Consider the following 72,089-nt stretch of genomic DNA (forward strand, 5'->3'; position numbering starts at 1 on the left):
AAACAAAACCCATGGATGATGACACCAAACAGACTTTCCCTGGACTAATGTACCCATTAAAATTAAGGTTTCATTGGGCATGGGTCCTCCCACTCCATGAGCTATAACTACTCTTTTTCATCATCACACTTTTTCTCCCATTATCTTTGTGTTCCACTTGTCCAGTTAGGACAACATACTATCAGCAGTTGAGGCAAGGACATTTTCTTGCCCAGTGGCTTACTTTTGCCGCAAAGAAAGTAAACTCCATGTGGCATTCCTTCGATATTCCATTATCTTTTCTGAAATAAATTGGTGCTGCAAGGAGCAGACATGTCTCATTGTCATAAAAAGAAGAACCTAGGTTATTAAAGCATCTTAAATTCCATATTCTGCAGATCTCTGAAGTATTTGAAGATGATCTACCTATCTAAAATATATCTTTGTTTGACCTTGAAAACATACATAATGTGACTACAAGTTCAATTATGGCAGGTGATTAACTACTAACCTGAATTTCCTTATTATCATAAGAAGTTGACAATAACAGTTTTCAAGAACTAGAAATTTGAATTACATCGTTAAATGAGTTATATAGGTTTAACTCCTTGAGCAAGAGCAGAAATGTATATAAAGTATGTTCTAACAAAATTAATCTCCATATAAAATTTGTACACAATATACAAAAGTCCAATTGAATTTAAGCATTTAAAACTAGTAGCTGCTTTTTAAAAAAATAGATTCAGCTATCTACCTTTTTGTCTTATCATATCTATATCCTCCATTTTTTCTTTTCAGAATAAATTCAATAATCTACCTTTTATCCTATCATATCCACATCCCCCTTTTTGTTTCAAAACATGAGTCTTGAATCTAATTTCATTTGTTTAGATTTTTTCCTGACTATTATCAGTAATAACTTACAACTAACACCCTAAACAATGACAAGTATCTGTAATCCATTGAATGACCAAATACCACCTATCCCACCTCTTGGCAATGTGAATGTTGTATTCTTAAATTTACTTACTGCCGTCTGGGAAAGGGGATCCTGAAAAGAAAAAATTGGGTTAATTGTCATGTCCTGGTAGAGGTAACTGTATCATTTTTTTTATTGTCCAGTCTATTCATAGTGGGAAGGTACAAGGCTTGCATCAAATCCTGGCAAGAGTAGTCTGTTAGGCTGGATCATCTCAGCAAGTGGTGCGGGAGAATTGTCTGTATCCTGTCAATCATGTTATAAATAAATGCTGATTGGCCAGGCAGGAAATAAAGGTGGGAAAACCAGACAGGAAGTAGAAATGATGTAATAAGAACAGGAGAATTCTGGGAAGGAGGAAGTTGATTCTTCCCACTCCTGACCAGGCCACTGAAGCAGCAGGATGTGATCTGCCTCACTGAAAAAAGGTACTAAGCCGCATGGCTAACATAGATCAAAAAAATGGATTAATCAAGATGTGAGAGTTAGCCAGTGAGATGTTAGAGCTAATGGGCCAATCAGCTTATAATTTATGGAGACCTATGTGTGATTTTCTTTGGAGCTAAACAGTTGTGGGGTACCTGGTAGGAGGACAAAAACCCCAACAACAAACAAGCCAGGCCCCCATCCACGTTACAAGCAAGTCACCTCAAAATTATTCTGAGCAGTTTGTAGTTCAAAGCTTGTCCTCAGGTAATATTTTTCAGCTTAGTGCTATTATCATAGTCTTGGAGGAGTCGTCATGTGGGGCCCCGTCCTCCTTATGGTGACTTAAAGGTTACTATTAGGCATGCTCATGGTTCATTGAAAAAAAACTGATAGAGACTCAAACCCAGAATAATGTACAGGAAGGTAGATGAAATCTTCTTCTAGAATTAATTAGTACTCTACATGATCATTAATATGACAAAAGTTTTATCTATCTATCTATCTATCTATCTATCTATCTATCTATGTATCTATCTATCTATTGTGGATTAATCTTAAAAATCTTATGGGAGCACTGAGCTGAGCCCCCCAAAGTCCAGTTGAAGAGTGGGAGGAGTGAGAATATGAGAAAAGAGGTCAAAACCATGATTTCAACACCCACTGAAACGAAACAGTTTACCTGAGCTAATGGGAACTCAGCAATTATATCAGGACATGGACGAAAACAACATAGGACAAAACTAGACCCTCTGAATGTGGGTAACAGTTGTATGGCTGGGACAGACTGCAAGGCCACGGGCAGTTGCACCAGGATATATCCTACTGATTGTACTGGCTTTTTGGGAATCCATTTTCTTTGGATAGATACCTTGCTCAGCCCAGATATAGTAGGGTGGGCCTTGGACCTTCCCCAAAGGAATGGGACTCACCCTCTCTGATGTGTAGATGGGAGTGTGGTGGGGGGTTAGATGGAGGGAATGGATGAGGGAGGGTGTGGGAACTGGGATTCATATGTAGAATGAGAAAAGATAGTTTGTTTTATTTTTAAAAAAATTAATTAAATTATAAAGAAAAAGAAAAGCTGCCAAAGAGTCAATATAAAACCAAAGTATTCCGAATTCTTTGCTCACGTTCTCCCTCCTTCTGCTCCTCCTTGGGACCTTGGGAGCTCAGTCCAGTGCTCCTGTGTGGGTCTCTGTCTCTATCTCTATCCATCACCAGATGAAGATTCTTCTTACTTAGCTTCTTTAGGTTCACCTCTTGTAGACTCCGTAGTCCTTATTTATGGCTAGAAACCAATTATGAGTGAGTACATCTCATATTCATCTTTTTGGGTCTGGGACACCTCACTCGGGATAGTGTTTTCTATTTCCATCCATTTGCATGCAAAATTCGAGAAGTCATTGTTTTTTACCGCAGCGTAGTACTCTAGCGTGTATATATTCCATACTTTCTTCATCCATTCTTCCATTGAAGGGCATCTAGGTTGTTTCCAGGTTCTGGCTATTACAAATAATACTGCTATGAACATAGTTGAACAAATGCTTTTGTCATTTGATAAAGCATCTCTTGGGTATATTCCCAAGAGTGGTATTGCTGGGTCCACGAGGCGTGCATCCACCCACTGAGACAGTGGAGCTGATCTACGGGGAGCTCACCAAGGCCAGCTGGACTGTGACCGAAAAAGCATGGGATAAAACCGGACTCTCTGAACATGGCGAACAATGAGGGCTGATGAGACACCAAGGACAATGGCACGGGGTTTTGATCCTACTTAATGTGCTGGCTTTGTGGGAGCCTAGCCAGTTTGGATGTTCACCTTCCTAGATATGGACAGAGGGGGGAGGACCTAGGACTTACCACAGGGCAGGGAACCCGGACTGCTCTGTGGACTGGAGAGGGAGGGGGGGAGAGGAGTGGGGGGAGGGGGAGAAGGGTGGGAGAAGGGGGAGAAGGGTGGGAGGAGGGGGAGAAGGGGGGGAGGAGGGGAAGGGAAATGGGAGGCTGGGAGGAGGTGGAAACTTGTTTTTTTGTTTATGTTTTTTTTTCTTCTTTTCGCAATTAAAAAAAAAATAAAAAAAAAAACCAAAGTATTATGCGATTAATATCAATAAAATAGCCCTTAAATTTTTTAGTTTTCTTTTGTCTCATATTATGGCTCTTTTGACATGAGACAGGGATTTTTTTTTAAGTTTCATAAGAAATAATTTTTTTTTCATTTTTTTAATATTGAGAAAAGGACGAAAAAAAAACAAGTTTCCACCTCCTCCCAGCCTCCCATTTCCCTCCCTCTCCTCCCACCCTTCTCCCCCTCCTCCCACTCCTCTCCCCCTCCCTCTTCAGTCCAAAGAGCAGTCAGGGTTCCCTGCCCTGTGGTAAGTCCTAGGTCCTCCCCCCTCTGTCCATATCTAAGAAGGTGAACATCTAAACTGGCTAGGCTCCCACAAAGCCAGCACATTGCATAGGATCAAAACCCCATGCCATTGTCCTTGGCTTCTCATCAGTCCTCATTGTTCGCCATGTTCAGAGAGTCCAGTTTTAACCCATGCTTTTTCAGTCACAGTCCAGCTGGCCTTGGTGAGCTCCCAGTAGATCAGCTGCACTGTCTTAATGGGTGGGTGCACCCCTCGTGGCTCCCTCCTTCTGCTCCTCATTGGGACCTTGGGAGCTCAGTCCAGTGCTCCAGTGTGGGTCTCTGTCTCTATCTCCATCCATCACCAGATGAAGGCTCTTGGCTATGGGAAGCAGACAAAATTGCCGGGGAGAAAATTGGGATCTTGGGGGTGGGGTGGGATGGGGGTAAGGGGAGATGGGGAGAGAAAAGGGAGAAGGGGAGGATGGGGGAAACTTGGGGAAAAAGGAAGATTGGGATAAAGGAAGGTAGGATAGGGGAGCATGGAAGCACAATTCTTAGTTAAGGGAGCCACTTTAGGGTTGGCAAGAGACTTGAACCTAGAGTGGCTCCCAGGAGCCCAAGCCGAGATCCCCAGTTAGTTCCTTGGGCAGCTGAGGATAGGGAACCGGAAATGACCCTAGCCTAAAGCAATACCGACGAATATCTTGCATATCATCATAGAGACAGAGATTTTTGAATTTCACTTTAATAAGCATTTTTGGTTTTAGTGAAGGAGACAGCCACACTCCAACTCCAAAACCAGCTTTAATCTTTAATTGGATTGAACTACAAAAAGACTATTTGCATTATATGTCTATAGAGAACATCAGAAACAAACATTTGGCAAGATTTATGAAATTTTATCTTGTTGGAAATGTGACATACCAATAGACTAATTTACTCTTTTTCTTGAGACTTTTTTTTTCTGAATGATTTGTTCTTTTGCTTCAGATATCTCCTTTGTCCAGTAGTCTTCAAATTCCTTAGCTAGATAGCTTTATTCTCCTGAAAAGATAGGAACAAAACCCTTCCCCAACCCAATTTTTGGCAGATTTTCTTTTGGCAAGTTATGTCTGATCAAATGAAAAGCATTTGTTTAGTTTTATAGGTTAGTTTAGATTAAAATGCCATAATGTTTGATGAACTATCATCTCTTCTAATTAAGACGTTTCTCAAACAAAATGGCTTCTCCAACATAGCACATGCCTTGGTTTCCATTCTGAGGCCAGTACATTTTTAAAATATATAGGTTGATTTAGTTCTGTATTTTTTTCTACCAACTGATGGCTTCTCCACAGTTGTCCTTTGTTTCTCATTAGCATTTAGAAAATTCAAAATTAATAAAGCATCATGCTATTGATTTCTGTGGGTCTTTACCATCTTTTTCTGTTTATTTAACATATCCTTTAGAATTAGATTTGATCATTTTATAACTACCTGTCCTGTAGGATTGTGTGGTATACCTGTAATATGCTTTATATTATAATAAGCAAAAAAACTGTTTTATTTCTTAGAGACATATTTAGAGTATTGTCTGTCTTTTTTGTGCAGGTATACCCATGATGGCCATAACTTATAACAAATGTGTGATCCCCAAATCAGCCTTTTCCAAACTCAAAGCACTTGCCCATTGAAAAACGGTGTGGTGTACATAATTAAGTTTTCCAAATTCTACAAAATAGAACACATATATCTGACAGATTTCATTCCTTTGATTACTCTTTGGATTATTGCAGGTAGTGATGTTTAGTTAAAGAACAAGTAGAACATTTCATCATAATTTGCTTAGCTTGTTGTCATGAAATGGAAAATTCCATTTTTAAACCTTTGCTATTGACATGACTTTACTGAAATTTTCTGATTTATACCCTGCCTTTCCTGATTTATTTGCATCAGTATAGAATGTAGGGGGTCCAGTTATTGGTGTGTCCTGTACAATGTGAGGAAGGATCTAATTAGCTTTCTTTATAAGCTGAATTCTCTAATATTTGGGATAGTTGTTAATCTCTCCCCAAAAAATTACTACAAGCTTTTTGCCAGGGTATACTTTCTTCCCATAATTTGTTAATTTCATCATTAGTAAAAGGTACTATAATTTCTGCTGGGTCTATTTCTGCTAGTTGATAAAAATCTCAATTTTCTTTTATAATTAATTCGTAGAACTTTCCCACTCAATTTATGTAGTATAAACATCCATTCTAAGACAATATCTTCCCTATGTATTAAAATTCATGTAGGAGAATGTTTGAAGGGTAATATGCCCAGAATGCAGTCAATATATAGATCTGCACAATCAACATGTGTCTTCTGTAATTTCTCTTTATTCAAAGCCAATTCTCTCTCAGTTTCTGCTGATAATTCCTTGGGGCTATTTAAGTTTTTGTCACCATCTAAGGTTTTATTTAAATCAATCGGCTCATCAGGTTTAATCCCAGCACTGGACTGTAGCCGGGAAATGTCTGACTCTTTTATAAGAATTGTAGTGACTGCAATGGACCATCTAGGAGGAGGACATCTGGAGGTCATGGGATCAAGTGATTTTGAAATACAGGCAGTAGCCTTTTCCCAGAGATCCAGGGCTTGGGACCAGATCCCTTTCAAATGTTCTTTCTTTCATAGGTGTAATAATAGAAGGGCTTGATGACCTCAGGGAGAGTTAATGCAGGGGTCTGTACAAAACCCTCTTCATTCTCTTTTCTTGCCTTCCCTCTTCTCCAGTTGTTTTTAAATCAGAGTACTCACAACTATATCATGACATTGTTTATATTGTACTATCACTGAGTTTGTTATTGCTTAGACTCTCACACTGAAAATATTATAGATTAGAAAATGGAAGTTTGCACATCACAAAAGTCTCATTAATTGAAAGGCATATGAGAAATAGAATTCTATAATATGGATGAAGGCAAGAAAAAGTCAGGTATTCCATGGTCTGTCCATGCAGAGTCAAATTTCATGTATCTTCATTGGGACATGTCTTCATGAAGTTGTAGTGTTAGAATGCTCTAAAGTTTGTGTTCTGGACTTGTGGCTTCAAAATATCACCCACTTTACACTTCAAAAAGCGTGGACCTATGGCTTCAAAATATCACCCATTTTACACTTCAAAAAGCCCATATGAAGCAATGAATAATTTCTGCCTCTAACTTTCTAAAAGAACTTAGACTAACTGGATTTTGTTGGTTTGAATGAGAATGACTTCCAGAGGCTCAGGTTTTTACATGCTGGGTCTCTAGTTTTGGGAACTATTTGGAAAGAATTGTGTGGTCTGATCTTGTTGGACAAGGTGTCACTGTGGTGAGTTTTGACATTTCAAAGGACTGGTGCAATTCCCAGTGTGCCTCTCTGCCTCTTGCTTGTGAATCATGGTGTACAGTTTCAGCTCTTCCTGCCACTGTGTCTTTGCTCTGCCATCATGGTCTCTATGCTTCTGAGACTGTAAGTTCAATTAAACTCTTTCTTTTTCAGTTGCCTTGGTCATGGTGTTTTTTTTTTCACAGCAATAATAAGACAAGAGCTATCACACCCCTTGCATCATAGGTGTTATCCACACCAAAAGATGTGGGAATCAAATACTCCTGGTTACAACCTCTAACATTGACAAAAAAAGTGCAAGTGATGGAGGCAGAGGACATACCCAGTATTTTTTAGATTTCACTCATCAAAGTCATCCCAAAGCCTATAGTGTGGTAATATCATATGGATAGAAACACTTTTATATTCTCATTGTAGGTGCTGGGAATCTTTATTGTTCTTTTCCATAAGAGCATGTTCACACTTCACATGTAGAAAGAACTCTGCATGCCTACATCATTTATAAGTCAACACTTACACAATATTGGTGGTTTGTAATTTATTCTAAGTGGTGCTGTGGAAAGCATGCAAGGCTCAACAGCTTCAGATATTATTGAACCCAGCTACAAAGGAAGTAGAGAATAATAAGGAAGAACTGGAAATGATGACAGAATACAGGCATCAAAAGTATGAATTTCAGGGAGACATGGGATCTGATTACATAACCATGATATTAGGAACTCTTACTGCTGACGAAAAGTATAGATTTAAGCAACCCATATGCAGTTTAGTATAGAGGTTTCTGATATTACTAAAATTCCATATCACAACAAAGAGTCCATATCACTGTTTTGTGTAGACTCAAAGATTTGTGAGAGTCACTACAGAGACACTTTCATACCCACCTTTACTCTTGAACCATTCACAATAGCTGAACAATAGAATCCATTTCAATGACAACCAATGCATGAACTGAAGAAGACAATGTAGTGTATAAATACAAGGAAATTGTTTTCATCAACAAAGCCAAATGAAGCCATGACATTTACATATAAATAAAAGAACTGAAAATGATCCTATTAATTGATGTAACACAGATTCAGAAAGATAAATGCCATGAACTTTTCTCATATGTAGATCCTAGGCTTTAAAGTTTGCATATGTGGCGTGGGAAATGTCCTGAAACTAGAAAGAGGATTATGAGGCAGGATAAAAGAGGTTTGAAGGAAGGGAGAGACAGTGCTAAATAGATGGCCTAGTGGTCTTCCATTAGACAAGTGTTCAGTTCCCAATACCTACTTGGTGTCTCATAACTGTCCATAATTTCAGTACTGGTGAATCCAAAATCCTCTTCTGATGTTGATAGGCACCAGGCACATATATGGTGTATATAAACACATGTAGACAAACACTTAAATTTTTAAGAAATGGAAAAGAGAAAAGAATACAAGTAACTTAAAAGTAGAGTGAAAACTTTTGAGGAAAGGAAGGCAGGTAAAAGAAGCAGCATTAGTAAAGGGACATGAAGCAGAAAAATATTTTCTTAAGTACATATAAAAATATCATAATGATTGAGGGACATTTAGGTTCTTTCCAGGTTCTGGCTGTGACAAACAATGCTGCTGAAACATAATTGAGCACATGTTCCTGTGGTATAACTGAGCATCCTTTGAGTATATACACAAAGTGGTATTGCTGGGTTCTGAGGTAGGTTGTTTCCTAATTTTCTGAGAAATTGCCACACTGATATCAAAAACAGCTTTACCAGTTTGCACTCCACAAGCAATACAGGAGTGTTACCTTTACCCCACATCCTCTCCAGCATAAGTTGTCATAAGTGTTTTTGATCTTGGCCATTCTTACAAGTAAGATGAAATCTCAGGCTTGTTTTGATTTGCATTTCTCTCATGGCTAAGGATGCTGAGCATTTCCTTAAGCCATTTTAGATTCCTCTGTTGAGAGTTCTTTGTTTAAGTCTATACTCCATTATTACTTACTGGATTATTTGTTCTTTTGATGATCAATTTCTTGAGTTCTTAATATATTTTGGAGATCAACTCTTTGTCTGATGTGGGTTTGGTGAAGATCTTTTCCCATTCTATAGTCTGTCATTTAAGGAAAATGTGGTACTTTTAAATAATGGAGTACTACACAGCAGAAAAAGTGACATCTTGAGATTTACTGGCAAATGAATGGTTCTAGAAAACATCATAATGAGTGAGGTAACTCAGATCCAGAAAGACAAACATCATATGTACTCACTCATAAGTGGTTTTTAGGCATACAGCAAAGAAAACCAGCCTACAATCCAAAATTTCAGAGTACCTAGACAATAATGAGAACACTAAAAGAGACATACATGGATCTAATCTTCATGGGAAATAGACAAATTCTCCTTAGTAAACTGGGAGCAGGGGGACCATGGGAGAGGGTTGAAGAGGAGGAGGGAGGAGAGGAAGAGGGCAGAGAAAATGTATAGCTCAATAAAATCAATAAAAAAGTTAAAAAAAGAAATGTTAGCTATTAAGTAGAATAATGAATTTACAGTAATTAGTACTTGGTAAGTAGAAAATAACAGTTTTCCCTTCCCCGATTCTTGTGGCTTTTCATCCTTCCCAGTGATTTCTTAGGTAACCTCAGAGCAAACATAGTTAACTGTCTTTATATCTGTATCGCCCTTGGATACAGGGCAGCTAGTAAATAAAATGTATGCCTGAATTGTCTATATTTGGTACATAATAAATACTTGAAATGCTAAAAAAAAACCCTCATAATGAATTCAGTTGTTTGCATGGTAAATTAAAAGAAAGTCTCTTACTAGGCCCTACCTCTCAAAGGTAACATGATGTGCAAGTAGTGTTTCTATATGCAGAATGAGCTAAATTAAAATATTTGCCTTTCAGAGGCCCACATTTAAACCATTGCATTAGCTAATCAGAAAGGATCACATTATTATTTAAAGGCCATTGTGTCATATAGTGTACATAAAATAATTGTGTTTATAAAATTAACTATCAGACCAGATTCTTACCTCTTACTTACCATCAAGACTCTGAAGCTCACTACATTTTTTGGGAGTTCCCCAAGTGAAAAATCTTCAAATTTTTCTTGGGGCAATACCATCTACTGCAAATAAAGAGAGGACATGAACTGTGACCTCAACAAATGTGTATAAAATGTCTGGGTTAGAAAAGGACTGGTGAGGAAGGGTTACTATGAAGGTGTGATGTCTGTGTGTATACTCTTATTCTAATTTACATGTTATAAAAAATACAGATACAACTATGACAATACTCTATCAAAGCATATCACATTTTCTTTTCCAGGAGGTCCTGTCTTTATCTCTTATGCCTAATATGGTGCCGCAACTCTGCACATCTGGGAGCATCTTTTAGTCACATCCAACAAAAGTACAAAACTTCATACTAAGAATTCAAAAGCTATTGCGTGTTAGTTCAGATTATGATTATTGTGTAAATAACTCATCTTTTATCATTTGTTCTCTAACATCTGCTGGCTCACTTGTTGACATGCCTTTTTATATTTTAAAAGGTTAATATGGTGTTTTATTTACTGCTGTGAAGAGACATAATGATTAAAGGAACTTTTAAAAGACAGTCATTAGTTGAGCTATAGTTGCAGAGGGTTAGAGGCCATGACTTTTGTGGTAGGGATCATGGTAGCAAACAAACATGGTGTTGGGACAACAGTTGAAGGCTCAGATCTTATATATTTGCACCAAGCATACAAAGAGAACCAACTGGGAATGGCATGGGCTTTGAAACCTCAACTGTGGAAGTACTATCTGTGACCCTTTAGTGAACATATTTCTAAATGCCAAGATCTCTCACCTGGAGAAGTAGTTACTGGTACTAGTAACCATGCCTCCGGTTCCCCACCCATTCCCTGATTCCTGATGTGATACATGATTCCTTAGACACCTGTAAGAAGGGACTCCCATTCCTGCCTTATGGCCCTGAATTTTCCTTAAAGCTCCTGACATGCCTTTGTATGTTTGTCTTTCTGTCTGTCTATGACATTTATAGCTCTTTTTAACAAACTTCTGACCTCCAACAATCTCAGTTTCCCTTTAAAATCCATATTGGAGACCTTTCTTAAATACTTACTATTTTTAAAATCTCAAAAAGAACATTTATAATTAAAACTTTCAGTTGAATGAAAACTCAAGAAATTGCTTCTGTAATATGGGCTATATGTATAGAATATTGCAAGAATGAGTTGTTATCAAGTTTGGCTTTAAGAGACAAAGTTATGCAGCACATGGCAGTGCGTAACTTTAATACCAGTACTCAGGAAGTAGAGTCACACAGATTTCTGTGAGTTTGAGACCATCTGAGTCCACAAAGTGAGGTCCAGCACAGTCAAGGCTGTTACACAGAGAAATTCTGCCTCAAAAAACATTAAGAGAGAGAACAAGAAGAGAGATAAAAAGTTTTGCTATAATCCACATGAATAACATAAGCTAGAGTCACCTAAAGGGGAAGCCTCAATTAAGAAAATGCTTCCATTATCTGGGTGGTGGTAGCACAGACCTTTATCCCAAGCTCTCAGGATACAAAAGCTAGAAGATATCTTTGAGTTCAAGAGAATCTAGGTCCACAGAACTAGTTCTAGAACAACTAGGGCTACACAAGGAAACCATGTCTTGAAAACAAAACAAAAAAGAATAAAAATAAGAAAAAGCCCCCATAATATTGGGTCACAGGAAAGCCTGAAGGGCATTTTCTTAATTAGCAGTTGATGGGGAAGCAGCAATCCAATTGTGGTTGGGGCCATCCTTTGGGTGTTAGTCCTGTGTTCTATAAGAAAGCAGACTGAGCAGGTGATGATCAGCAAGTCACTAAGCAGAACACAGCCCCTGCATCAGGCTCTGCCTCAAAGTTCCTGCCTTGTTTGAGTTCCTGTCCTGATTTCCATTGGTGATAAACAGTGATATGAAACTATAAAGCAAATTAAACTTTTCCTGCCCTACTGAATTTTGGATAGTGTGTTTCATCACTGCAATAGAAACCCTATTTTTTTGAAACAGTGCTTATGCTTGTTTGTGTTACATCATGTCATACTAGGGAATATATATGTAGATATTTATTACCAAATATATCTTAGTTGGAAAGCTGAGGGTGTTGTGATGTGATTCATCCAACGATAAGCTCGTTTATGTCATTCTCTTCAATATCTTATCTTCATCTCATTTATAGCCTACAGAGATGACATCAGAAATCATCATGTTAGGCAAATAAAATACTTAGATCATTATCATTCATTTTGTCTCCAGTGAAGCTTCTGTTTTATTAAGCATGATCTTGACAGGAAGTGAAGAAGTAAAAATTATTGGATACTAATGCATAAAAATAAATGAAATAAATAAAATAAAGGTTTCTGTACTTTATTTTTAATGAAATGTAAAAAATTTCATACCTTTATCGTTGTCTGTAATTTTGGAGTACAAAACAGTTTTATGATTAATTAATACAAATGAGGCAGTTTTAAAAATTGTATAAATCACATCAAACATGTGCCATTTTGTAAGGAAGACATTTAAGACATTAAGACTCAGTGATTAGGAAGTATATGCTATAAGCTATAATATTTGTTTTGAATAATCTATATGCTGAGAGATAATCAAGTCATAGAAATTTAAATATGACTTCTTGAATTTCTTAATATTGAACATGATTATGAAAATCCTGGGTCACCAGCAATCAAACAGAAACTCATAAAAGAAGAGGCACTTGTTTGGAAGAGAAAGGTAAACAGAAATGAAACAAAAATAAAAGGGTAAAAAGTGCTCAATACGATCAGCCTTGTTTCATGAGGGCTAGCAAGAGGGCTCAGCAGGCAAGGACAACTGCTTCCAAACCTATCACACTGAGTCCTATCACAGGGAAGAGAAAACTGACACCAGCAAATTGTCCTCTGCTACATTTCTACATGCTGCGTGTCCATGTCTACACATGTAAAAATGTCTTAAACCAGATAATTCGCACCAGTCTTTGTTTTCTTGGTCCCTTTTCAATAACCACTTTGCTACCAATGCTATCTGGGCCTTCAGTTTTCAGTACAATTGGATGGATGGCTGTGGTTCTGCATCTTAAAGTGTGTAGCCAATTATGTGGAACAAAGTGTTTATTAAGTCAAAATAATGGTTCTTAAGCCCAACCACATCTTTTTAGAGCAGAATGAGTGCAGAGTGCACAATTTGACTCATTCACTAAGAGTAGTGCGGAATTTAACAGAACCCCAAACATTAACATAACTGACTCCATGATGGAAGTATCGTTTTAGCCCTAAAACTCAGTATATAGACAGGACCACCTGTCAAAATGAAAACAAAGGCCTTATCCATTAAAGTTTATAGTTCTGGGAAGGCCTCTAAGTGTACTAACCTTGATTTTGGCTTCTGTAGCTCTAATGCTGGATAACTGTTCTTGCTAACTGAAGTGTGTCAACCTAGGATATGAGTTTTAGGCCTAAAATTTCACCCTGAGAAAGAATCAGTGCTACACAGAAATCTTGAACAAGCACCCAGTGCAATTGCCATCCAGCTAATATTTATATTGGCTTAGACCAATATCCAAGTCGTCTCTCGTAGATACCCCACAAGAGTGTGAGAATTCTGTCCATATATACCATGTACTTTGATCGCAAAATACTCCCATTTTCTCTCCTCCAATATCCTCTAAACTCTCTCTGTGTCTCTGTCTCTGTCTCTGTCTCTGTCTCTCTCTGTCTCTGTCTCTCTCTCTCTCTCTCACTGTGTGTGTGTGTGTGTGTGTGTGTGTGTCCTTAGTGAATCAGAGGTCTGAATATCTACAAGACTCAGATGCAGGGCCACTTGGGAAGAGTAGTCTGAGGCTCCGAAGACCCTGCATATATGAAGTCCCTAAAGTGGCTGTGGGACATAAAAGATCCTTCCTCAACATCCTGATCACACACATTACTCTGTGTTGCTCTTTCCTATTACAACCCCTGATTACATCCTACTCATCTTCATGACTTGAACCTTATCTAACTGGTCTCTTTTCATTCTGTAGCTCTCAGGTTAAATGCTACTCCTTTTTGTGGAATACTTTAGGAAACTGAAGAGGTCAGTCAGATTCTATTCTTATTTCCTTCTTCTCCCACTCCTTAGACTTGGGCAGGATTGTTTCCTGACAGAGTCCTCAGAGATGGGTAACAAAGAGCAACTTAAATACTCACCCAGAACTTTCAACTTAGCAACAAATTTCAGGCACCCAATAAATACTGAGGATAGTAGAAGACTATCAGTCAGACAGTAATATTATGGGGTCTTGAAACTTTGACTGTAAATCTGACATCCCTTTTGGGTTCTTGCTCTGGATAATGCACTATCGGCATGCTATTACTATCTTCATATATATATATATATATATATATATATATATATATGAAAATATATAAAATTTATTTTCTGTCACAAGTCTTAGTCAATGGGGATAGCTTCATCTTTCTGAAAGTAAGGGGAACATCTGCCGTGACATAAGCTAGTTTGCATTTGAACTTGTGATCCAGTACAGGTTTGGACTTCTCTGACCTATATGGCCCATCTAAAACCCATTTCTAAGAGTCATACCTAGTTGTTCTCCTGCCTTAAGATCAACATATTCTAGAGATAGTTGAAGAAATGTTCTCTCTTGTTTTCTTGGGGAAAGGATATAAAAAGCAGACCCAAAAATAATGACCTATGATTCCTTATCTGAGAATCCCAACCCTGACTCAAAAGAATATCTCTAAATATATACACATATAGTTGTAATCTTAGTGTATCCAACCCATATACAGCTCAGTGAGAACCTAATCCCTCACAAATGCCGCAATAAAGATCAATTATAGTCTTCTCATGTTTCTGGTTAGATCTGACCTGGTAAGTGAACACACCTACTCAATCAGTACCTGTATCAACTATGTTGTCTTTCAAGGAAACCAAATGTCTCTGGAGAAGGGTAGGGTAGATACCATACAGGAAAAGTCTTCACAAGATCAACACTGGGGACATGCAACTTAGTTAATGTCCTAGTTGCCTGTGCTGAGGATACAGACTCTTTCTACATGAGGTAATTGAAGTCAGAAGTAAGGAAGTCCGGTTCATTACAGCCCAGGAACCAGAGAAATTTACTATTTAATTTTCCTTGAAGCTGACAGAATAATTTACTATTTAACTTTCCTTGAAGCTGACAGAATAATTTACTATTTAACTTTCCTTGAAGCTGACAGCAAAATGTGCCTAAGAAGAGCCAAGACTGGGCTCACTTCAGCAGAGAACTGTCACCTTTTTGAGGCCCTGTGTTCCCATGGAACTTGTCCTAGATGCATATTCTTTGCTCTGCCCTATGCCCAAGTTTCCAGGTATCAGACCTTGGACATGTGTGCCTTGGACTCTGCACACTCATCCTTATCCTGGATGTTCCTACTCTTGATTTCTGCCAGAATTCTCAGGATTTCAATCTTCCTTGACCAGATCTCATCACCTTTGTGTCCCTTGATACTGAATCCTCCAGGATCAGCCCTGGGGTTGTTCCCATCATAACACAAAAAGAGTGTATCAGTAATGTGTCTCATGAACAGGAAATTGTGTTACTGGACCCATCCAGACATAAGGCAGTGATGTCATAGGCAGAATATGAGTTCATGAAGGAGGAGGAAAGAAAGAACATGCCTGCCAGTTTTACAGTTTCTAATAGTTACTTCTGCCTACAGATATTGAAATCAGTATGTTTTGTACTGACATGTCTTATGAGTGGGAGAAACTATATACAACATTCTGATATGAAATGAGAGATATAGTGTGATGACAAGAGAAAGTAATTAGGGTAGAAAATTGAAGAAGGAGATATGTAATGGAAAATTGAGAGAACAGTTCTTTACGTGGACAGAAACAGATATAGATATTACAAGCAGACACATAGACAACTGAATCTCAGTGGAACTATACTGACCCCTATCCACCCTGATTATCAGAGGTAATTGGCTGCTGTATTGAATGCTGAAGAAAAGGAATGAGAAAAAACTCAGGTGGAAGAAGGGAAACTAAAATGCTTGAATTCTAGGCTAACTTCAGCAGACTTCTTGAAGGAAGAAAAACTAAAGATAATTCTTGTCTATCAGAAGTAATAGTGGGGAAATTCAGGCAGTAGGCAAAGGACTAAGAGGACAGAGTATAGAAGTCTCTTTCTTCCTCCTACTGAGCCTTCTGGAACCTGCTGGGTTCGATGACAAGCACCTTGGAATGATAGGAAGCTTAGTCCTGGGAAGGCCTATCCTAGACTTCTGAATATCTCAGGACTCACAAAATCAGCAGTCTCCTTGAGTAGAACTAACATCTACTTGTACCTGTGCCCAAGCAGCAAGTCTTGCCAGACCAGCAGAATTGTGTCTATAACAAGGGACAGGAACCACTATGAAGGGACCAGAATTGAATCACCTATCCAGTCAGTCAAGTGCAAGATTACACATTCAATAATATTTGGTGAGTAAAAATTGACCTTGATTGGGGAGAGGCTACAAAGACTGGTGGAAAGGAAAATGAATCTAGTAAGAACTGGGAGAAAAAGGACAAATATGATCAAACACGACAAAATTCTCAAGTAACAATAACAATAAAAGCAAGCTGAAACAAATCGAGTGTGCGTGACAATTGGCATCAAAGGGAAAAGAAATCGAATTTTTTTCAGGCAGAGGAAACTGTAATTCACAAGGCAACCAGGTGATTCAGAGAAAAGAAGGACAGGTAAAAGAGCAAACTCATGAGTTGAAGTGGGCGAATCCTGAGGAAAAATAATGGTGATTTTAATATTCTGTGTAAATTAATATTATGGCCAACAAAAAATCTTTGAAAATAGAAAAGTGAATATTTGAAATTTGCTGACAAATGGATGGATCTAGAAAACATCATATTTTGTGAGGTAGCCCACACCCAGAAAGACAAATATAATATGTACTCACTTAGAAGTGGCTTTTAGACATTCCATGTTCCTCTTTTTGGGTCTGGCTTACCTCACTCAGGATAGTGTTTTCTATTTCCATCCATTTGTATGCAAAATTCAAGAAGTCCTTGTTTTTTACTGCTGACTAAAACTCTAATATGTATATATTCCATACTTTCTTCACCCATTCTTCCGTTGAAGGGCATCTAGGTTGTTTCCAGGTTCTGGCTATTACAAACAATGCTGCCATGAACATTGTTGAGCATATACTTTTGTTGTATGATAAGGCCTCTCTTGGGTATATTCCCAAGAGTGGTATTGCTGGATCCAGGGGTAGGTTGATCCCGAATTTCCTGAGAAACCGAAACACTGCTTTCCAGAGTGGTTGCACAAGTTTGCATTCCCACCAGCAATGGGTGAGTGTACCCTTTTCTCCACAACCTCTCCATCAAAGGCTATCATTGGTGTTTTTTATTTTAGCCATTCTGACAGGTGTAAGATGGTATCTTAAAGTTGTCTTGATTTGCATTTCCCTGATCGCTAAAGAAGTTGAGCATGACCTTATGTGTCTTTTGGCCATTTGAAGTTCTTCTGTTGAGAATTCTCTGTTCAGCTCAATGCCCCATTTTATAATTGGGTTGATTAGCCTTTTATGGTCTAGTTTCTTGATTTTTTTATATAATTTGGAGATCAGACCTTTGTCAGTTGCGGGGAGTTTATTGGGAAGATCAGGAGTGGGAGAGCAGTAAGAGAGGATACTAAAGAGTAAACTTATTTAATCAATGTACATCATGCAAATGTATTAAATTGTCAAAGAATAAGTAAAATATTAAGAACAACAACAAACTGAGGAAAGCTCTGGTTCTTGGAGCACAGTTGCAAACGGATGGAGCACTTAGTATCCCTATGTCTGTTAAGAAACTTATGTTTCCCAGACGCTCTGCCAGCCTCTCATTCCTCTGCTAAGGCAGTGAAAAAATGGGCTGGTCCAAAACAAAAGCCACTAGCACAGATCTGAAAGCAAATCATGTTTACAGAGTTTTTATAAGACACAGCCCCCCAACCCCCGGGGAGTCAAGGACTTTGCCCTTGACTGTATTTGCTGCTTGTAGAATTGGGGATGTCAAGGAAAAGTCAGGCTTAGGTGACACTACTCTGGGTACTATTTTACTCTTTTTGCCTCTGAGACTTCCTCCCTCTCTTCTTTCCTCTCTCCCTCCCTCCTCCCTCCCTTCTTCCCTCTCTCCTTCCTTCTCTCCCTCCCTCCCTCTTTCCTTCCCTCACTCCCTTCCTCCCTCGCCCTCTGTCTCTATTACTCTATCTTTTCTTCCTTCTTCCTCTTCTTCTTCTATATTTATCTTATTTTTGATTATGCTTATCTGAGTGTGGATGTCTATAGGTGCCCAAAGCACTGGATCCCACCTAAAGCTGGAGTTACTTGTGGAAAGCTATACATGTAGGTGCTGGAAACTGAATTTGGACCTTTGGAAGATCAGTATATGCCCTTAATTGCTGAGCCATCTCTCCAGCCCTGAGACTTAGTTTTCTTACCTATACAATGGTGATAACAGGAATTGCTGATACTGAGCAGAGCAGTCTCAGGACTCTGGATGCTAAGACAAGAGGATTATGAGTTTGCAGGAAATCTGAGCTATGTAGTAAGACCTGGTCTCACAAAACCAAACCAAACAACAGAAAACTCACAGTAATAGTAGACACAGGTTGTGACAGTTGCTCTTGATGTACTGAAAGAAAGGGGAAGAAAAGGAAAATTCTGTCTTGAAAGTATAACAATGCAAGAAACACTTGTTGTTGCGGAATGAAAAGTAGACACAGAGCTTAATTGAGTGGGTTGAAGAATTACAGTGGAAGATAACGTTACATTTCATTATTCTTTTTACTTTTAAAATTCCATCTATTTACTATGTTTCCCCTTTTACTTTATTTTGGAGATTTATTTATTTATTTATTTATTTATTTATTTATTGAGACAGGGTCACTCTATGTCTACTCTGGAACTCACTATGTAGAGAGGTTGGCCTTGAACTCATGGGGATCCTCCTGCCCATGCCTCCAGAGTGCTGGCATTAGAGATGTGCATCACCACCCACAGTTCAGAGATTAATTAGTATATATTTTATGCATATGGGTGTTTTGCCTTCAGTGTATGTAAGTGCTTATAAAGACCAGAAGAGGGTATTGGATCCCATAGTACTGGAGTGACAGATAGTTGGTGCTGAGAATCGAACCTGCAAGAGCAGCCAGTGCTCTTTTTTTTATTTATTTATCTATTTATTTATTAAAGATTTCTGTCTCTTCCCCGCCACCGCCTCCCATTTCCCTCCCCCTCCCCCAATCAAGTCCCCCTCCCTTGTCAGCCCAAAGAGCAATCAGGGTTCCTTGCCCTGTGGGAAGTCCAAGGAACACCCACCTCCATCCAGGTCTAGTAAGGTGAGCATCCAAACTGCCTAGGCTCCCACAAAGCCAGTATGTACGGTAGGATCAAAAACCCATTGCCATTGTTCTTGAGTTCTCAGTAGTCCTCATTGTCCGCTGTGTTCAGCGAGTCCAGTTTTATCCCAGTACCAGCCAGCGCTCTTAACCAGTGAACCATCTCCCCAGCCTCTTTTTGTTTTTGTTGATCCTCTTCCCTATTCCCCTTATCCCCTCCTACTGGCTCCCTTTTGGCCCCCATTACTCCTCAGTGCCCCCTTTTTCATTTTTTTCCTTATTCCTCTCTAGCTATTCCTTAAGACCTCTTATACTTTTCATTGTTTCTTTTCTAGGTTCATGGCCTATACCAGTCCAACAGATAAATGAAAATTAAAGTCTAGGATACGAGCTCGTATTTGTCTTCGAGGGTCTAGAATGTTTTTGCTTTATGTGATAATTTTCAGTTATACTCATTGTCTGCAAATTTCATGATTTAAAAAAAATTATATTTAAACAAAATCCACTACTTTTATCTTAAATGTCTATTACATTGATTTATATATTTGTGCATGTGTATGTGTGCACGTGTGTGTTTGTATGTGTGTGGGCACATGTGTTATATAACACATGTGGTAGTCAGAGGGCAACCTATTGGGCTCTCTTTTTCTACCATGCAGGTCCCAGGGTTGGAACTCAGATCATCAGGCTTGGTGTCAAGTGCCCTTACCAGCTGAGCCAACTTGTTGGCCCAGCCAGTAATCTCAACATCTCAGGTTTTGCCAAGGTGGCATTTAAAACTGACCATCACATCTTGTACCTTAGACATAATTTTACCAGCATCCCATGACACCTCGAACATAGGTGGGAAAGACCCTCTCAATTTGAGGACCCTGAGAGGACTGCAGGACTTTCCCTAGACTCTGGAATTTCTGATTCACATGTGCTGAGCAGTCTGGGCATGAGGCTAGCCTTCTGAAACAATCTGAGCTTCGAAGTCTGGACACCTCTCTTTACTGATGCTGGCCTTCTCAAATCCTCAGCTGTTTTCTTAGGATTCTCTGTTGAGTTTATTGAGTTTTCAATATTTCCTATATTTCTCTAGCTGTTTCCTGTGTGGATAAAAAAATCTATTTTCTGTGCTCAGGGCTCTGCCCTAAATGGGACATACATATCACATCTCTCACCAAAGGGCTCAGGTGTGGCCACAGAAGAGGGGACAGAAAGATGGTACATAGAGAGGTGGTCGGTAGCACCAGAAAGCTGTGTTGGCCACACTCAACAAGGCAGTTATACTTATGAACTCACCATGATTGTAACAACACACACAATCCCTGACCAAGCTTAAGCTACACAAACAAACAGAGAGGCACAGAAGTCCAACCAGTCACTGAGAAACTATTGGCATATCATAGCTTCAGGGAAAGCTGATCAACGTAAAACTTCCAGTGTAAGTAGGTGGCAGAAGCCAGAGATTCACAGAGGCGGTCTCAGTAAGGACCAGATTAGCAGATACTGTAAGAAGGAAAACAAACATAAGGATGGAAAAACTATACGATTTTAGAGTGGAAGGACAGGGGAAAAACAGATCCATTTTAGAGAATCCCAGAGAGACTTGTCCTAAGAAATATTTCTAATGTATGGAGGTCCCAAGAGGGGAGTCTGGTTTTCACATGGGCCTAGGGCCACGTATTGAAAAATGTTCTTCACCATGCTAAGATGAGCTTCATCTCAGTGAATTCCCCTATTTGAATACATACAGCTAGGGCCCATTTGCACTTCCTTACTTTTGTCAGTTTTGGGGCTTTTTGTTGAAGTCACAAGCCGGATCCAATCAGCGAGTGAGGCCTCACTGAGATGGGACTAGAGTGGACCAGAGACATCTGCCACTCATTTCTCATGAACCCCTGTTTTTGACTCAGGAGCTCTGTCCTGATGGACATATTGTGACAAGCTTGAGTCCCAATTGGCATGGGCTTCTAGAGGGGTTCTTGGGATAAAAAGCCGAATCCTCAAAAGACCTTGGGCTGCCTATTACAAAAATCCTCTTAAATTGGGGCAATCTAACATCTAATGTAAAAACGAACAAGGCAGCAAAGACCCATGTTTTCTGGATGCCTGTTACTGCCCCCACTCTCCTCTCTTCCCCTGCTTCTCTAGCTGTTTGCTGTTTGTCTCACTCTGGGATTCTCTAAAATGTATCTGTTTTTCCCCTCTCCTTTCACTCAAAACCATATAGTTCTTCCATCCTTATGTTTCTGTTCCCTCTTACAGTATCTGTTAATATGGTCTATAACGGGACCACCTCTGTGCTTCCCTGGCTTCTGTCACCTACATATGCTGGGATTTTTAAGGTGGTCAGCTGACACAGGTATCTAAAAGTGTTTTATTTGTCTGTCTGTTAGAATAATGTGGTCACAGTATGTCTCTGTGAGAACCTATGCCTAGGGCCAACACTGGCTCTGCTAAGTGTGTTCCTGGTTTAGAGAAGGAATTGTGTTTATTTTCCATACATCAAGGGAAAGCACTGGGTTGACCTAGCCCTCAACAGAGGACAATACAAAAGCAGCAAAATGACAAGAATTAATATACAAATTTCAATAACAACTCTCATTGTAATAGTCTCAATCCCACAATCCAAAGTAACAGACAAGAAGAATGAATTATGAAAAGGGGCCTATAGTTGTGCTTTCTATAAGAAACACAATACTATCAAAAACAGAGAATACCTTAGAATAACAGGCTGGAAGAAAGGTACTCCAAACAATTGGAACTAGGAAATAAGCAGGCACAGCTATTCTAACAGCTGACATACAGACTTCAAATCCAACCTAATCAGAGCCACTCCACAGGGAACAAGAAAACAGACACTGAAATTATAAACATATATAAGTGAAAATTTGGTACTGTCAACTTCAGAAAACACATGGGCTATGGTTGTCAGAGCCCCAAGGTGCTCTGTCTCTAATGTCCTTGAGGTCATCTGTGTTCCCTGTGTAACAGTGCTTGATTAGCTTCCCAATGTCTCTGTCTCATTGTCTAACACTTTTTTTGTTAGCTCCATCACATTTTCTCTGTCAGGAAAGACTGTATATAAGATTCTGTACTTTTGCCGGGTGGTGGTGGTGCACGCCTTTAATCCCAGCACTCGGGAGGCAGAGGCAGGCGGATCTCCGTGAGTTCGAGACCAGCCTGGTCTACAAGAGCTAGTGCCAGGACAGGCTCCAAAAACCACAGAGAAACCCTGTCTGGAAAAACCAAAAAAAAAAAAAGAAAAAAAGATTCTGTACTTTTTAAAAAGCTTCTCTGGCATAAGACATAGTTTGAGCAAGATCTTCTGACTTGTTTTTTTTTTGGTTTTTTTTTTAATTTTCTTTATTTTCTCATCTACTGAACCTTCTTCTTAGAATCCTGTCATCGAAGAGTGACCTGCTAGTCCAGGTCATTTTCCTGGAACCTTTTATTAACAATCATGATATTGTTTACTTTCCCTCCTATGATCCCTTGGGTATGTTTAATCTTCTCTTTAGTTCAAAGTGTTTCTTCTATTATCTTCTGTAGAGTTAGCTTAGTGGCCATAGATCCTTTTAGTCTGTTTTTATTGTTCTTCAATATGATAGATAGTTTATTGAGTGCCATAGTGGGTGGCAGATGCAACCTTTCAGAACTTGGGATAAATCTTTTCCAGGTCTTTTGGCCTTACAGTTTTTTATTGAATAATGTTATCCTGAGTGACCTGCTTCCATGTAAGATGTGGCCATTCTCTCCTCCAGCATCCATGTTCTCTATAGTAGGTGCCCTTGTTTTTGAGTATATGATATGAAGACCCTGTCTATCTGGTGTTCCGTCTGCCTCTTATAGCACAATGGGCATGACCGTCTCCATATGTGAAGATTTTCTTCTATGATTTTGTTATTCATACCTTCTATGCCTGTAACATGAAATTCTTCTTATACAACAATTTCTATATTTATTCTTTCACTGATGTACCAAAACCTCCCATGTTCCATTCCCATCTTCTCTTTAGTTTCGCTGACCTTGATAGAATGATTCAATTTCTGCACATTGTCTCTAAGCTATGACATTTAGCCCTTCACTCTATCTGCTCTGTTGTTGAGGCTTTCCACTGGACCAACTGAGTTTCCATTTCAATCATTATGTCAGTTTCCTTTTTCAGTGACTTTGACTGAGTTCTGTTTCCCAAACTTGTGCTTCTTTTAGTGAGCATCTTGTTTTTCTCTTGGGGAACATTCATGTCTTCATCAAACATAGTTATAATTTTTTTAATTCTTTGGAGAAGTCTCCTAAGTCAATATCATTGGAGGTCATTTTGACGGGATTGATAAATTTTAGAGAAAATGAAACATTGTTTTGAGGGCTTGTGTTTCATGTTTTTTTTCTGTCTTGGGATTTAGCATCTAAAGTTAATTTATTAGTTGGGTCCCTTTCTTTCTTCCTTTCTTCCTTTCTTCCTTGTCACCTTTCCATGGAGGTGTTTACAATGTTTAAGAGAGGACAAAGTCACACAAAACATACACACGCACACACACACGCACACACATACACACACACACACAAACACAGAGAGAGAGAGAGAGAGAGAGAGAGAGAGAGAGAGAGAGAGAGACTCATGCAGAGAAATCACAATTTCTCAACTGCTGAATTCCAAGATTCTGGAATAGATCTTGAGAAGGACCATAAGATCAAGTTATTGACCTGTTTGACTTTTTCCCACTTTGTCTCTTTCCTCCTAAGAGGCTGGAGGAGAGTCCAGGATGGGCACTAGGGAACAGAGAACCTCTACAGCTCATATGGAGCCCCAGGAGGGGTGGGAGACTAGAGTGATGTTTCAGTAGGACTTTTACCTGAACTCAGGTAAAAGTTCAGTAGGATACTGTAACTCAGGATCACAAAGAGGGCAGCAAGACAACACACCTATCTGAGTACCAAAAACAGTTACTGTGCTACAATGAAACCAGGACCTCCCTCCTTCAACATTTACTCTGTTAATACTGATGTGATAAGCAACGGGTCTGTTAAGATATGTCAACAGCTAAAGGTCACTGCATAATAGAATGAAGAACCTAAAAAAATAGCCTTGCTCATGGGTGGGTTCTTCTTCCTCATTCTCAGGCCCATGCTGTGGTTATCCTTCTATTATATCTTCACTATGGTTCCCTCCTGAAGTTATGACCATCAGTATGTGCTCAGCTGGGTACCTTCATGTAGTGTGGAGCTGCGGGCAGGCCTGTTTTTCGTCGTGCCCAGCTCCCACATGGTTAGCTTTACACCCGAAATAACAACACACAAACTGTATTCATATAAACACTGCTTGGGCCATTAGCTCCAGCCTCCTACTGGCCAACTCTCACATCCTTATAAACCCACCTCCATTAATGTGTGTAGCACCACGAGGTGGTCACCCACCAGGAATATTCTAGTGTAAGTCCATCTTGGGCTGGAGCTTCATCCCGTCTGCCCTGGAGAGGAAAGGCATGACGTCTGTCTCACTTCCTCTTCCTCCCAGCATTCTGTTCTGTTTACTCCACCCACCTATGTTCTAACCTATCAAGCCAAGCAGTTTCTTTATTAGTTAACCAATGAAAGCAACAGATTGATATATGACACTCTCACATCACTTTCAGTCTCTAGGGTACTTTGAGTTACTGTCACTCTCCTGCTGAGTACCCAGCTTGGAAGGGAGATTTCTTTTTGTTTGCTGAGTCACCTCCTTGCTTCTCCTTTCCCCTACCTTGTTAAGTGTTTTATCTCCTCTTTATAATTTTGGACTATGGCTTCTTCTTTGGTATTGTGGCTGTGAGGGTTTGTAGGGAAGAAAGAGAAGGTGGAAATGATGTTAGAATATTATAATCTCAAAAATGAAGGAAATGATTTCTAAAATTAAAATAAAAGAAAAAATTTCATTGTGATGAATCTATTTGACCATGGGAAATTTTAAAAAGAACATTTATGAATCTGAGCTTTCTTTAAAAGCCATTCCATGAATTTACCTATGCCTTCTGCTACGGCTCATTTTGTAAGTTTGTCCATACTTATTTTTGTTTCGTTATTTAAGTGTTTTATGATTTTCCATATGATATTTCTTTGAACCACTGGTGTGTAAGTCTGCATTGTTTTCGCTGGTGTGATTTAACTATTGCATAATTGATAACATGTGTCAAAACATCACTTGTACTCCATTAATGCATATATTTTTAAAAGGCTTATTTTTAAATCATGTGTATTTGTGTGTGTGTCTGTGTGTGAATGTGTTTAAAGCTGCAGTGCTCACTGAATCTAGAACAAAATGTTGGATTCCCAAAGCTATAGATGCAGGTAGCTTTGAGCTGCTGGACATGGGTGCTGAGGGCCCAATTCAAGTCCTCTGAAAGAGGATCCTCTGTTTACAGACACTAAGCTGTATCCAGCCCCTAATATGTGTAATTTCTAACTTTCTGTGAAAGAAAAAATTAACAAGCCTATTCCTTAATTTCCCTATCCTTTTGGCCTTTGTGATTTAACACTTGTTGATTTCTGGCTACATTTCACCTTGTTCATCAGAGCTACTCTGGTTACCCTAATATTTACAAAGTGATTGAAGATTCTGTACCCTAGCAAATGGCTTATCACAAAGAATGTTCCAGGCTTGCTTTAGCAGGATGTGCACTCTCTGCTATTGAGCAAAACATAGTTGGACACAGTAAACCTTGTCTCTGTATACCAGGTCATGACTTCATGAGTTCTAACATTTTTTTCCAAGATTACAAGGTTTGTTATTTTATTTCCTCGCTCCCTTTCATCCAAAGGCTTGCTAGCCACTGTCTTTACCACAGAAGGCGTGTCTCATTGCTAAAACTGAATTAACCCCCTTTTCCTCTGTGTGTGTGTATGTACATGCAGGTACATGTTTGCACACATGTGGAGCCCAAAGGACAACACTGCATGTCTTCCCCAGTCTCTCTCTACTCTGTTTTTGAGACAGGGCCTCTAATTTAACTAAGAATTTATGAACTGATTGGACTGGGCTGTCTTCAACCCCCTCCCAGCATAAGGGTGACAAGCATGTGCTACCAGGACTGATTATTGATGGGTGTTGGGGAGCCAAACTCAGGTCCTTGTAATTGCTTGGCAAGCACTTTTTCAACTGAAACATCTTCCCCTACTCTGTTCCTCTCTCCATCAGTCCCCCAGGAACCATCCGGAGCATGTAGGATTGGAGTTTGCCACCAGGGAGGGCTTGCAATGCAGTTCCCAAAAATGCCATCTTGATGCCCTGATACCACCATTCCCACCTGGGTCTGCCTGACACTGACATCCTAAAAGTAAGAAAAGAGGCGCAGCTGATGTACCCACTGACATCGAGATTGTTCATTGCTCAGTTGTCCACTCATCAGATTTATACTAGTGCCACTGGAGCACATGCTTCTAAAACTCTTTACTGGCTCTGATCACAGATTGGTAAGCAAACACTCAGTCTTTGGAATCTAACTCGTGGGCAGAGATGTGGTCGTGTGCATCCCTGCAATGTGCACCTACACACACACTCATGAATCAGCACACATTCTTGTCAGTGTGCTGACCCTATGCTTTCCTGACCATTTCTGATAATGTCTTTCTTCACCAAAGATCTCATTAATAGGCCCGATTCCAGTTCTCCAGATGGATTCTGAATCAAACAGAATGAGTTTAACCAACAAGCCTTGGGTGATGATGCCCTGGTAATCAGTTCTACAAAAGTAGATTAAAGTGTGGGCAAGTTGATGGTGAAACTAGGTTGGCAGCCAACCCCAAGCTCTGAAATACCTATGGGCAGGATGATGTTGCAATAGACTGAGCTCTTGTTGTTTTATCTGACATGTGGTGGTATTTGAAAATCTGCTCAAATCCAGTGCACACAAATAGTCATGCAAGTGTTACTGAGCTCTTGGAATTGTTGGAACTTCAGTAAACATAGACTAAAGAAACATTATGAGGTCAAGAATGTGCCTCGATAGTAAAATGGACATGAATTTTCTTCCCTTCCCATACATTTTGAGTGGTGAGATCACAAGACTCTTTAGCATAAACTTGACAAAGAATACGTATGTATGTAATGTTTATTATTATTATTAATAATAATAATACTGCTTACAACATAGTATAAATTTCCCCTTTCTCCCTCACTATCTTTGAAATGACAGTCTGTCTTCATCAAGTTTGTCATGTCCTCTCTCTCTTATGTACCTCTGATCCCTTCTAAATCCCAACCCCCACTAGCCTGGTCTCCATCCTTCCCTTTACCCTCATCCAGAGCTGGCTCAACGGGACAAGAAACTCATGGTGTAGTTTGGTGGGATAGTAGCAAAGCCTACAAGTAGAGGTGACACATCAATATCCTGGGGTGCCTGTGGGGATCTGAAGCAGAAATTCTGCAGGATGTTTGTGAGGAAGAGAAAAAGCTCCATTCTAGCCAGTCCTTCTCCGAAGCAGTACCGTTTACCTAAAGAGAAGAGAGAGGGAGGGTGAAGCCAGTTCTTGATGTCATCCTTATAGCAAATCCCTGATTGTATTCTCTGTGGGAGGAAGGGCTGAGACCTTTAAAGAAGGCTTTAATCTCTGAGCCTCAGTTTCCTCTGTACTTGTGAGTTGATCCTCACCAGGCTGTAACAATGAGAAATGTGGAGTCCCTTCTCTACAGAGGCGTTCTCCAGTAGGGATGCCATGTAGCAACATCTGTCCTTCCTTTCCTTCCTTCCTTCCTTCCTTCCTCCCACATCCTTTCCTTCCTCCCACATCCTTTCCTTCCTTCCTTCCTTCCTTCCTTCCTCTCTTTCTTCTTTTTTTATAGATTTTTGGAAATATGATTTCTCTGTGTAACTGCCCTGGTTGTTCAACAACTCCCTCTGTAGACCAGGCTACCCTTGAACTCACTAAGATCCTCCAGTCTCTGCCTCCAAAGTGCTGAGATTAAAGATGAGTGCTAACACGGGCAGCTGCCACATCTTGGTACAAACTGGTTGTGTGACCCGAGAGAGATCACTGACTTAGTTTGAGACTTTATTTCTTTGAATCTATCTCTACGGTTGATAATCACTTCTCCAGGGTTCAGCTACATAGGGCTTGGGAAGTATGGGAGTTGCAGCTGACTGGCTGGGGGTTTGATCCAAGAGAATCTTCCAAGATGGAGAGATACAGATGAGTTATCTCTGTTGGTGTGAGCAGTGGCCTAGCACTAGACCTCTTACCTATGGAAAAGGGTACAAATGCATCACTTTTTTTAAACTGCCCCTTGTCATCCAGGAAGTGATTTGGGTTGAAGTCTTTGGGGTTGGAGAAGAACTTGGGGTCCTTCAGCACAGAGCCCAGCATAGGAAATACTTCAGTGCCCTGTTGAAGAGGAAGTTTTGGTTGATAAGATAGATTTGGCTGAGTGTCCTGTTGGCCCATAGGGGTGAGATAAAAATAATATATGTGAATTAAGGGGGCTTTGAGGGAGGGGCTTTGAGGGATATGAGGTTATCATCCTGAATACACGAGATATAGGGTTCATGTTATAGGACACAGGATGAATGGGTGACATGGGGTCTGTATTCTGTGGTGGGAGGTTGAGGGATATGTGCTTCATGTCTCTCAAGTCAAGAACTGAAGGGTATTGGATTTATGTACCCCTAAACAGGACACATGGCAGAAATGTATCTATCTATGACTGGAGTTCTAGGTAAATTGAGTTTATGTCTTGAGACTTGATGATTGAGAGGCATGGGGTTAAAACTTCTCGGTCAGAAATTCTGAGGGGGAACCCAAGATATAGGAGATTCTATGTAGGAGGCTGGAGGGATATAGTAGCAAACAAAGCCTGTTACTGAGAAAGTGAGAGAGGGCTGGGTGGTTTCTAATGAGGAAGAGGGCCTGCAGGGCCATGAAGAAGGCTGGAGATTACTATAGGCTAGGTGAGTCAGCACCTTGGGGATGATGAAGTCACGGAATTTGGTGTCCTTGGTGACCCTGCGAGCCAGGCCCATGGGGATCATGTCTCCAAATCTCTGTATCTCATGGATGACAGCCTCTGTGTAGGGCATCTTCAAGTGGTCCTCATATTTGGGCTGCCGGTTCTTGCCAATCACCCTGTCAATCTCCTCTTGGACTTTGGCTGAGAAGAAAAGGCATATGTTTAGGATCCAAGAACGTTATCCTAAGAATGATAATACAAAAGTGTAGAACTGGATGGAGGCCATTAAGCAGTGTATGACATTGTCAATTATTTTCAGTACATGCGAGTCATAGGCATTGTTGGAGAAGGTTCATGTTAACTGGGTCATACCAGAATTATGTGAGAATTGTGAGGAAGGAGATTTAGTCAGGGTCTTGGGAACAGGGAAGTGAGTCCTTTGAGGTTCAGTTGAGCAACACACCAATTGATTCAACAACTAGAGGCTGGTTCCCACCAGCTCTCTCTCTCTGTCTCTGCAGAGAAAGGAGTAGCTAAGAGTCCATTTTCTTCAGAGAGGTTGGGGATGATCAGAGAAGCCTGTTTATGATCTCCAACATCACTCCCCTTGCAGCCTTACCCTGTACATCTGGGTGCTTCATGAGCAACAGAAAGCCATACCGAAGGGTAGTGCTGACAGTCTCTGTACCAGCAAAGAAGAGGTTCAGTGTCGTCAACACTAAGTTCTTCATGTAGAACTCTGTATTTGGGTTCTTCTTCTCCTGCAGGGAGAGAAGTATTCAAGTCCAACCCACTCTATATGCTCTTCGTGCCCTTCTGTTTTATTCCCTTTCTCTGCCCTAATTCACTTCTTTTTGACCCAGACCTAAGGTGAGAAGAGGATTATGGCTATGACAGCTTTTCTTCAGGTTCTACACCTTTGGAAGTGATCCGGTTCCCTAATCCCATTTTCATCTGTCAGTGAGGATTTAGTCAATTGTCTGAACTTTAATGACAAATTTAATTGTCAGTTTTTATTTAATGTGTTTACCAAGGGTGTTGGGTTCCCTGAAACTGTAGTTACACATAACTGTGAACGATCATGTAGGTTCTGGGAATTGAATCCAGATCCTCTGGAAAAGCAGCCAGTGCTCACAACTACTGATCCACCTCTCCAGCCCTCAGACAATGAGTTTTAGGCAACATGATCCTATTTCTTAACTATAATCTTTAATATTATCTTTAAAAAATCCAACCCTCAGCCCTTTGTACTTCAGAGTATGTGAAATTTCATCTTGGCCAAGCACCACACAATGGTAATCCCAGCCTCCAGATAGCAGATCTAGGATGACTGCCACAGGTTTGAGGCTAGTCTGGCCTCCATAGCAAGTTTCAGGTCAGTCAGGTCTACATTAGCAAGATTCTGTCTCAAAACCAACAATGACAAAATCTTCATATCTGTTAGGCTTCACAGATGTAAATGACTATGAGGACAGGCAAGGCAAATGGTGTGTTAGCTGAAAGCACCAGCCCGAGTCAGTGAGGTAGGATGCATGGCCTTCTTGCTGTGGTATCAGGCAGGTCCCCTATTTTCACATGGCTGCAGCCTCCTCATTTGTAGAATGGGAGGTGAAACACAACCTTTTTCAAGAGTTGTGGGTAATAAATACGTGAATAAAACCAAGCTTTTAAAACAGTGCCTGGAACATGGCAGCCTTGTACACTGGCTGCTCTCTCAGCCTGTACACCCTCCTGAGAACAAGGGATAGTGGATAGAACAGTGATGTTGAATGAGGATTATAGCAAGGGGACTGATGAGTTGTCCTTTGTTAACTCCCTCCTACCTGTCCCTGATTTCATCCTACTTGGCTGTGTACCTCCCATCACACTCCCTGGCTTCTGGGTTTACCTCCTGCATACGGATGAGGAAGGAGTCAATGAAATCCCTTGGGGAATTGGGGTCCAGGGTGCTCTGGTTCTGTTCCACCTTCTTGGTTATGAAGTCCTCCAGCCCCTTCAGTTCCTTAAAGGCCTGTTGCTGTGGCCCTGGCAGGTATTTCATCACTGAAGAGAACATCTCGTAGAGCTGGTGGTGGGAAAGGGATGAGAAGCCAAGGGAGCTGTCACTAGACAAAATCCAATAGATGTTACATCTGTCTTAGGATGACAGATGTTCACATCACCTATCCAGGAGTTTAGAGATCCACGTGGGGCCATGTGGCAACAGACTTCTTATAGATTAAGTGTGAGGGCTATTGCTCAAGGTTTTAAGTGAGATGGATTTGGGAACACATGCAGGTTTGGGGTGTTCAAGCGAGATTGGAGTGGGAAGTATCCAGTTGTTGGGTAGGAGTTACCCATGTAGATGTTGAGGTGGTTGGATAGCAGTTACCTATGTAGATGTCTAGGAGGTTGGGTAGGAGTTACCTATGTAGATGCTTAGGAAGTTGGATAGCAGTTACCTATGCATATGTTTAGGAGGTTGGGTAGGAGTTACCCATGTAGATGTTGAGGTGGTTGGATAGCAGTTACCTATGTAGATGTTTAGGAGGTTGGGTAGGAGTTACCTATGCAGATGTTTAGGAGGTTGGGTAGGAGTTTCCTATGCAGATGTTTAGGAGGTTGGGTAGGAGTTACCTATGCAGATGTTTAGGAGGTTGGGTAGGAGTTACCTATGCAGATGTTCAGGAGGTTGGGTAGGAGTTACCTATGCAGATGTTTAGGAGGTTGGGTAGGAGTTACCTATGTAGATGTTTAGGAGATTGGGTAGGAGTTAACTATGTAGATGTTTAGGAGTTTGGTGACTTCAGCTGGGGAGAGCTCTTCATACACTAATGGGGTTTGGATTGGTGAGTTCTAACAGGCTTTCCAACATTCAATGAGTGCTGGATAGTCACAATAGATAAATCACGCAATCAACCTAAGTGTCCAAAAGCATGTAGGAAATGAAGAAGGAACGTGTGATCCATATACACAACTAAATTATTCTTCAGCCATTAAAAACAAAGTTATAACATTTTCAGCAAAGTATGTCCACCTGGAGATAACTGTATTAAGCAAATTTAAGCAGTCTTAGAGAAATAACTCATGTATTTTTTTTCATTTGTGGTAGACATATGTTAAATCATGTGTGCACATATCTATGTATATATGTGTACATGTGTATCACTTGGAAGTAAAAAAATCTGTCTGAGAGGACAACGAGAACTAAAGGAGAATGAGGTATGAGAAAAGGGAAAGTAGGGGTCATGGGGGTGATTGGCTCAATATACAATATATGTTTGTCCAAAAAATATTAAAAAATAGGTATTTAAAAATAGTGCTGATATTCACATGTTCACCTGCCTTGCTATTCAAACTGCTGCACAGAGGACCCCACTTAGATGTGTGAGTGAGCTGTGCTGGAGGACCTTAACTGGGATGTTTGAGGGACAGTCTGCAGAAATTTTGCTTAGAGATGCAGAAGTTTATGTATTTCCATGGCTGAGTAAAAAGCCCTCATCTACATAGTTCAATGAACTTGCTCCATATATTTTGCCTATGGCACATGATTTGAGTGACCTGAATTATTTTGCAGCACCAGGCACTTGGAAACTGAAGGGAGCTGGAGTATTCAGCATGAATTCCTGTAGCAACCTTGGTTAGAGAATAAAATATAATATCATGGTAATGTTCACCATGCTGAGGCAGATTTCACTCACTCTCTCTCTCTCTCCCTCCTTCCCTCCCCCCTCTATTCCTTCTTCCCTTCCCTCTCTCTATCTTTCTCTCTCTCTCTCTTCCTTTCTTCCTCTCCTTTTTCCTCTCTCTATCCTTCCCTCCCTTCTTCCCTCCTTCTCTCCCTCCCTCTCTCTCTTCCTGTCTGTGTGTGCATGTCTGCTTGTACTGCTGGTTCTGATTTCAGGAGCAGCTATAGAGACTGTATATTGACATTGGTTCAGGCACAATTGCCAGGCTACTTTGAAGGTACCTATTGGAAAGAGGTTGGCAGTTTTGGAGTGAGCTGGTAGCTGTGGTCTGGGGATGGTAGGACAAGGTGAAACAGATTACCTGCCCAGTGGAGGTAGCTGTGAATTGGAAGCTTGCCAGCATCATCCTCAGCAGTGACAGAAACTCTTTATCCTCATAGTCAAAGCGGTCCCCGAAAACAATAGAGCTAATGACATTGGACACTGTTCTGCTCAGGTAGAATGTAGGGTCAATGAGAGCACCTGTAGGTAAGGAGGAGGACAGAGAGCGAGACCTTGGAGCTTAAAAAAGGCTTTCATGATGGATAGCATCAGATACTTTGTATCAGATAATTCAAAATGAGCACTTGCTGCAGTGTGGAGTCCTTCAACTCCACCAAAACCCAGTAACCAGGTCCCACAGCAGGACCAGTACTCTCTTCCCTAGCCTAGTTCTCATCCTGAATGTTGGTGTTATTTTTCCTAGGTTGTCTTCCCCTTCGTTGGTCCTGAGAACTTGCAGAGCTCTGCTTACCATTTGTCTTCCTGAATGCCTCCAGGAGAAAGCCCGCCTCCTCTTGGATGCGCTCTTCAATGCCACGCTTGCCCATACCAAAGTCCCTCAATGTGGCAATGGAGAAGCGCCTTAGCTGCTTGGCACACTCCCCATTGCTGAAAACCACGCCTGAGAAGGAGAATGAGGGGCAAGGAGAGGTCAGAGAAGAGGGATGTGACTGAATACTGACCACCCTTGCTGTTACCCAAGAGCAAGTTAGAGAATAAAATAAAGAGGAAGACAGAAGGAGGATAGATGTCAGAGGCACAGAGGCGGAGGGACAGGGCACAGGTGAGAGAAGGGAGATTGGAGAGATCTGGATGTGAATACAGTTGTGAAAGAATTATAATTGAGAGGGAATAATTATAATAAGAGAGGGAAATAGGGAGAGAAGACAAAGAGAGTCTGGGAAGAAACAAGATTTCTGCCATGATATTAGGCTTGGAAATAGATTTCAGTGATGCTCTGACAGTGGAAGAAGAAATCAAAAGAAAGGAAGAGAGACAGCATCCCGGGCAATCACAGAAACTATGAATAATGGGATAGGGTCGGGGAAATCTCCGGAGCATGTTAGAAGCAGAAGATTCAGATAGAAAATTCCAAGATGCAAAACAAGGCATGGGTGGTGTGTGTGTGGTGAGGGAGGGGGTCAGGAGACAGAGGCAGAAAAAGACAGAAAGATTAGGAAGCAATGGGTCCAATACCCAACACAGAAGGAGGCAGTGATGTGGATGGAAGAGTCAGGGAGAAGGCAAGTTACTGAAACCTTCCTATTGTTCCCTGCCACATTCCCCTGTATCTTGTCCCCCTCACCATGGCCTTTGAACAGCCAGTCAAAGGTGGCCTGCTCGCCACGCCCACTGAATTCCTCAGCTTGATCCAGCAGAGCCTCCTTGACTGCTTCCTGTCCACATAGTACCACAATTCGGCGAGGCCCTAGGTGGATGGTGAAAACGGGACCATAGCGCTCACTGAACTGATGGAGGAGGATGAGCAAAGTTAGAGGAACAGGTCAGACCTTGATGACATGTTTGGGATTGATTTCTCTGGAGTTCTAACGGCTCTCAGATGGGTTGCCCCAAGATGTGGTCTCACATGCCTAGGAGTTGGTTGCTGGCTCTTCACAATTCCTCCAGCCTAAAATTACACCCCCTAGGGTCAATACCCTACTACAAAGTCTCTATCAAATCTGGCATCCCTCTGTGCCCCATTCTACCCTTCACCCTGCCCAGTGGCACCTTCATGAGGGAGTTGTACATCTGCTCTGTGTTCAGCTGAAGGTAGTTCCCAATGAAGGGCAGTGGGGTGGGTCCTGGAGGCAGCTTCCCTGAAAATTTCTTCTGCTTCCAGACAGACATGAAGACCAGAACGATGAGGAAGGCCAGTACAGTCACCAGGAGCAGTCCAGAGACCAGCATGGTGGCAATGAGGGTGACAGACAGATGGTGATGGCTGAATTGGTTTGCTTTTATACATCCTGAGGTGGAAGGGTGTCCTTTGGCCTTGATTATGCAACTGTTTTATTTCACCTTCCAGACTACCACCCCCTATCATGCAACTAGCTTGAGACACAGCCAAAAATTGAGGAGGAGGAGGCCGCATGACGGAGTGGACTGATTTGTGACATCTGAGGATGAAGTACTCCAGGGCTATGTGTTACAGAGGAAAGGGACAGTAGACAGAAGTCAGAACTGAATCCTTCATGACATTTGTATTAGAGACCCTTCTGAGCTCTGGGTGTGGGTTCTCCCGGGAAGGAACCAAAATGATGTGATATTAGGGTCTCATTGGTTTGAAATGGGACAAATGGCTATAAGTTTGGAAGTTCATTTTCTTTCTAGTTTGAGACAAATTCTCTCTATATAGTCCTGATTGGCCTCAAGCTCAATATGTCGGTAATAGAAATCTACCTGTCCCTGCCTCCTGAGTGCTGGGATTATAGGCCAACATCACTACCCCTAACTCCTGAGCCTTTCAATGCAGAGGGTCCTGGATTTACGGAAGGGGAGATTTCAGGACTGTAGGTTTTGGATCTTGAAGCAAGACTGTGGATGAGGAGTACCTGGTAGAAACACATGGAAATTCCAAGAGGATCTTGGAGTAAATATCTGTACCCAGGCAGGGTATACTTTGGTTTTGGCCCTAGACTATATTTGATACTCAGAACCATTAAGGAAGTTCCTAAGGCTAGAATAGGAATGTAGGAACTAGAAAAGTTGGGGAAGACCAGAGTCCTATTTCAAAGGAACTTTGCTCAGTACTAGAGAAAATATCTGAGGATCATGATCATCAAAGGGTCTGTCATTGAAGAATGATGATAACAACCACCAATACATTAGAGAAGTTCTAATTTACAAAAGTACCCCCATTCCTTTCCAGATCCTTAGGAAAGGCTACCAGGTTCACTGGCTCATGGCTGTTGTAATTTACAAAAGTTCCCTGTTCTATATATGGATGCACTGAGAATAGGACACAGAGCGTGGCATGGGGACAACATACATGAAAAGTCTGTAAGCCAAAGCCATCAAAATCTTCCTGAGCCTACATTTTCAGCTTTCTCTTTCTAGACTTCTTTTCCCGGCCAGTGGCAGGAGAACATGGAGCAGGTCAACATTGGGATGTGTGGTAAGCAAACTGATGCCTGCACTACCTAGGGATGTTAAGAGCAGGAAGTGAGATTGAGGGAGGGGCTTAGGTAATCATCCAGCATGGGAAACAAAAGAGAATCCTGGGAAGCTAAATCTGGTCACAGAGAAAGGAATAGTCCACTGTTCTTACCACAATGATTTTTTTTTATAATAATTAAGGTTTTTTTTTTTTCTTTTCTTTTTTTTTTGGATTTTCAAGACAGGGTTTCTCTGTGGCTTTGGAGCCTGTCCTGGAACTAGCTCTGTATACAAGGCTGGTCTCGAACTCACAGAGATCTGCCTGCCTCTGCCTCCCGAGTGCTGGGATTAAAGGCGTGCGCCACCATTGCCCGGCTAAGATAGTTATTTACCTTTTGATAAGATTATGTGTATCCCATCTGTGGAATGTTAATAATTATGTAATTGTCACATCTTCAACCTCACTGAGATTGCCAAGATCATAAAGGATTTGTAATTTGACTTGTTTTTCTCTTCATTGCCTGGCCCACCTCATTCTAGGAGTCATTCAGGGACAGGCTGGGTGCTGAGATTGAGATCTGCAGTAGACAAAAGAAAAGACACCAGCAGTTACTATGTCAGTTTCAAGCAAACCCAGGAGGGAGGGGATGGGGTTGGTATTGAGATTGTCCCCAGAAAGCACTGAGGCCAGAAAGAAGTTAGCACTGAACTTGACACCAAGGGTATTTTAGTAGAATCACCTCTTAAGCTAAGAGGGACCTTGAGAGTGGAGGTAAGCTGTCACTGGAATTACCTGAATTGAAGGCATACGTGTGCCATCATACAGTCTCTGGATTTGGTTCCAGCAGATTCTGACATAAACACCAGGTACTTGCTGAGATTGACCTGAGTTAGATCCTGGAAAGGACCTCTGGTGGACATTGGCAGGCTTTCATGGATGGACCATTCATGGTGGTACCCTAGCTTTAGACAAGAGGAGGTGGATGAGGCTGGAAATTCTATAGCTGGCATGTTGCTCATTTCATTCTAGGCTGTTGGACTCTGAGACAGGTTGGGGAGACATGAAACACAGAGAAGAAAGCTATTTGTTGAGTTTGGAGGAGAAAGAGGCAGGGAATGGTATTAGCCTAGGCTTGGCAGGTAGCATTATCTCCTTAATCCTTATTACCAGCCTGCACCTGCACCAATCCCAAATCTGAACCTCTCCTTCCCACTGTTTCCACTTGAATAGGAGAAAGGGAATCATTTTGGAGACACTGTTTCTCAGTGAAGGTGGTACCAGCAAGGAGCCCAAGTGTTCAGGCAGGCTCCCATGATCTGTATAGGGGATGGGGTGAAAGGGCCAGAATGGGAACTGAGGTTGAAAGCTCAAGAGAGATCAAGTGTATTTGCTCTTAATGATTTTTGTGGGCCCATGAATGTTAGAGCAGAAAGTGAAGTCAGGTGAGAGAGACACAGGCACACGAACAAGGGGTGGGTGCCTGTAATCACCTGGAAGAGACATGTCCAAGTGGATGTACCACAAGACAGGCTTCCAGAGTGAGTTAGTGTTGATGCAGAAAATCCCCTTTGATGGACCTCAGTTACCCTTTCTGGTTGAGTGATTAAGTTCAAGGGTAAGGCATGAAAAGGAACCCTGACTTGGGCAGATACCAGCCTCCACCACCTCACAATCCAGTCAGTCTCCCTAAAATCTTCTCTTTTATTGTGTTTCCTTGAAGAGCTGACTTCATTGACAAACTGAATTTTATGGGTTCTAGGACTGAATTTATGTATCTCTCGGTAGTAATATATTGAAGAGGTGTAAATGATTGGCAACTAGAATTAACCAGGCTAACTATATTATAAAATATTCAGCTTTATATTTATGGTTGTGAGCCCAGCCTTTAACGGCTGAGCCATCTCTCCAGCACAGACATTAAGGGCAACATTGAACAAATGGGACCTCCTGAGACTGAGAAGCTTCTGTAAAGCAAAGGACACTGTCACTAAGACACAAAGGCAACCCACTGACTGGGAGAAGATCTTCACCAACCCCGCAACTGACAAAGGTCTGATCTCCAAAATATATAAAGAACTCAAGAAACTAGACCGTAAAAATCTAATCAACCCAATTATAAAATGGGGCACTGAGCTGAACAGAGAATTCTCAACAGAAGAAGTTCAAATGGCCAAAAGACACTTAAGGTAATGCTCAACTTCCTTAGCGATCAGGGAAATGCAAATCAAGACAACTTTAAGATACCATCTTACACCTGTCAGAATGGCTAAAATAAAAAACACCAATGATAGCCTTTGCTGGAGAGGTTGTGGAGAAAGGGGTACACTCATCCATTGCTGGTGGGAATGCAAACTTGTGCAACCACTTTGGAAAGCAGTGTGGCGGTTTCTCAGGAAATTCGGGATCAACCTACCCCTGGACCCAGCAATACCACTCTTGGGAATATACCCAAGAGAGGCCTTATCATACAACAAAAGTATATGCTCTACTATGTTCATAGCAGCATTGTTTGTAAAAGCCAGAACCTGGAAACAACCTAGATGCCCCTCAATGGAAGAACGGATGAAGAAAGTATGGAATGTATACATATTACAGTACTACTCAGCAGTAAAAAACATATAGGCATCCTCCTGAATATTAACCTTCATCAGGCGATGGAAGGAGACAGAGACAGAGACCCACTTTGGAGCACCGGACAGAAATCTCAAGGTCCAAATCAGGAGCAGAAGGAGAGAGAGTACGAGCATCCAACACACTGAGGCAATGGGCATGTTGAATCGGGAACTCACTAAGGCCAGCTGGCCTGGGTCTGAAAAAACCTGGGATAAAACCGGACTTGCTGAACATAGCGGACAATGAGGACTACTGAGAATTCAAGAACAATGGCAATGGGTTTTTGATCCTACTGCACGTACTGGCTTGGTGGGAGCCTAGGCAGTTTGGATGCTCACCTTTCTAGACCTGGATGGAGGTGGGTGGTCCTTGGACTTCCCACAGGGCAGGGAACCCTGATAGCTCTATGGGCTGACAAGGAAGGGGAAATTGACTGGGGGAGGGGGAGGGAAATTGGAGGCGGTAAACAGGGAAGAGACAGAAATCTTAAATAAATTAATAAACGGAAAAAATATTCAGCTTTAACAAGGGCAAGAAGGGGGGACTTACAAAGCCAGAGTTCCCACAAAGCACAGGAAATACAAAGAGGGAAAACAAGTGCACATCGATGGTTTTATAGGCGATTTGGGGCCCCAAGGGAACACACCCCACAAACAAGGTGATTGGTTGAGATTCCCCATCAATATATGAGTTAATACATAAAACCAACAAATATTAGCTATTTTTCCAAGTGTTATTGCAGCTTATTAATCTATAAGAAAAAGGAGATGGATTGATGTTACTCTAAACCTCAATCTGCCTTTTGTAATCTACGGTTTTCATCGTAGCATAGAGGGTCCAGCACTGGAAGACCATTGCCAGGTGTTCTCCCCCAGAGTTCTCTGTCCCACACCTTCTAGCACTATGAAAGTTAGCCAGCAAGGAGACAATTTCCTGGTCAGTTCAAGACTGATCTCTCTATGTCCTGCAGCCAAAGTTTGTGGTATCTTCAGCAACAGGGTCCTAACATCTAGTTATGGGATAAAGGCAGAACTATAGCAATAGCCTGTCTTGTTGTGAGTGCCTCAAGGACCAGCCAGAAGATAGTATTTGAGAAACCCCCTTCCCCAATACTTATTTACTGAAGTCAATCATTACTACCCTTCTATCTCTGCAGCTGTGTTTGGAAATTTGTTCTGGAAGACTGGTGCTCTATTGGGCAACTTCTGAGCAAGCATAGATTATTATTAGATGTTTACACTGTTCTGGATGGAGCTGAAGCCTGTACAGGACTTTGCCTTACTGTCTATCTTCCCTTCCTTTACCTTAAACTATCCACTTACTTTCTTTCTCCTTCCTAGCAAGTCACTGTGGTCCCCAAGAGTTCTCTGTGTTCATGGATGTCTTCATGTTATTATCATTTTGACAAGTAAGTTACAATAGGTACTTTTTCCTGGCTTAGCTTTGTTTACATATTCTTCCCTATGTATCATTTTGAGTATGTTTGGGGTCTCTGTGGAAAGGCATGTTGCAACATCTGTGTATTAGTTACTATTCTGTTGCTATGATAACACACCATGACTAAGACAAAGTACTGGAGTTTATTTGGGCTTACCATTCCAGATGGGTAATGGTTGGTTGTGGTGGAGAGCATGGTAACTAGTGGCAGGGACTGTGGCAGTAGCAGGAGACTGAGCACTCACCTCCTCAACCCCAAACACAAAGCTAAGAGCAAACTGAAATTGGTATATGGACTTTTAATTTTAAATCCAAGGTCAAGTGACATACTTCCCCCTGGGAGGCTATATCACCCAAAGCTCCTCCAACAGAGCTACCATTGTAGGACAAATCTCATTCAAAGCACTACAATGCCCATGTGGACTGATTAATTTGTATCTGTACCAATCTTAGTTGGATTCTTACGGGAACATAATCAGTGGGTATATACTTCATATCAACATCTTCACATCTGTGTATCTGAGGGTGTCTGTGTGTGTGTACATGCTCACTGATGTGCCTAGATCACGACCCCCCAAGGGAAACCACCAGAAACCCAGAGCAGACCAGACTGCAAAATGCAAGGTTAACTCCTTTATTGCAAGTACAGGCTAGCCAGGAACTTCTCCTCCAAAACCCTGAAACAGCAAGGTAAAGAGAGAAGTTAAAAATTTCCTTTGCGGGTTTGTTTTTGAAAGGTGATACTACAAGAAGGCCTTTCAGAGCCACTTTGGCACTGGTGCAAGGTCTTTTGCTTTTTCCCATCCTGCTATGTTAGTTTGTCCTTTGTTTTCCTTTATTACCAGGTGACTGGCTAAGTGTCCTTGTGCTTTGGAATATCTCAGGAGGGAAGGGAAAAGTGAAACTAGTCTGTGTTTCTAATTTTAAAACATTCTGTTAGGAAAATTTTGTCCCTTTGAGAATAAGGGGTGAGGGTCTCACACTCACCATTCTCTGCAGGTAAACATCTTAATACATGCATGTTTTAGGATGTTCCCATTGTAGCATGTCTACCATGTGTATGTTCAATGTGGTGCTTAACTCCACATTTATGCTTGTGTGAATGTATGTTCAAGAAATGACTATTTCTAACTAAGTGTATATTTATTTTTGTGTCCATTATGTTGTACATGTGCAGACACATGGATCCATAGTGTGTATAGATGAGCATTTGGTGCCTGCACATGCTTGTCTGGGTTTAGATTTATACATAGCCCTCAACCAGTTTCATTTGTGCTCATTAGTAAACAAATAACCCCTACATTTTTTTCAAACCCTTGTCTTCAACATTATGTACAAAGGATTACATAAGGTCAGAGGGGACTTGGCAGCTGTCACTAAGTTTCTGAGAAATGAATAGGTTAGCCAGATTATCCCTATTGGCTATGAGTAGTCATGTATCTAAATCTAGAGAAGCAGGCAGGTGAGAGTTAGGAGAGAAGGTAACAGAAACAAAGAGATGGGAAGTTGCTCTGCTTTATATTTGTAGATGCAGGAAACAAGCTTGGGCCCAGGAAATCAAGGAAGATTCTCTGGGAATTGGAAAAGCAGGAAAAAGTCACTGTCTTCCTTGATGTCAGTCTAGTGGAAGCCACTCTGGGCAGAAGCCCTGACAAAGAAGGTCAGATGATAAATACAGGCTACTAAGTCTCAACAACCACAGAGAACGAATACAGGGACAATCAGAGAGGAAAAGGCCCCCGTTCTGAGGTCATTAAGGGAAGAAATGCTATGACTGTGGGACTTTACAATTTCAAGATTGCTATCCTTCTGAGGAGGTATGGGAGGTACCAGATTAGCTGCTCAGAGTGAAACTTACCCTTCAACTTGGGATATTTCATCAGCAGCAAGAATTAATAGCAAAAGGTGGAACTCAGTTTCCATGCCAGCAAAGAGGTTGAGGGTAGTGAGTACCAACTCCTTGAAATTTAATTCTGTGTTGGGGTCTCTTTTATCCTGAAAACAAAGTGGATCACCAACAAAAGAACCCCATTGAATCTTTATCTTACCCTTTTCTCTGTGTAGAGAAGATGCATTTGTGAAAGGAGGAAAGCTGGATTACGTAAGTCCAGAAGAAACAATGAACGCAAAGGTGCTGGTTTCTGAAGTTTAAACTGAAATATAGAGAGTGAGCTGCCAAAGTTCTCAAATCTAAGACTTTTAAGGTACATTCTGACTTTCAACAATATGTCTGTTGCATAGATGGTCTTAAAATTGTAATTTTAAAGTTTCTTTATACTAAACTTTGTAAATTTGAAGTATATTTTAGCAAAATATGGTATATATACATGGAGTTATGGAGAACAAGGGAACTGTCCTTTGCCACAAAATGGGTAGAACTGGAGGAATTAGTTTACTTGAAACAAGTCAGGCACAGAGGCAGTTACTGCATGTCCTCTATCATGGATGGAAGCTAGGAAATGTTGAATTAAAAGTAGGCCAGGCTCACAAAGAAAAGGGGTGCTAGTTTTGACCAGTGCATGCTGTATTCTTTTAATGAAGTATCACATGAAAGTCCACTAACATGCAGCTAATATGTGATGACTATTCTTGGTTGTCAACTTTAAGTACAAACTTCGACTTTTCATGGCAAAGAGACTCCTCTGCTCCTGTCAGCACCAGTCTACTTCAAGCGGATGATGGGCACCTTTTGGTATAGGTAAGCCATCTGGGCAAGAAACTGCTCTTGGCTGGACTGCTTGATGCTATGCTGTACAAACTGGACATGCAAGACCCACAGAGAAATGTAAACTAAACTTTCCTAAAGGTGAAAAGATCCTTCAGGGTTCCTGCTTCATGAGAGAGTCTGTCAGACATTCTGCAAGACATATAAGGCAGTGACTTACAATTGGTGCAGTAGGCTAAAGATGTGTGCCCCAATGGTACAGAAGAACTTTGGGTGACTGTCCAAGCAGCAAGATGTCTCTGCCAATTCTAGAGTTTTGGAAGTTGCTTCTGGTACACTTCCTGTTAACTTAGGTAATATTATATCCTTCTCTAGTCTTCAGTGGAGTTGAAGAAAAGATAGTTTATAGTTTTCCTTAGGTATGATAAAAGATAAAGTAGATATAAGTATTATAAGTGTAGTTATTGCTTGATACCTGATTTGTTATATGTAATTTTACTAGATTAAAGTTAAAATTTTCCTTTTTATTTGAACAGAAATGGGGAAATTGTGTGGGAAGTCCTTTTGTATGTGTGTTGCTTTTATTGGTTAATGAATAAAAGAGGCTGCTTTGGCCTGTGATAGGGCAGAATTGAGTTAGGCAGGAAAACTAAATCGAATGCTTGGAGAAAATAGGTGGAGTCAGTGAGAAGCGATGTAGACACCACAGGAGACAGACACCTCCACCAGAGCCTGCTGAAACTTTCTTTTCACGTAGGCCATGACCTCATGTTGATGCACAGGTTAATGGAGACTGGTTAATTTAGAATATAAGAGCCAGGTAAAAATATTCTTAAGGTACTGGCCAAACAATATGTTTACATACCAATGGAATGTCCAAGAATCCAGTAATTGTTCAGTCCATGAGGTTGGATGTTTCAGCTGGTCTTCAGAATCTGCGAGAATCATGAAGAAGTAGGCTCTAGTGCCAGTGAAAACAAACAGGCAAAGAAAGCCAGCTACTTTCTTCCATGTCCTTTATATAGGCTGTCTTCAGATTGAAGGTGGGTCTTCCGACATCAAAGATCCAGAAGAGGAAGTGTAGGCAGAGGCTGTTTATTTATTCCTGGCTACTCAAACCCAAAGTAATCACACAGAAACCATATTATTGGCAATATCTTTTAGACTAGACAAAAATATTCCAAAATACAGGTTCTGGTGATAGTTGTATGTGCCTATCGGCAGATAGGAACTAAGTTTGGCTGCAAAGGCTTTAGGGGGTACACAAATATTACCACATAGTAATTCATTACAAGTAAGATAAAAAATAGCACTGCAAGCACTTTAGAGTCCAAATTCTAGAATTCAAAAGCAAACTATTCCTCAAACATTCTGCGTGACATTTTCCTTGCCTTTTCATCTATCAGCTTTTTTTTGTTCAGTTTTGTTTTGTTTTTATTGTCTTTTTTTCTATTTTTTTTAAAAAAAAAACAAAATTCCGCCTCCTCCTAACCTCCCATTTCCTTCCCCCTCCTCCCGCCCCTCTCCCCCCACTCCTCTCCGCCTCTCTCTCCAGTCCAAAGAGCAGTCAGGGTTCCCTGCCCTGTGGAAAGTCGCCTAGCCAGTTTGGATGTTCATCTATCAGCTTTTATAGTCGCAAAATTAGCAGAGCATTCATAGCCTTCTCTAGGGAATCCATGTAGGTGATTCATGAATCATTTGTCAGAGACTCTTCAATATACTGAGTACATTGCAGTCATTTCTGTCCTTATTGATGCCACTTACTATGACCTTGAAGTTCTCTAGTGCAGGCATTTCACAACAGTCACTGAAGTCATCTGCTTTGTCTAAAAGGGCCTCCTTCACAGCCTCATGTTCACATAAGACAGGCACTGGTTATAGACCAAAGTGTACAGTGAACAGAGAGCCATATTTTTCCTGGAGCTAGGAATGAAGGAAAATACGGAAGGAAGGAGTAAATTGCAAAATGATGGGACACTCAGTCAAGGAATGTAGAGGGTAGAAATTCTAGGAGGATGAAAGCATAGAATAGAGAAAGGTAGAAGGGCTATTGGGGAAAAAAGCATCAAAATGATTCCTTGACTTTGGGCAGTGCATGTCCCGAATTTTATACTGCTTAGTTTTGTTTGTGAAACAATGGACTTTGACTTGATGAATTCTGTGATCTATATATTCTCTTTTTGAAATGCTAGGTTTCTAGCATCTTAAAAGTCTAGGACAATTTGAGAACCAAAGTTGTGCTTAAAGAAAGGAGATTCCCAAAATTTTTAGAATGTGATCCAGAGTCCTGAGAAGAGAGGGCTCTGTTCTAGTGTGCTCAGAGTCTAAATTTTTTCCTCTGCATTTTAGGATTCTATAATTTCAGAATCCTAAGTTTCCTAAAGTTTCTTTCTGAGTCTTTGTTTAGGAATCATGAGTTTTTGTGTGTAATCCTCTATGTTGTTTGTTGACTTCATTGCTATAAGAAGCAATGAACACACTCACCTTGAGGAAGATTTGAAATAAGGCATCAACACAGACTTGTAATACGTTCCCCCCAAAATAGTACTGGTGTGGTGCCAGGGAATAGCTTCCCTTCCTTACTGGTTCTCTTCCAAACAATCAAGATGAGCTGGCAATGCATGTAGAGTACCATAAAGGTGCTGAAGGCCCACTTACGTTCCATGGCGCTAAGTCAAAGGGTTATGACCTTGGTTCCAGATCCTGCCTACATAGCTTCTAGGAGATCAGCTTACATTAAAATCTGAACCCTGTGGAATTCAAAATGTCCCTGTATTATGCCATCAGTAGTCCAATTGTTTGATAGATGTACAGTTATGTAATTTTTAATCTCTCATCTGCACTGTAGTGATATTTCATTAGTATTTTAATAAATAAAGCTTGGATAAAGATCAGAGTAAAACAGCCCCACTGGTCAGTCTTTAGACCAGGCAGTGGTGACATACATGTTTAATCCCAGTAGTTACATTACTTTGCCATAGAAACCAGGCAGTAGTAGTGCATGCCTTTAATCTCAGCCCCAGAGAGAAATACAAAATGATAAGAGACAGCTCTCAGATTTAGTCTCATTTCTGAGGATCCCTGGATGCAGGATCACCATTTCAGACTAAGGCAGACGTAAGAGTCAGTGGTTGACTGTCTTGCTTTTCTGACCTACAGGTTGAACCCCAATATTTTTCTCTTGTTTTTTTTTTTATCAATAGTGATACAGTTAATAGAGTTATATTGAGTTTACCCATAAAACTTTACAAAGGGTTTTCCCCTTTCTTCCCATTTCTAGTTTCCCATCTGTCCCTCAGCTTCATATTCTTTGTAGCATCTGAGAAACAGCCAGTTTATAGGGACTCTGCATAAGGTATAGACCTTCCTACATTGTTCTGCTGCATGAACTATCCTTTAGACCTTTGTTTTTATTGACCTTGGAATGCCAATTTCTTGTGCTTTACTTCCACCTGTCCAGAGAAGTTCAGAGGCAAGATGTTTACTTCCTTGGTTCAGCATATCCAAGGACATTATACATACAACCCCTGAGACTTTCCCACTTATCCCCGAGACTTCTATCCCTCTGAATCACATCTAATGTAAGTAATGAGGATGATTGTATGTGTTTGTGCATGTGTGTGTGTATGTGTGTGTGTGTGTGCAAGAGAGAGAGACACACACACACACAGAGAATGTGGTGTTGTGAGGATATTATAAAAATGATAGGGGCATATAAAAGGAATTGGAGGGGAGGGAATGGGGCATGAATTTGATCCAAACACATTATATTCAATCGTGTGTATTAATAAAGTACTTTAAAACAAGTAAACCAAATTTTATAGGATGTCATACACGTTCTTATCTACTCCAGATACAAGCAGTAATGAAAGATTAGATTGCGTTGATTTATCCAAAATTTATGATGTGATGTCTAAGATGCAGAGAGACTTAGAACCCCACCCTATGAACAGGATTCACCATTAGAGATGCTGCCTTAAGAATATTAATAAAAAGTTCCCAGTTCTTTTCATGTCAAATATTTGTAAAACTTCTATCCTGGCCCCAAATAAATTTGCAGGCTATTGTTCCCTTTCTGTGTGCGTTGGTACCACCACACAGATCTGACCCTGTCCTTGGATGTCTGGGTTCTCACACTTGGAAACTGAGTTCCTTTTATTTACCTGCAGATTCCAAGAACAGAGCATGAGTTATGCATGGCACCCACGACTGTAATATCAGCAGCTAAATCAGGATTTAGGGACAGCCTGGGGATATGTGGCAAGAGCTAGACAGGAAAAATGATGAGAATTTAGTTGGCTAAGAAGGTGTCCCATGTCCAGGAGAAATGGTGAGATTTCTAGGAAGACTGAAAGTATCACTTTCTTCATGCTAGGCCTTCTCTTCAGACACCTTTCCTTTTATTCTAAAGAAACAAGATAAACAACTAGTTTGCATCCTCTTTCATGGCTCATGTTTCCTATAGCTGCATTCTACCCTTCCTCACCACCTAATGTTACCCTTTCTTCATTTCCTTTCTACATGTTAAATATACACGTGAGTGTACATATATTTACATATATAAATGCATTCATGATAGAAATAATTTTGGAGGTCCCTCAAAAACAAACAAGAAAATAGCAACAACAATTTCCTGCAAACCCAAACTGACACATCAACCAGCTGTTTCTCTCCGGGGTATCCACCCAGTGAATCCCATACCTTACCGTACAGGTACCTGCTATATTCACTACAGCAAGGAATCAACATAGCTGTTCACCAACAGGTGAAAGGATAATGAAAACCTAGTGTGTGTCTAAAATTAAATCTTGTTCAGCTCTAAAAGAAAAGAATATAACCAAAAAATCTACAGGGAAATGAAAAGTTTTAGAGTACATAATATTAATTGAGGTTATACAAACTCAGAAGGAAAAATAACACAAACTCTCATTTGTGTCTCCTAGGATGCCTTTCATAAGGCGGAGAACTATCATCTCCGGGGTCTCTCATGACTCTTATTTCCTTTTTGTCTCCCTTTCTCATGACCCTCCCTAACACACACACACACACACATCCACACCACCGGAATGGTATCTGTTATGATATGATTATGATATGATTATGGTTGTGTGTAGCATGATTAACAAAAACCCAGAAACAGATATTGGGGTTCAACCTGAAGGTCAGAAAAGCAAAACAGCCAGCCACTGGCTCTTACCTCTACCTCAATCTGAAATGGTGATCCTGCCTCTAGGAATCCTCTACTGTGTTTGAGAGATGTCTCCTCCCATCTTATATTCCTTTCTAGGGCTGGGATTAAAGGCATACACTACTACCACCCAGTTTCTATGGCAAACTAATGTGACTACTGTGATTAACTGTGTGTGTTACTATTACCTGGACTGTGAGACTGACCAGTGGGGCTGTTTTACTCTCTGATCTTCAGGCAAGCTTTATTTATTAAAATTAAAATGAAATATTACTACATTTCCCTTTTGTCTAAAATAAAAAAAATTAGGCTATTGCTAATATAAGAAAAACTATATACAGTAAATACAATAACTTTATACAATATGTATGGGCAATAAACACATCAACAATATTTAGTCCACTTCCAATTGACAAATACAGAGAAAGTACTCCATATCTATCCTATTAATATCTATTTTGGTGAACCCAAATCCTGTCCTTAATTTGCTTTTTGCCATAGCTTGATTTCTGTGTCTGGTAAACAAGGAAAACTATAACTATCTAGTCTTCAACTCTCCCTTAGAGACCTAAAAAGGAAATAATATTAACTGAAAAAGAAGGAAGTGCAGGAAAGCGACTTCCAAAAAATGTGAGAAATACCAGAAACATTTGGCTTTCTAGACAGTCACCCAGAGTTCCTCTGCAACATTGGGGCATCTCTCTTCAGCTTATAGGTCTAGCATATCTAACAGACTTTTCTGTAAAACAGGATGTATTGCAGGGCTATCCTCCCTTGTCTTGAGAATGTTTGTCAGTTGCTTTCTTTTGTGTCCTGCTTGTCCAATTAGGAAAGCATAGTGTCAGCAGTCAAGGCAAGGGCATTTTTTTTTGCCAGTTGAGTTTCTCCAATGCCCTTTACCTTCTCTGAAGTATATTGGTGCTGCCAGAAGCAGACATGTCTTATTGTCATAAAAAGAGCCTATATTATTAAAACATCTTAAATGCCATATTCTGACGATCTCTGAATTGTTTGAAGATGACCTGTCTATCTAAAATATATCTCTGCTTTACCTTGAAAACATCCATTACATTGTAATATAACTACAAGTTCAAATATAATAGGTGACTAATTACTAACCTGCATTTCCTTGTTATATTAAACAGTTGGTAATAATATCGTTCCAAGACTAGAAATTTCATTACATTGTTAAATGAGCTGTATAGGTACAATACCTTGAACAAGCTTAGAAACATATGTTTTAACAAAATTAATCTCAAATTTGTATCAATATACAAGATTTGTGTACAATATACAAAAGTCTATTCCCTTGTAAAACGTTTAAAACTAGTAATTGTTTTTAAAATAAATTTAATAATCTACACTTACGTTTTATCAATTGTGGATGATTGTACCTAGTGATAGTTTTGCTTAGTCTACTCAGTAATACAAAAATGGACCTTGTGCTGGCTAGTCCTGTGTCAATTTGACAAGCGAACTAGAGATATCTGAAAGTAGGGGACCTTAATTGATAAAAATGCCTCTATAAGGTCTGATTGTAAGGTATTTTCTTAATTAGGGATTGATGGAGAAGTGGGCAACTCATTGTGGGTGGGGCTATTTCTGCACTGGTGATCCTGAGTTCTATAAGAAAGCAGATTTAGCAAGTAATGGGAAGCAACTCATAAGAAGCACCCCATTCATGGCCTCTGCATCAGCTCCTACCTTCAGGTTCCTACCCCGACTTCCCTGGATGATGAACTGTAAAATGGGAATGCAAGCAAAATAAACTCTTTCCTTTTCACATTGTTTTTGGTCATAATGTTTTGTCACTGAAGTAGAAAGCCTGACTAAAATAGTCTCTGATGACTGTGACTGATGAATATGGTTTCTTTTGTCCTACTGACAATAGATAGAACACAGAAGCTCTCTGATCCTCTCTCTTCCTATCATTATCTGACACTTTCTCTGTTCACCGCTGTACTGAGAATGTCTTAGTCTATATTCTGCTGTAACGGAATTTTGGTTTTGTGGTTCTGGAAGCACTTATTTTCAAGAACACTGAACTGGCATCTGATGAATGCTTTACTGCTGCACTTTGATATGATACATGGTTCAGCAACTATACCTCCAAAACTAGTGGCGAAAGCTACAAAGGAAACTGAACATTCTTAGCTAGCTCACCCTACAATGGTGACTTTTATCTATTCTCAAAGTATTATTTTTTGAATGTAAAATATTTATCACAGGTTCCATGTCAGCACTTTGTAGCTAACTGATGATACTATTTAAGGAGGTGGCAAGACAGCCTAAGAGGAAAAGCTTGCAAGAAAGTAGTAGGTTGGAGAGAAGATGATGGGGTCATAAATTCATGGCATGTGACTTTCTCTCTTCCTCAGTGTCCTATTCCTCCTCCTCTTTCCATCTACCACAAATAAGAACAAATACCAGCTGGGTGGTGGTGGCGCACGCCTTTAATCCCAGCACTTGGGAGGCAGAGGCAGGCGGATCTTTGTGAGTTCGAGACCAGCCTGGTCTACAGAGCTAGTTCCAGGACAGGCTCCAAAACCACAGAGAAACCCTTTCTCAAAAAACCAAAAAAATAAAAAATAAAAAAAGAACAAATACCAGCTCCCATACTTAGATCAAAGCCCCAAGTGGCATGCCTAACCTGCCATAAAATTAATAAAAGTTGCTTTGCAGTAGGAATTTGTCCATAGTGACAAGAAGAGCAACAAATGCAGGAATTAGATTGTAAACATGACCATATTATTCAAAGGCTGGAATCACTGTCAGTTGGGACTCGGGTCTTGATATGGAAGCTTGTGACTGATCAATCTGTAGTCCATTGTAAGTAACCTACTTCTACCAGACAGGCCTCACCTCTCAAAGATTCCATAATTTCCCAAAACAGAACAACTAGTTTTGGGCCAAATGCTTAAGCACATGTTTTGGGCAACATTCACAATCAACCATCCAAGAGAAGTCATTGTTTTTTTACCGCAGCGTAGTACTCTAGTGTGTATATATTCCATACTTTCTTCATCCATTCTTCCATTGAAGGGCATCTAGGTTGTTTCTAGGTTCTGGCTATTACAAATAATACTGCTCTGAACATAGTTGAACAAATGCTTTTGTCATATGATAGAGCATCTCTTGGGTATATTCCCAGGAGTGGTATTGCTGAGTCCAGGGGTAGGTTGATCCCGAATTTCCTGAGAAACCACCACACTGATTTCCAAAGTGGCTGCACAAGTTTGCATTCCCACCAGCAATGGATGAGTGTACCCCTTTCTCCACAACCTCTCCAGCAAAGGCTATCAATGATTTGAGCATTATACATTGCATACATGCATCAAAACATAACATGGAATCCTATATATGTGCATTTATTAATAACTATAAATAAATAAAAATGTAAAAGAAAAAAAAACAAAGCCAACCCTTATTGACATGCCTCCTTAAAAAGATACACATCTTAATTCTTCCCAAACATTTCAGTGATTCCCAATCATACTACAAAATCATTTGTTCAACTATGATCATAGCAGCACTATTTGTAATAGCCAGAACCTGGAAGCAACCTAGGTACCCCTCAATAGAAGAATGGATGACGAAGGTGTGACACACATACACTTTAGAGTTTTACTCAGCAGTAAAAAACAATGACATCTTGAATTTTGCATGCAAATGATGGAAATAGAAAACACTTTACTGAGTGAGACAACCCAGACCCAAAAAGATGAATATGGTATGTACTCATTTCCACAAACTGGGAACCAGAAATGCGAATGTGTAAGTCTATGGGTTCATTCTCATTCAAACTAACATGCATGGACTCTGGGAATCAACAGTAAGAAGCTTGGGGCTCAATGGTATGACCATAGTCTAGCATAAATGAGACTACAATTTTTTATTTTATTTTATTTTATTTTATTTTTGTCTCGAGACACAGTCTCGAGAAACTGTAATTTGGAGCCTGTCTTGGAACTAGCTCTCGTAAAGCAGGCTGGTCTCAAACTCACAAAGATCTGCCTACTTCCTCCTCCTAAGTGCTGGGATTAAAGGTGTGCTTCACTACCACCCAGCATGATACTATCATTTTAATTCTCATAACAGAGAGAGGTGTGCTGGAAGAGGAATAAAATATGATATACATGAAAGTGTCATAAAGAAATTCATATTTATGTATTAAAAATGATTGAAAGTAGGAAGAGGAGCTGAGAAGATAGATCAGCTGAATTGTACCTGCCTCACAAGTATAAAGAGCTAAGTTTGGACCCCAAGTACCCTCATAAAAGCCAGGCTTAAACATGGAGCATATATATGGAACCCCATTTTTTTAAGGGTAGAGCATGTAAAATCAGATCTCATTGACCGGTCAGTCAGTCAGCCTAACTGAACTGATGAAATATATTCAGGTCTAATGAAAAACTCTGTCTCAAACTAATTAAATTAACTAACTAATGTATTAATCAACCAATTAAGTAGAGAACATACAACTAGAGAAGATGCTAACATCACACAGGTGCCATTATTTTTTTTCATAAAACCTATATAGTGGATTAATGGGGCTTTGGAATGAGGAACTTGTACCCAAATGCAACCATTGTGTAACAATCCATAAATATGCTTTTGTACAGTGGTTCAAAGTTTGTTCCATTGCAGGCTGGACCTCCTTGCTACTAAAGAGCCTGAATTGCATTCTGGAGTGACCCACCTTTGTTGAGTATCCCACACAATATAGAACACCTGAAAATACATGCATGGGAATTACTTTTATATACAACCTAACATTTTAATTTGTATCTAATTATGCAGACAAATTTGGGTATTAGTCTAAAAGCAATCCATTTTTCCATTATGTTCTGAGTTACACCATCATCTTGGGGAGGCAGAAACTCAATCAGGGGTGGCTCCTCTCCCAGTGTGCTGGGATTCTCACCATCAGATTTGCCTGTAGCCTGATCTCATGGAGGCACTTTCTCAATTGAGGCTTCCTCCACCCTGATGACTCTCACTTCTGTCAAGTTGACATAAAATTAGACAGAACATCTGACAAGAAGCTAAAATTTGGAATCTATAAGGAATTCAGCATATATTAATTTAACAGAGTTGTTTGTGGTTTGTGGAGAACTGCGTACAATTCTTTTAGCTTAGAACAGTACACAGTCAGGGGTTCAATCAAGAGGGGATGGAACTTCTAGTATAATTAGGAGTTTTTCAAATGATATAATCTAAATATTCCCCAAGAATAAAGATTTGGACACTTTTATGCATTGACATTTCCACACAGAAAATGGTTCAAAAATATGCACTGATCTTTGGGGGTCTTTAGGACAATTCAATAAATCAATGATAAGGGCATTTCATCTCTTTTGTGCTTCTTCTGATGGCATCTCTATCTATCAGAGGGTTCTTGTTTCCTGGACAGAACAGATTTTCCCTGTCTGAGTAGCTATTGAAAGTATAGAAAATCTGATTTAAATTCTATCTTGGCCTATATTCACATGCAACTTTTCAAACTTGTCTAATTATTTTAATATAATATTGTATCTCAAGAAAGCCAATCTGTCATTTACCCTCCCTGGCCCCAGGTCCCCCTTCAAAAACTACAAAAGTAATTTAAAGTACAAAAGATAGATCAAAGCTTTTCTTTGTTTATTTTGGATTCAGTTTAGGAAGGTAAAAATCAGAGAACTGAATGCTAGCAGGACCAAGCATGACTGAGTAGCAAAAGCTAGTGATGACTGTGTAAATATTCAGCATAAAGCACGGAAAGTTATTCTTGTGATTAACAGAAACATTGATGTTTGAAACCACACAGGAGCACTGGACTGAGCTCCCAAGGTCCCAAGGAGGAGCAGAAGGAGGGAGAACATGAGCAAAGAAGTCGGGACCACGAGGGGTGCACCCACCCACTGAGACAGTGGAGCTGATCTACGGGGAGCTCACCAAGGCCAGCTGGACTGTGACCGAAAAAGCATGGGATAAAACCGGACTCTCTGAACATGGCGAACAATGAGGGCTGATGAGACGCCAAGGACAATGGCACGGGGTTTTGATCCTACTTAATGTGCTGGCTTTGTGGGAGCCTAGCCAGTTTGGATGTTCACCTTCCTAGATATGGACAGACGGGGGAGGACCTAGGACTTACCACAGGGCAGGGAACCCTGACTGCTCTGTGGACTGGAGAGGGAGGGGGGGAGGAGTGGGGGAGGGGTAGAAGGGTGGGAGGAGGGGGAGAAGGGTGGGAGGAGGGGGAGGGAAATGGGAGGCTGGGAGGAGGTGGAAACTTGTTTTTTTGTTTATGTTTTTTTTCTTCTTTTCTCAAAAAAAAAAAAAAAGAATAACTTTTCTAACATGGACCAGATTGTTAATGATTAAAACAGTATCAAAGTTGAATGGACTCTGTCAACATTACAACATTTCAAAGTTCCTACATCAGAAACTACAATCAAAGCCAAGCAAGGTATGTTCTCCAAATTTTATCTATTCATTTTCTCTTGCATATTCACAAAATGTTGTAACTTTACCTAAAGATACCTCCTACCTCATTTCTCTCTAACCCTGCCTTCTGCCTCCTTGCCCCACCCCCTGTCCCCTACCTGTGCTTCCACTCCTTTCTCTGTTGATGCTGAGATGCTCTTTATGTAACTATACAATTCTTTCAAATATTTTTTTAGACCTTCCCCATTCCAACAGCCAGCACTGTAAATATAAACAGACATCACCTACCTGAACAAATCTATTTGCAGAGACAATTTAGAAACTGAAAAGATGGACTGAGTTGTATTAACTCAGCAAAAGAGTACCTGTCTGGCATGTGCAAAGCCGTTGTGTTACATACCCAGAATAAGAAATAAATAGAGCAAGCAGAATAAAAGTAAATGTGCTGAGTGAAGAGAAGGCAAGAGTCCTGTAATTTCAGCACTGGTTTGACAGAGGCAAGGAAGACAAACTGTTTAATCCATTTGGGCTACATAGCAAGTTGCAGACCAGCCTGAGATATGTGAGTAATTGTTTAGAAGTGAGAAGAGTGGGCAGAAACAGATGGGCAGCCGGAAGTAGCTATAAACAAATAAAAACATGTAATGCTATGGCATCTGTTATGCAAACAAGGACCAATAAAGCACCAAGAAATAAGAAATGAACATGACAGGGGTCAACAGATGCCTTTCAATAATAACTGAATATTATTAGTATTAACTTGTCTCAGTGTCCAAACAAAAGACATAAGCTAGCAGGTATCTTTTATAAACAGGATTGATCTTTCCATATTTTCCTGTCTACATGAAACACATCCCATAATTTATGTTAGGTTGAAAGGATGGAATGCAGCAGAGGGAATCAGGAATAAAGTAGACATCACTCTTCTAATATCTGACAAAATGGATTTTGATTCATAGCCAATAAGAAGAGATAATAACATTATTTTTTACTAACCAGGGTAACAATCCATATAAATGAAGCTGATTCTGAACACATACACATCAAATGGGGATACATACAGTTCTATAAAAAATATGGTGCGCAATAGAAGATTAATCCCAAGATCGTGGTATAAGGTGGCGATGTCCCACTCTCACCACAGGATATGCCATTTGGAGAAACACTGAATTTAACCTCATAGATCAAATGGACCTATTGATGTCTATAGTACACTCCACTCACATACTATAGAAGGAGAATTACTCTAAACAGTCTGTAGAACTTGCTCTAAAGTAGACCACATATTGGAACACAAAAAATCTCTTACCAGATATAGGAAAATTGAAATATGTTCTTATATTCTATCTGATCATAATAGAATATAGATAGAAATCAACAGTAAAAAATTACAAAATATCACAATGTATCAAATATCTACCCAAGGAATTCAGCCCTAGCAGAAAAATTTATAGATATATGTGCCTGAATTTAAAAGTATTCAAAAGAAATAAAATAATAAAAATGAAAGTAACTTCAAATAAATAAATTTATGAGGAATATTAAAGTTATGTTTAAAAATAAATCAAACCCCTAAGCAGTAGATGGGCAGAAATTAAGATTGGGTCCAAAAGTAATGTACTGAAAGTAAAATTAGTACAAAGAGCCAATGAGAGGTGAATTCAGGGCAGGACTCCACATTACATTTTTCAAAAGTCCTACATATTAATTTCCCCTGAATTAGAATGTTTGATCCTGAAATGAAGCTCATTAAGTCTCAGAAAGTTCTAATAGAAAACTTGTAACAATGAAGTTATCTGTGATGGGTGGGGCTCTGCAGTGATACAGTTGTTTGACGATCACTCATATTCATGGAGTTGCAGCCACATCCCTCCCAGGTACTTTTAAAAAGATTTATTTATTTGTTATACATACAGTATTCTGCCTGCATGTATTGTATACAAGTAGAGGGCACCAGATCTCACTATAGATGGTTGTGAACCATCATGTGGTTGCTGGGAATTGAACTCAGGACCTCTGGAAGAACAGTGCTTTTAACCTCTGAGCTATCCCTCCAGGCCTTCTGGGAACTTTTAAGGAAGCAGCTTCTGAAATGCTCACACACCTGTCCACAGGTGTCTTGCAGTGACTACTGTGTTCACTAGTTTGTGGTTGTCTGACCAAGGCTATCCATGAGAATGTAAAAGTAAAAGGCTTCTGGTGCTTCTGGCATTTTTGCTACAAACAGAGTATATGAAGACTATCCATAGATGGCAGATACTTTCTCTCATGAGCCCTTTCAAGATTCTGTATCAGAAGTGTAGGAGGAGAGCAAAAATAGAGACTGCTTCCCAGAATGTTCTGATTGACCTGGCCCAGTAGGATACAATCTTTGAATCACAAGATTTTGGCTCTGAAAAGGAAATCTCACAAATTTTGTTGACTTCTGGAATCATTTTTATGAGCAAGGATGAAGGATTTCTGAGGTTTGTCTTCTGGTCCTAGAGGTAGGGTTTTATCAAATACTTGAAGACAAAACCATGCCAGATCAGCAAGAGTGGATTTTGTGTATTTTGTTGGTAAAACATTATTGTTATGGGTCAATATTGGACCACAGGCTTGAAAAAGGCCTTGAAGGCCTGATGATGGTGGCACACGCCTTTAATCCCAGCACTCGGGAGGCAGAGGCAGGCGGATTTCTGTGAGTTCAAGGCCAGCCTGGTCTACAAGAGCTAATGCCAGGACAGGCTCCAAAGCTACAGAGAAACCCTGTCTCAAAAAACTAAAAAAAAAAAAAAAAAAAAAAAAGACCTTGAAGAACATGATTAGGTTTACTATAGAACTCTAAATTTCATAGGGGCTAAGTGGAATGTAAAACTGATTTGTTCACAGTATGAGAAAAGTATGTGTGTCTTCTAAGAGGAGTCAGTGAAAGAGGTCAGAAAGGTTGCAAAGTTAAGCTATCTGGGAACAGAGATAAAATGACAAAGTACACAGAGAACAAACAGAGGGTGTATTTGTAGGTATGAGCCAGATATGCATATATCAACTAAATAAACACAAACACCCACATAGAAACACACACATAAACAACACACACACACCTCCAAACTGATGCAACTACATTAAACAGAACTTCACTATCAAACAAGAAACGAGAATGGTAGAATGGGTCATCAGTAAAGATGCTTTCTACTGAACCTGACAACTTGAGCTCAGATTTCATGACTACTTCATCAGAATTATCATCTGACCTCCATATATACTATGACTCAAATGTGCCAAATCATATACACCCACACAGTAAATAGATATGATTTTTAAAATTTCTTTAAACAACCTTTTCTCATTTTAGATACCAATTATAAGAGGAGAATGCTCATTCTTTTCCTGTCCACCGAGACCCAAATAAGCACACAGAAAGTATATTAATTACAGCACTATTCAGCCAATGACTCAGACATATTTCTACCTAGCTCTTATATTTGAATTAACCCATTTCTATTCATCTGTGTATTGCCATGAGGCTGTGGCCTACTTGAATGGTTCCTGATCCTTCTCCTTTAGAAGCTATATGGTGTCTCTCTGACTCTGTCCACTCTCTCTCTATATCTCTGTTTGGATGTTCTACATGACTTTACTCTGCTATGGCATTTGCCTGACTCGGCTTCTTTCTCGCAGCATTCTGTTCTGTCTACTCCACCCACCTAAGGGCTGGCCTATCAAAGGCCAAGCAGTTTCTTTATTAATTAACCAATAAAAGCAACAGATAGATGACACTCCCACATCAATGTCTGGCATTCTCTGTTATAAAGCTAGAACCCTGAAGGACTGTCTCATCTTCTTTAGATAAGTTCATCACTCATTTCTCTGTGGGTTCTGTAATCCAGCCCATACAGTACACCATTAATCAGCCCAGGCAAGAACAGTTTTCTACACAAATGGTTAGCCTTGTCACATTGAAGACAAATTCCATAATGAGTTTCTTCAATGTCTATCAATCTATCCAAAGTAGTTAGTACTGTCAAAAGCAGACATGTCTTACTGTGGAGAAAAATCTAAGTTCTTAAAACATTTTAGGTGCCATATTCTGTAGATCTTTGAAGTGTTGAAGTTTATCTAACTGAAATATATCTCTGTATATCTAGAAAACCTAATTAACATCACTATAACTTTGACTATCATAAATGGCTATGTATTAATCTGTAATTTTAATTATATATTATATTTTTAAATGATTTGCACAAACACAATACCTTAAACAAGAGCAGAAATACATATACAATGTGTAACAAAATTGATCTTAAATTTGTATCAATAGACTAAGATCCATACCAATACCAAATATTCATCTCTATATCATATCCCCCTTTATTTCATTTAGAAATTGACTGTGGCCATTAAATGTTTATATCCAACCCCTTTTTCTCTTTAAAGTATTATTTTTTTAAAAGAAAACAAACTACCTTTTTTTTCATTATACATACCAATCCAACTTTCCACTCCCTCTCCTCCTCCCATTCCCTCCACATATCCTCCCACTCCCACTCCATCCATTCCTCAGAGAGGGTAAGGCACATTGTTTTAGGGAAGGTCTAAGGTCCTCACTACTATATCTAGGCTGAGCAAGATATCCATCTAACGAGAATAGTGATGTGGGATTTCCTTCTGTATACTGTGATTACTTTTAATGAATGAAGAACTTCTTTGAGCCTTTAGCAGAGCGGGGCGGGGCAGAGCTGAGCTAGGCGGGAGGACTGGACTGAATGCTGGGAAAAAAGGGGGAGATTCAGAGAAAAGCCATGAATCCTCCACCAGAGACAGACTCTAGGAATTTTATCCAGTAAGCCACAGCCTCATGGTGATACACAGATTAATAGAAATTGGTTAAATTAATATGCAAAAGTTAGACAATAAGCTAGAAGTCAAGAAGTGATTTAATACAGTTTCTGTGTGATTACTTTGGGCTTAAGTGGCCGGGAACCAAGGAGCAGCCCCACCTCCAACAGAATAGGTTCCAAAAAAGTCATTACATGCAATAGGGATAAATCCTAGTGGTCCCTCAGTCTGCCCCAGCCATGCAACTGTCAGCCACATTCAGAGGGACTAGTTTGGTCCTATTCTTGGTATTTCCCAGTTAGACTGGTGTTGATGAGCTCCTATTAGCTCATGTAGACTCTTTCAGTGGATAAACCCATCATGGTCTCATTTCTTAGTGTCCAGTAAGACTACAACAATAAGCCTCATTTAACTATTTGAGAATTAAATCTAAATTTTGTAAATTGCTGTGATAGCAGCTCAAAGGTTAAGAGCACCATACTCTTCATCACAGGACCTGAGTTGGGTTCCCAGTGTTCTCACTGGGAAGTTTACAAGTGCCTGGAACTAGCCTTCCTTGAGGATATGAGACTGTTTTTCGTGTATTTCATCCATGTGCATGTACACACGAACATACATTCACATCACTTAAGATTAATAATTAAAATTACATCCAGACAGTGGTGGTGCACACCTTTAATTCCAGAATTCGAGGGGTAGAGGCAGAGGGATGGATCTCTGTAAGTTTAAGGCCAGCCTTATCTACAGAGTGAGTTTGAGGACAGGCAGGAACAGACAGAGAAACCCTATTTTGAAAAGCAAAAACCAATAAACAAAAAATCTAATTCAAGATTATTTATTTTAGGAAAAAGATAAATTTAATATGAAAGGCTAACAGTATTTTTGTATTCCCGATATCTCATGAGTAAGACTTTATGCTGTTTTCTTTCCTTCATTTGCTAATATATGTACCACTGAAGCTGGTTTCTCAGTTTACAAACCACGGCTCACAAACATCTGAATTTGACTAAATGGAAGATGATATAATTAGATTAAGGCAATTTAATAAAACATTTCTCTTTATTCTTGAAAATTAAGTGCATATATTCAATCAAATATGATCACATCCATTGTCCATTTTCCTCCTCAAGATCCTTTCACATCCTCCAATCATGTAACCTGTTTCCCTCATCTTCATTTTTGACAACCCACTAACTGAAATTAGTGCTGCCCATATGTACATGGGTGTGAAAACCATGTCATATCCTTAAAAATAATGATTTTCCCTCTTCCAGCAGCTCTTAACTCTCAATGTCTCCAAATACAGGTAAGGGACCTGGAAAGCATCTTCCTCACTTATGAGAAATTTTAGGTGTCTTGATTTTGTTTAAGTTTTGTCTATAGTTTTTGTCACTCTATCAGTTTGATAGTCATGCAATATCCTGAGATTTACAATTCATCACAATTTATCTCTGTCTCTTTCATCCTTTTTATCTTCTCTTCAATGAGCCTCTGTGAGGTGGTTGGTAAAAATGACCCACTTAGAGCTGAGTGCTCAGTCTTTTATTGTCAACACTTTGAGCACTTAGACTCTGCACTTATGGCTACCCACGATTGAGAGAAGTCTCTCTGACCAATGCTGGGAGCTGCCCGGGGCCATGGACATAAACATAGTTAGAAGGCAATTTGACAACATGGCCATTTAGGAAAATAACAATATCACCTTTTACCTTTGGACCTATGACCTCCCCAGTTGTGCTGGCTAATTTTATATCCCCTTTCCATGTTAACACATCTATTGATATTGGCAACATTCCAGTCTTGTTTACAAAACAATTTCCAGTAGAAACTATTTCACAGCAGACTGCCTAGTATTCTGGCTCTCCTCTTTGTTGATGTGCCCTGATCCATAGATGCGGGAGTTGTGATTTAGACATATATTTGGGATCTAGATTTGCCATGATCTGATCTTCTTTGCACTGTGTCCATTATGGTTTTCTGTGATGATCCCATATTCTGTGAAGAGAGGTATCTGTGATGAGAATTTATCATAGCCCACTTGTCTATGGGCAAAACAATAAGATTTAGAATGTAGTAAGGAATCAATCCAAAAATCAATGGTAATATATTCTTTTCTGAGGTCTAAGACCTTCCTATCCCTTGGAAGTTGGCAGGGTTTCCAGTACCAGGCATAATTTCGTGATGTGGGACAAGGATCTTGCACTCTGTAAAGATTTTTCATTAGTGCTAATTTAATAAAATGCTAACTGGCCCATAGCCAGGCAAGAAGTATTGTTGGGGTGACCAGGGCAAGAGAATTCTGGGAAGAGAAAAGGTTCATTCTGTAGTCATCACCCAGATAAAGAGGAAGCAAAATAAGAATGCCTCACTGATAAAATGTACAAAGCCATGTGACTAACACACAAAAATTATGGGTTAAGAATTAGTTATTAATAAAGCCTGAGCTAATAGGCCAAATAATCTATAATTAATGTAAGCCTTTGTGTGTTTCTTTGGAACTCAACAGCTGCAGGACTGGGCTGGACAGAAACCTCTGTCAACAATTTCTCTCAGGTTGCATGGGTGGGCCTACTAAGTAGACCCATGACAAACAAGGGAGTTGGAATAGTAAAAAGAAGATTTCCAACTCTAAATATTTAGGCCTATGTTGATTTACAGAAGAATCTTACCAGATTTTCAGAGTCACAACCAATCTTTCTTAAACTCTTCTATAAAAACAGAAAGAAAGAAACATAAGAATCACTTAAAACCAGGCGATGGTGGCACATGCCTTTAATCCCAGCACTCGGGATGCAGAGGCATGCGGATCTCTGTGAGTTCGAGACCAGCCTGGTCTACAAGAGCGAGTTCCAGGAGAGGCTCCAAAGCCACAGAGAAAACCTGTCTCAAAAAAAAAAAAAAAAGAATCACTTTAAACTTTTTAGCAAACTGAATACAAGCACATGTTCTGTGTGTGTGTGTGTGTGTGTGTGTGTGTGTGTGTGTGTGTGTTTTCCTCCTGTGCCCATCTACCACTCCCTTGTGCTTGGCTTTTTGTGTTTTCCAGTTTTAGATTCAGTTTGGATAAGACAATTGCACCCTGAGAAACAATACTGTATATAACAATACAGTTATATACTGTAACCTCGTTATAGTGATATAGCATGTAAAAATAAACAGATAACCTGAAAGAAAGAACTTTAATGGATCATTAATGAGGTACAATTCTCATTGTTTTGTTTTCTTCCTTGAACACTCATGTATAGATTAATAAGTATGAAATTAATTAATTAAGGAATAGAATCTTTGAACTCAGATACCTTACACATAAAGAGAAGAACTTTCTATCATAGGGCACATCACTGATGACTAAGAACATCAAAAGTTGGGACTGGAGAAATGACTCAGTAATTAAAAGCACTGACTGTCCTTCCAGGGGACCCAGGTTCAATTTCCAGTGCCCATTCAGTAATTCGCAAGATGTGAAATTCCATCCCAGGTGATCCAGTGCCCTCTTCTGGTCTTCACAGGCACTGCATGCAAATGGTGCATATAAATACCTGTGGGAAGACACATAAAATAAGAGTAACTTTTAGAAAGAACATCAGGGTTGAATGGACATCACTAACATTTCAGCATAGAAGATAATCAAACTCAAAAATTAGAAAGGCAGGTAGGAGCCATTTTCCAAAAGTTTTTCTTCATTTTATTATTTCATATTCCAAAATAAGCTAATACTTTACCTTAGGGAAGCTTCTCTATCCCCAGATACAAGGTCAAATATGGTGATAATTGATTCAGAGATGTTTTTCATGCAAATATGCAATGCATTCAGCATCAATATCTCCTTGTTACTTTTTTCAACACAAGGTTTCTCTGTGTAGTCCTGGTTGCCCTGAGACTTGCTCAGTAGACCAGTTTGAACTAAACATGGAGATCTGCCTTCCGTCTCCAAAGTGCCTAGATTGAACGTATGAATTACCACCACCCAGCAAACATCACTATTTTTAACCAATAAATTATGAGTTTTCTCAATATCCAATAATATAAATATAAGTAGGCATCACCTACATAAAAAGGCTCTTTATAGAAATGATTAATATGGTAAAAGAGAGCATAGTCTGCAGCTCAGTAACAGAATATTTGCCTGGCCTGTGCAAGGTACTTTGGTCCACCCCCAGAACAGAAAAAAAAAAGAGAAACGGGGGAAGGGGATAAAAGAAAACTGTGTTGAATGAGAAAAGGGGAGAAGATGGATAAAGGAGGGGAAAGTGAAAAAAGGGAAGGGAAAGAAGAGAAAGAAAGACTCATTGGTAGATTCCCATTCTAGAATTCCCCTGTGAGGGGAAGCAGGTGTGGCACAGTGGGAGAGCCCCTGCTCAGAGTCCCCCAGAGTGGAGCTGGGGTGTGGTTCAGTGGGGGATCACCTACCTAAAATCTCCAAGTGAGGGGCAGTGGTTCAGCAATAGAATGTTTATCTAGTATGCATAAATCCCTGACTTCTGTTCTCACCTTTAAAGAAAAAAAGCATTCGAGCTTTCAGCTATGAAATGCCTGACTTATGGATATGTCAAGACCAATATAATTATTATATCACAGGAGCTGTGGAAAGAAGGCACAAAAATAGGAGGGGAACTCATTGGAAAGAACAGTCTAGAAGCTATGAGAGTTTAGTGGGCAGGGTGTAGTAATAGAAGCGGTGGGGCTGTGTCCCCAGCACTCCGGCCGCCTAGCTAGCTTATGCCCTGAAATAACAACACACAAATTGTATTCTTTTAAACACTGCTTGGCCCACTAGCTCTAGCCTCTTATGGGCTAATTCTCATATTTTTCCTAACCAATTTCGAATAATCTGTATAGCACCACTAGGTGTGCTTACGGGGAAAGATTCAGCAAGTCTGACCTGGCGGCTTGCTCCATCGCGTCTGCTTCAGAGAGCAGAGCTATCACGTCTGCCCGGGAGATGGGAGCATGGCGTCTCTGAGATCACTTCCTCTTCCTCCCAGCATTCTGTTCTGTTTACTCCTCCCACCTATGTTTTAACCTATGGGGCCAAGTAGTTTCTTTACTTAACCTATGACCTTCCTCCATCAGGCAGGGTGGGCATGTTCAAAATATATTGTATACATATATGAAATTATCAAATATTAAATAAACATAAGAAAAGACCATCATAAAAAGTAGTTCAGATTCTGACTATGGTGATCTGGTCAACCTTGCACTCACTGTTTACCTCAGGCAGGTCTTGAATTTATACTCCTGCCTACCAAACCTGGTGATATTTCTGCTTTTGTGACTAGTTTGTCTCACTTAGAAGATTGCCTTCTGGGTTCATTAGCTTGTGTAGAATTCCCTTCCTTCATCAGGCAGAATAATGTGTATGCATACTGCATCCACATTCATTGGATTGCCCACCAATGGAGCCTTGAATTGTTTTTAATTTTAGCTGTTATGAACAAATGCTGTTTTTTTTTTCAATTTTGTTCTGGTGATAGCAGATTGAATTCAGAGCCTTGATCAGTCTACACAAGTGCTCTACCACTGTGCTACATTCCCCATCCACAGTAAACTATATTGGTATATCTGTCTCTGCCTCCTAATCAATAGAATTACAGATGCCCAACAGCATGCTTGGCTGTTTACATGGGTGCTAGAGATCAGTATTCAGCTCCTTATATTCACTAAGCTATCTACTTTGCCTTGAACCTGACTTTAAAGGCAGAGTTGGGGTCAGCACATCAGTCTGTCTCTCAAGGAACTATCACCCACACCACCAACACATACACAAGAAAGAAGAGCATTTTTCCTTCTTGAAATACAGCAGCAGTATGCTAGAAAGAGGTCAAACATACCTTCTGTCTTCAGAGGTCTTTGTTTGGGTACTTAGAAAATGGAGCATTAGACCTTTACTATGCTGAGGACACCCTTCAATCTCCAATAATGTCTTAATTGCATTACACTGTGCTTTTGCTAGGAGTTGGAAAAAAGCCCTGCTTTGTCCCCTGGGAAGCTCTTCCTGGGTGTAGGCCTGTCTCCTCTCCTCTGATGTTCCTTTTCCAAAAATCCCACATGAGAGAGATGTTCATCCAATCTCTGTGCTGTGGGATCCTGCTCTGGCAGAAATTAGCTGGGGGTTCCCTGGGAGGGGGTGATGAGGCTGATAAAAAGGTAGCTAAACTGACTGGAAGAGGATCTTCACCAACCCCGCAAGGACAAAGGTCTGATCTCCAAAATATATAGAGAACTCAAGAAACTAGACTTTAAAATGCTAATTAACCCAATTAAAAAATGGGGCACTGAACTGAACAGAGAATTCTCAACAGAAGAAGTTTAAATGGCTAAAAGACACTTAAGGTCATGCTCAACCTCCTTAGCAATCAGGGAAATGCAAATCAAAACAACTTTAAGATATCATCTTACACCTGTCAGAATGGCTAAAATCAAAAACTCCAATGATAGCCTTTGCTGGAGAGGCTGTGGAGGAAGGGGTACACTCATCCATTGCTGGTGGGAATGCAAACTTGTGCAACCACTTTGGGAAGCAGTGTTTCAGTTTCTCAGGAAATTTGGGATCAACCTACCCCTGGACCTAGCAATACCACTCTTGGGAATATACCCAAGAGATGCCCTATCATAAGACAAAGCATTTGCTCATCTATGTTCATAGCAGTATTATTTGTAATAGCCAGATCCTGGAAACAACCTAGATGTCCTTCAATGGAAGAACAGATGAAGAAAGTGTGGAATATATACACATTAGAGTACTACTCAGCAGTAAAATACAATGACTTCTCGAATTTTGCATGCAAATGGATGGAAATAGAAAACACTCTCCTGAGTGAGGTAACCCAGACCCAAAAAGATGAACATGGGATGTACTCTCTCATAATTGGTTTCTAGCCATAAATTAGGGTCACGGAGTCTACAATTGGTGAACATAAAGAAGCTAAATAAGAAGGTGAACCCAAGGAAAAACATATAGTTATCCTCTTGCCTATGGGAACTAGACAAAATTGTCGGGGAGAAAAGTGGGATCTTGGGGGTGGGGTGGGTAGGGGGTAAGCGGAGATGGGGAGAGAAAAGTGAGAAGGGGAGGATGGGGGGAACTTGGGGAAACAGGATGATTGGGATAAAAAAAAGTCTGGATAGGGGAACAGGGAAGCACAATTCTTAGTTAAGGGAGCCACCTTAGGGCTGGCAAGAGACTTGAACCTAGAATGGCTCCCAGAGCCCAAGGCGATGTCCCCAGTTAGTTCCTTGGGCAGATGATGATAGGGAACCTGAAACGACCCTATCCTATAGCAATACTGACGAATATCTTGCATATCACCATAGAACCTTCATCTGGTGATGGATGGAGATAGAGACAGAGACCCACACTGGAGCACTGGACTGAGCTCCCAAGGTCCCAATGAGGAGCAGGAGGAGGGAGAACATGAGCAAGGAAGTCAGGACCACGAGAACATGAGCAAGGAAGTCAGGACCACTGACTGAGACAGTGGGGCTGATCTATTGGGGGCTCACCAAGGCCAGCTGGACTATGGCTGAAAAAGCATGGGATAAAACCGTACTCTCTGAACATGGCGAACAATGAGGGCTGATGAGAAGCCAAGGACAATGGAATGGGGTTTTGATCCTACTTCATGTTCTGGCTTTGTGGGAGCCTAGCCAGTTTGGATGTTCACCTTCCTAGACCAGGATGGAGGGGGGAGGACCTTGGACTTTGCACAGGGCAGGGAACCCTGACTGCTCTTTGGACTGGAGAGGGAGGGGAAGAGGAGTGGGGGGAGGGGGAGAAGGGTGGGAGGAGGGGGAGGGAAATGGGAAGCTGGGAGGAGGGGAAACTTTTTTTTCCTTTTCTCAATAAAAAAATAAAATAAAATAAAAAGTTAGATTAAGAGAAATGAAGAGAGAATTGAAACATAGAATAGACTTGGAAGACTGAAAGTCAATACCAAACATACCCGAATATATTTCTCAGGCAGCATGTACACTTCAGGCAACAGGCAGAACAAAGAGCAGTACAGTCAGCTAACCACTTCCCTGCACTGTCCTTGGGAGGAAGTTCAAGCACAACCATAATCTTATTCAGCTAAGGTTCTTGTAATCTCTAATGAGGAGTGCCTCTGACTGGCATACACCTGCCCAAATCTTTTTTTTTTTATTGAGAAAAGGAGAAAAAAAAAACAAGTTTCCACCTCCTCCCAGCCTCCCATTTCCCTCCCCCTCCTCCCACCCTTCTCCCCCTCCCCCCACTCCTTTCCCCCTCCCTCTCCAGTCCAAAGAGCAGTCAGGGTTTTCTGCCCTGTGGTAAGACCTAGGACCTCCCCCTTCCGTCCATATCTAGGAAGGTGAACATCCAAACTGGGTAGGCTCCCACAAGGCCATCACATTACGTAGGATCAAATCCCCGTGCCATTGTCCTTTGCGTCTCATCAGCCCTCATTGTTCGCCATGTTCAGAGAGTCCAGTTTTATCCCATGCTTTTTCAGTCACAGTCCAGCTGGTCTTGGTGAGCTCCCAATAGATCAGCTCCACTGTCTCAGTGGGTGGGTGCACCCCTCGTGGTGCCGACTTCTTTGCTCATGTTCTCCCTCCTTCTGCTCCTCATTGGGACCTTGGGAGCTCAGTCCAGTGCTCCAGTGTGGCTCTCTGTCTCTATCTCCATCCATCACCAGATGAAGGTTCTATGATGATATGCAAGATATTCGTCAGTATTGCTCTAGGATAAGGTCATTTCAGGTTCCCTATCCTCAACTGCCCAAGGAAGTAACTGGGGACCTCGGCTTGGGCACCTGGGAGCCCCTCTAGGGTCAGGTCTCTTGCCAACCCTAAAGTGGCTCCCTTAACTAAGAATTGTGGTTCCGTGCTCCCCTGTCCAACCTTCCTTTATCCCAAACCTCATGTTTTCCCAAGGCCCAACCTCCTTCCCTTCTAACTTTTCTCTCCCCATCTCCCCTTACCCCCATCCCACCCCACCCCCAAGATCCCAATTTTTCCCCAGCAATTTTGTCTACTTCCCTTAGCCAAGAGGATAACTATATGTTTTTCCTTGGGTTCCCCTTCTTACTTAGCTTCTTTAGATTCACCTATTGTAGACTCCGTGGCCCTTATTTATGGCTAGAAACCAATTATGAGTGAGTACATCCCATGTTCATCTTTTTGGGTCTGGGATACCTCACTCAGTATAGTGTTTTCAAGGCAGCCATCAAACCACACACACTAATAGTAGGAGACTTCAACACTCCTCTCTCACCAATGGACAGGTCAATCAAACAGAAACCTAACAGAGAAATTACAGAATTAATGGAGGTAATGAAGCAAATGGACTTAACAGACATCTATAGATTATTCTACCCAAAGAGGAAAGAATATACCTTCTTCTCTGAAGCTCATGGAACCTTCTCGAAAATTGACCACATACTCGGTAGCAAAGAAAACTTACACAGTTACAAAAAAATATTAGTAACCACCTGCATCTTATCAGATCACCATGGATTAAAGTTAGAATTCAACAACAATGCTACCCCCAGAGAGCCTACAAACTCAGGGAAACTGAACAGTCAACTATTGAACCACGCCTGGATCAAGGAAGAAATAAAGAAAGAAATTAAAGTCTTCCTTGAATTCAATGAAAATAAAGAAACAACATACTCGAACTTATGGGACAAAATGAAAGCAGTGCTAAGAGGAAAGTTCATAACACTAAGTGCCCACTTAAAGAAAACAGAGAAAGCACATATTGAAGGCTTAACAGCCCACCTAAAAGCTCTAGAAAAAAAGAAGCAGACTCACCTAGGAGGAGTAGAAGATTGGAAATAATCAAACTGAGGGCTGAAATCAACAAAATAGAAACACAGAAAACAATCCAAAGAATCAATGAAACAAAAAGCTGGTTCCTGGAGAAAATCAACAAGATTGATAAACCCCTATCCAAACTAATCTGGGTTCACGGCATCATGTAATGACCACCATCTAAATCTTCCCTTAAGCACTGAGTAAGAAAGAGATGTTTAATGGCACAAGAACACTGCAGAGACAAAATGATCATAAGTTAAAGATTATCCTTTGTTAAATGAAGAAAGCCCAGGATAAAGGTAAAAGTAACAAGTAAAAGTCAGAGAAAAGAAATGGGTTGTTTGTTCAAAAGCTAAAAGAAATTAAGGGAAGTAAGTAGAGAATGAAGATATGAGAGAGGGAGATATACAGAGAGAATAGCAAGGACCGCAAAGACACAGGCAGAAGCTACCCAAGAGAGACACAAAAGATATTGCTAAGTTGGTAGAATGTTGGCCGTGCTTGGTGACTTGGGTTCTATCCCCAGTATCAAAAATAGCAGGCATGCACAACTGATAAAGGCAAGAAAATCATGTCAAGGAATTCAAGATCATCTTCTGCCACATAGAGAGTTCAAGGCAAGACTGGAGTACATGTGAAAGGAAGGAAGGAAGGAAGGAAGGAAGGAAGGAAGGAAAGAAAAAAGGAATGAGAGGAGATTAGAATAAAGGATGAAGAACAGAAGAAGATGGAATGATGGAAAAAAAGAAAATGGATGACAGGAAGCAGCAAGGGAGGGGTTGAAAGGAGGGACAGAAGGGGAGTGATGGGAAGGTATAGAGGGAGGATGAAATACTAAGATATTTCCATAAAGGGAACATGAAATTAGTTGGATCCTTAGACTTTTGTTTGAGGTAGGAACAAACTACTTCCCTATTCCAGGAGCATAAGGGCTAGCAATTAGCCACACCTGTTGACAATAATTTTGAGAGAGCAGAACTTTCTAATTTACAACTAGGTGGGAAATTGGTCTGAGGTAGAAGCATAATAACCTTGACGGAATTAGAAACAAGTCCCAACTCTCTGGCCTTTGGCATTTGGGGGCCTCTAGACTCTCATCTTTCTTCTGATTCACTGCTATGTGCTCCATTTCTCCATCCCAAAGCCCCCCATGGTGCTCAGACAGAAAGATTCAGGAATGTAACAAGGCTTTCCACTGGGGGAGACCAAATATGATTGGCATGGTAGAGCAGGAAGACATGAGCATGCACATTAATTTCCTTCCTCCAGCTGCTAGTCTTGTCCCACCACTCACTGATTTCCTGGAAGATAGGAGAGATAACATTGATGAACTTTATTCAGAGAAAGATTAAGCCTGCTCCACTAGGGCCTCCCATATCACCTCATGTCCACCCAGGGGTAGAATAGGTTGAGAACCATGTAGTCTGTAACAGTATCTCTATATTTCTCCCTCAACTGCAGAGTCAAGGCCAGGATCTCACAATCTGACCCAAGTAATGGGTCATATCTCTCACTGAATCACACTCCCTGGTGATAGGTTGTCTGGGTCTCACCAGGAAAGAATCCATACTTGAACTCTGTGCTTTTATGTGACCATCTCTCATACACTTACCCAAAGGCCCTGGTCACAGAACTCCTGAGAACATTGCACCTTTGGGCATTATGAGTTTCACAGGCTCCACACATGAAATGCTACTCTCCAGGATGAAGATATTAGTACATCTATCAGAAGTTATTTCCCTAACTACCTTCCCACTGTTTGTTTTCTTAATAATTCTAGAAGCTTCATTAGTGCCAAACCACGACTGGAAGAAGACAATTCAAAACCTGTTCAATGCAACTCCTTGCTATCTGTCAGCATCACTTCTTTCTGCCCACTGCCTGCCTCCTCACCCTGACCTCTGCCACATCTCACCCCTTGGAAGGATTTGATTAACCTCATAGAGTGTGTTTGCAAAGTGTTCTTCAGCAAACCAGAAGCCATTGCTCAAGAGAGAGACAGCCCTTGAGCTAGAGTCATCCCAGGTCCAGTCTAACAAGATTCAGTAGAAACAGGAGTGCCATTGTCCTTCCTTGGCAGACATTTCTCTGTTTTACTTGAAGGGTGGCTGCTGTCTTTGTTGTGCTATGTCTGTGGCTGGTGGAAGAGGGTGTTCTATAATTCTACCTTGCCAAAGCTCCTGCTGACTCTCCTTGGTCTACAGAGAGCTTGGTGAGGCAAGTAGAAATTTACTCTCTCAGAGATGAGTTGAGAGCTGCCTGCTGACTGGCCAATGACTGCCCAGAGACATGTTCCTAGATGATTGAATTAAATAAATGACATTTTTCATAAACACATGCTTGTCCCCGTAGAGTGGTGTGTAGAAGCTGAGTTTCAGGGACACTACTCAAAGGGTGGCTCCCAGACACTTCTGTCAGAGGTGACAAAGCAGCAAAAGCAGATGACTCACACAGCTGGGGTCAACTGGACTTTGGGGACAAGGATTTATTCTGGTCATCAGAAGAGAGTGACAGAAATTGGAGACAGACAATTACACATTGAGCAAGTTTAAGGAACTGCTGGTTTTGTCACTTTATTGAGTTGTTTATTTACTTATTGTTTATTGTTCCACCATATTAAACACCTGGCATATTTCGCCTGCTGTTCAAGGTTCTCACAATGGAACAAGAAACA

At 40.5% G+C, this 72,089-nt stretch overlaps 1 protein-coding gene across 1 annotated transcript; it reads right to left on the reverse strand.

The window, feature by feature from the left end:
* Positions 1–27,549: 27,549 nt before the first annotated feature.
* LOC121449318 (cytochrome P450 2A3-like) lies at positions 27,550–35,311 on the reverse strand. Its single transcript, XM_041653637.1, has 9 exons — positions 35,120–35,311; positions 34,695–34,857; positions 33,861–34,010; positions 33,429–33,589; positions 31,288–31,464; positions 30,019–30,160; positions 29,413–29,600; positions 28,696–28,837; positions 27,550–27,950 (listed from the first exon to the last, which is right to left on the reverse strand). The coding sequence occupies exons 1-9, from the start codon at positions 35,297–35,299 to the stop codon at positions 27,769–27,771; spliced, it is 1,485 nt and encodes a 494-aa protein (XP_041509571.1). The 5' UTR covers positions 35,300–35,311; the 3' UTR covers positions 27,550–27,768.
* Positions 35,312–72,089: the final 36,778 nt, after the last annotated feature.

The sequence above is a fragment of the Microtus oregoni genome, unplaced genomic scaffold (assembly GCF_018167655.1).
Source record: "Microtus oregoni isolate MIOR12 unplaced genomic scaffold, Mior012 000006F_ref0000085, whole genome shotgun sequence".
Lineage (NCBI taxonomy): Eukaryota > Metazoa > Chordata > Mammalia > Rodentia > Cricetidae > Microtus > Microtus oregoni.

Excerpts from the sequence above, each read along its gene's own strand:
- LOC121449318 (XM_041653637.1), bottom strand. The coding sequence starts at position 35,299 with ATGCTGGTCTCTGGACTGCTCCTGGTGACTGTACTGGCCTTCCTCATC. Across the intron at positions 33,590-33,860 it reads GGCATTCAGGAAGACAAATG|GTGCTCTCATTGACCCTACA; the intron begins GTAAGCAGAGCT and ends CCTTACCTACAG. Across the intron at positions 30,161-31,287 it reads TCCTCATCCGTATGCAGGAG|GAGAAGAAGAACCCAAATAC; the intron begins GTAAACCCAGAA and ends CTCTCCCTGCAG.